This window comes from Nicotiana sylvestris, chromosome 1 (genome assembly GCF_000393655.2).
Source record: "Nicotiana sylvestris chromosome 1, ASM39365v2, whole genome shotgun sequence".
Lineage (NCBI taxonomy): Eukaryota > Viridiplantae > Streptophyta > Magnoliopsida > Solanales > Solanaceae > Nicotiana > Nicotiana sylvestris.
In genome coordinates this window covers 99,735,666-99,807,754 of record NC_091057.1, presented here as the reverse complement: position 1 = coordinate 99,807,754, position 72,089 = coordinate 99,735,666, and the positions used below count along the sequence as shown (strand labels likewise).

Genomic DNA, 72,089 nt, shown 5'->3' with positions numbered 1-72,089 from the left:
TGGTCTTCTGAATATCAGTAATCAAATAAGAAAAAGCAACATTGTCAAAGGGTGTTGTTCTTTCAACTTCCTATATTCAAGGTTCGGAAAGCTGGATGGATTTAAAATTCATAAAAAGGGCCTTATTAACAAACAAAATAAGGACACCTGGCAGATTCAACGTCGCTTCGCTTTCATGGTGGCTTTTTTGGGAATCATGGTATACCCAAACAAAGAGCGGACGATTGATATTCGCATAGCCAGAGTCGTACAAGTCCTCACTACCAAAGAACATCACACTCTTGCCCCGATCATTCTCTCAGACATTTATCGGGCGTTGACTTTGTGTAAATCCGGGGCAAAATTCTTCGAAGGGTGCAATATTTTGTTGCAAATATGGTTGACTGAACATCTCCGACATCACCCCAAGTTCATGCAGTATGGTCCAAGCAAGGACAATTTCATCGAGAGTTATGAAGAAAGAATAAAAGATTATAAATCTCCAAAAGGGGTGGAAGCCTGGATATCCCATTTAAGATCTTTAATGGCAAGTCAAATTGAGTGGACTTTGGGATGGCTCCAGGTAAGAGAGGTGATACACATGTCAACCTTAAAGAGTTATTTGCTGCTGTTGGGTTTAAGAAGCGTCCAGCCGTATGCGCCACAGAGAGTTCTGAGACAGCTAGGGAGATACCAAGTGGTGCCTGATAATGAAGATTTGAGTGTGCAAGTGATTGAGCTACACCCGGAAGCCACTCTCCCTAAGGCTTTAATCCAGCAGATTTTTGAATGGTTGTCGATACTTGAAAGATGATACCCAAGTTCCAGATCCTACGAAAGGCGAGATAAATTCGGGATATGCTAGGTGGTTTGAGAAAAGATTCCGCATGGATGATGCACCAGAACCTGATCCTAGAAGGCCCATAAAAAGACCGCATGTTCAAGCCTTTAATGACAAAATCCAAGAACGGTTGGCTTGGGGTGAAAAGGAAAAGGGGTAAAAAGGAACTATTCATACCTTAGAAGAAAGGCTGAGGAACCTCAATTTGGAGAAAGACTTATAGGCACAAGAAGCAGAAGGTGAAAAGAAGAGTCTGATTAGCGAGAATAAAACTCTTTGCGCTCAGTTTCAACAGATGAAGAAAGCCTCTGAAGCGCCAGTGAGAAGTTGGAAGGATCAGAAAATCATTGCCAATCTGATGGAAAAAATGCAAGATTATGACTCCATCTTGACAAAGACTGAAAAGGCCTTAGACAAAGCTAAGAAAAAAATCATACAGTTAAATGAGGAGGCCAAATCTAGTAAGGAATGCCAAGTAATGAGATGTGAAGAAGAAATGGCTCAATTCAAGAGAGAGAAGGACCATTGGATACATTCAGAAGCTCAACTCCATGCATAGTTAGAAAAAATCAGAAGGTACAATAGAGAACATCAGCACGCAGATAGTGATAGGGAGAGAGCACAGGCAAGACTCGATTAGGCCAGACTTCTGGCTCAATTGGAGTCGGCTTTAGATCGCGAAGGCCATATAATAGATATAGCCACCACTCGCCAACAGCAGTTACAAAACCAAGAACAGAATCTCCAGGACTTCAGAGCACAAATCCATGATTTGGCTGTTTACACCTCTCAAAGTTATGTGAACTGCCAAGGGATGGATTATGAGAAGTTTCTAGAGCATGCACCTACTTTTGCCTGTCATCTTGCAATGGAGTTAGAGAGAATGTATCGTACACTAGGAGGTCAACCGGGTTAAGCCCCACCGTGAGCAGATGTTCCAGTGATTAAAAGCAAAAGATTGTGGAGTGAAGCGTAGTCATAGTTGTTGGAACTTTTCATATAATAGTCATGTTTTAGTTTAAGTCCATGTTGAGTCTTTTAAACCATTTTCTTAAAGTATTGTCCAAATGTAATGTCATTTCTGTCTTTGTACTGTTTCGTTTGTTAAAAATAATAATAATTTTTTCCACCAGAACTACGCTCGGTCTGATTCATGCAGGGTCATGATACGTAGGCAATCTTCATAAGATTCGACCACAATCAAAAGAAAAGAATAAAATGAAAAAGGGGAGGGAAATAAAAATAGGCGTGAGTGACAATAAAAGGTAAAGGTCAGGAAAAGCTGGGATGACACAAGCAACCGAGCAAATACGTGATAGAAAATGGTTAATTGCCTAGGTGCATTGCATCCCAACGTGTAATTGCATATGTGTTAAACTCTAAAAACTAACAAGTTTGTTTTTTTCCAGAGAATTCAAGCAGTTAGTTTATCTAGAGTATACTGGCACATTATCATTACCAAACCAGATCAAAAGGACCAATACCAGAAATCATGTCTATCCCGGATGTCGACACAAGTGTTGAGGTAGAGGAGTTGGACGTCAGTAAAATGAAAGAGGAGATGCTCAAACTTAAGCAACAGATGGCCGAGATGTATCAGGCCTGGTCTAAATGACAACTACCCCCAGCTTACCCTGCCAACCCTACTTCCACTCCACCACCGGCTCAAACTCAGGATCATCCTGCCACCGATCTATCCACGAGCTTTCCCATTTACCAACACTACCGGGGCACCACTTCTCATACACCATAATCTCCACCCCCTAAACCAATTCTATACCCTCCTCCACCAGTAACTCCTGTCTTCGTAGCACCTCCACCAGCTACACTCCATAAATCTCCTACCGAGCCTATGTTCCAGGCCCGGGACAACCAATACTACCCCTTGGAGCCCACTTTCAAAGCTCCAGAAACCCATTCATGTACTCATCGCTTTGACATCCCGATAGAAGCTGATAAACCAGTCAAAAATACCGAACAGGAGGAGATGTTCAGGAAAGTTAAAATCTTAGAACAATCCTTCGGAGACATGCGGGGGTTGGGAGGGCAAGTCAGCATGGCCTACAAGGACCTATGTCTACTCCCGAATGTGCAATTACCGACAGGTTTCAAGATGCCCAAGTTTGATCTATACAACGGGCACGGAGATCCAGTAGCCCACTTGAGGGGTTTTTGCAGCAAGATGAGGGGAGCTGGAGGAAAAGATGAATTGTTAATGACTTACTTCAGTCAGAGTTTGAGTGGATCAGCATTGGAATGGTATACCCGCCAAGACCATGGGAGATGGTACACATGGGATGATCTAGCGCAAGCATTTGCTTGTCACTTCCAATACAATCTTGAGATCATTCCAGATCGACTGTCCTTGACTAAACTTGAGAAGAAGCACAGTGAAAGCTTCAGAGAATATCGTTTCCGATGGAAGGAGCAAGCGGCAAGAGTAGATCCCCCAATGAAGGAAAGTGAGATGGTAGATTACTTCCTACAGGTTTTGGAACCTACTTACTATGGCCATTTGGTCTCAGCTATGGGAAAGTCATTCAACGAAGTAGTAAAGATGGGGGGCATGGTAGAAGAAGGCCTCAAGTCGAATAAAATCATGAGCTATTCGGCTATCAAAGCAACTACTCAGGCTATTTAGGGTGGCATAGGAGGGATTGGGAAGAAGAAGAGAGAGGAAGCAGCGATGGTTGATTCAGGAACTTGGTCCGGATCCAGAGGTTCACCTTACCACTACAATCAACCTTGACCCCACCAAAAAACTTATCACCACAATCCACCCCAACACTACTATCCCCCACCAGAACCTCATTTTCCGTCCACCATGCACAAGCATACAACCAACCTCCTGCCCACATTTAATGGCGTGCTCTTGTCTTACCAAATACTTATCCACATCCACGAGCCTACCAAAACACTCCCGGACCAAGTTTCAGGCCGAGTCAAGCACTCAAGGGTGAAATGTTGCAGAAAAAGAAAACCTTTACTCCGTTGGGAGAATCATACACTAGTCTGTTTCATAGGCTAAAACAGCTAGATATGCTAAGGCCGATACAATCCAAACTGCCAAATCCTCCTCCAAAGAATCTTGACTATACTGTCAGCTGTGAGTATTGTTCTGGTACTCCGGGTCATGATACAGAAAGGTGCTGACACTTGAAAAATGCGATACAAGAGCTTATTGATACTAATAGAATTGAAGTTCAAGCTCCCGAGGCGCCCAATATTAACAAGAATCTAATGCCAACCCACCATGAGGAAAATATGATCGAAACAGTGCATGCGAAGGGAGAACCCAAGAAGCCATCACAGACCATCATGATGATTCGGTCTAGTGGAGTCAAGACAGATGAACAATCAGCATATGAGAAGTTGGTGCTCAAGCAGAGCAAAAAGAGTGTTGAGCCATCTGTGGTAGTAGAGAATGGGTCTTTAAGCAAAGTTGCAACGAAACAGGAAGGGGTAAAGGTGATTGTACCGGGAGCGGCCAGCAAACCCATCATAATTGTGGAAGGAGCCCGCACATATCGGGTTATTATCAAGCCAGTAACCCAGTTACCAATAATCAACAACAAGGCTATTCCATGGAATTACGAACGGGTAACGGTGATGTACAAAGGGAAGGAAGTCAAAGAAGAAATCTATGAAGTACAGGGTTTGACTCGCTCGGAAAGGTGTTTTACTCCTGAGGAGTTAAGAAGAGCTAAAAATAATCCAGCACTAATAAAGAAAGCCATAACTGAAGAAGAAGCAGAAGAATTCTTGAGGAAGATGAAGCTGCATGACTACTCTATCGTGGAACAATTAAGAAAGACGCCCGCTCAAATTTCCCTATTGTCATTATTGATCCATTCGGACGAGCATCGTCAAGCTTCAATGAAGATCTTGAATGAGGCGCACGTTCCCGATAAGATCTCCGTGAACCACTTGGAAAAAATAGCCAACAAAATCTTCGAAGTAAACAGAGTCACATTCTCCGATGATGAATTGCCCGTAGAAGGTACTGAGCACAACAGAGCTCTTTACTTCACATTAAAATGTGAGAACTCTGTGGTAATCCAGGTATTAGTTGACAACGGGTCAAGCGCAAACATCTGTCCTCTATCCACTCTAAGCAAGTTGAAAATAGAAGATGAGAGGATCCATAATAATAGTATTTGTATGCGGGGATTTGATGGCGGAGGTAAAGATTCGGTTGGGGACATAGTGCTGGAGCTGATGATAGGGCCAGTCGAGTTCACAATGGAGTTTCAGGTGCTGGATATAGCTATTTCCTATAATCTACTGTTAGGTCGACCATGGATCCATGTCGCTAAAGCAGTCCCATCAACACTACACCAGGTAGTCAAATTTGAATGGGATAGACAAGAAATAGTTGTGCATAGGGAAGACAGTTTATGTGCTCGCACAAATGCCATTGTACCAGTCATTGAGGTGGAAGATGACCAAGGACCAGGGGTCTACCAGGTTTCTGACTCGATGTCGGTAGAGAAAGTTCCGGAGGGGAGTACATTCCAAATCCAAAGATAACTGCCGCATCAGTCATGGTAGCCTATGAGATGTTGAAGAATGGTTTTGTACTGGGTAAAGGTTTGGGCTCATCTTTGCAAGGTATCATACAGCCGGTGTCTCTTCCCGAAAACTTGGGAACATTTGGTTTGGGATTAAAACCCACTGCCACAGACATAAGAAAGGCCAGAAAGCTAAAACAGAAGGCATGGGTCCTTCCAAAGCCAGCCCCATGTCTTTCCAAATCATTTGTCAAGTCTGGTACCAGAAGTTCCCCAGTAACAACAAATCCTAATTCTATGATTACTCCTGACGAGGAGTTAATTGAAAGATTTGAATAGTTGTTTGATGGTGTGTACATGGTGGAAAGTGGTGAAGGTCCTAGCAACGCAGAAATTCAATTCGTTGGGCCAGAAACAAAGCTTAATAATTGGAAAGTCACTCCTCTCCCCAATCGAAAGGAGTCTTGGTAGTTTATTTTGATTTTCTTTCAGTTTGTCTGGCTCATTCCAAGGTTGTAATCTAGATTTTTATCTTTCAGTCTGTTTGAAGTGTGCAAACCTTGTTTCCTTCAATGAAATGCAGTTTCCCTTTCTTTCCTGATAATTTTTCTTTTGTTTTTCTTTTTTGTACAGTTCTTTTTACGCTGGCTCTAGTGATATGGCATGCATAAGGAATCCTCAGCCCAGTCTTAAAAATCAATCTGATTCCGAAATAATAGTTCAAGAAGTAGATTGTGATTACGAATCAGAATACGATGAGGATGAGGCCTTCGAAGAGATTAGTAAGGAGTTAATTCACTTCGAAGAAAAACCCAAACCCAACCTGAATGATACAAAAGCCGTCAATTTAGGAGATACAGATAATATCCGAGAGACTAAAATAAGTGTCCACCTCGAGCCAAAGATCCGGGAAGAGTTAATCAAAGCACTCATCGAATTCAAAGATGTTTTTGCATGGTCATATGATGACATGCCAGGTTTGAGCACTGATTTAGTGGTCCACAAATTGCCCACCGATCCAGTGTTTCCTCCCGTCAAGCAAAAGTTGAGGAAATTCAAAACTGATATAAGTGTGAAGATTAAAGAAGAAATCACCAAACAATTAGATGCAAAGGTTATTCGGGTCACTCGATATCCTGTTTGGTTGGCTAATGTCGTACCTGTGCCAAAGAAGGACGACAAGATCAAGGTATACGTCGATTACCGCAATCTCAACAAAGCAAGTCCGAAGGACAACTTCCCACTACCCAATATCCACATTTTGATCGATAATTGTGCCAAGCGTGATATAGGATCTTTTGTTGATTGATATGCCAGGTATCATCAGATTCTAATGGATGAAAAAGATGCAGAAAAGACGGCATTCATCACGCTGTGGGGAACTTATTGCTACCGGGTAATGCCATTTGGTTTGAAGAACGTCGGGGCAACTTACATGACAACAATGACTACGGTGTTTCATGATATGATACATAAGGAGATTGAGGTATACATGGATGATGTGATCCTAAAATCAAAGCAACAGGCCGACCACGTTGGGGATTTGATGAAATTCTTCCTAAGACTTCGCAAGTACAACCTCAAGCTTAACCCTGCCAAGTGCGCATTTGGTGTTCCATCCGGAAAGCTGTTAGGATTCATAGTCAGTCGACGAGGCATCGAGTTGGACCCATCAAAGATCAAAGCCATCCAAAAATTGCCACCTCCGAGGAATAAGACTGAAGTGATGAGTCTGTTAGGGAGGGTGAACTACATCAGCAGGTTTATTGCTCAGCTCACGACAACTTGTGAGCCTATTTTCAAATTGGTGAAGAAGGATGTTGCAGTTAAGTGGACTGATGAGTGTCAAGAAGCATTTGATAAGATAAAAGGATACTTGTCAAACCCACCCGTGTTGGTTCCGCCAGAGCCAGGAAGACCTTTGATTCTTTACTTGACAGCCTTGGAAAGTTCATTTGGCTGTGTACTGGGGCAGCATGACATCACCGGCAGAAAGGAGCAGACCATCTACTATCTTAGCAAGAAGTTCACGGCTTATGAGGTTAAGTACACTCATCTGGAAAGGACATGATGCGCCCTAACTTGGGTGGCTCAAAAATTGAAATATTATTTGTCATCCTACACTACTTACCTCATTTCGCGCTTGGATCCGTTGAAGTATATCTTTCAAAAGCCTATGCCGACAGGGAGACTTGCGAAGTGGCAGATATTGCTCATAGAGTTCGACATCATCTATGTGACTCGGACTACGATGAAAGCCCAAGCATTGGCCGATCATTTAGCTGAAAACCCGGTCGATGAAGATTACGAGCCATTAAGAACTTATTTTCCCGATGAAGAAGTGATGTTTATCGATGAACTTGAGCAAATTGAAAAACCAGGCTGGAAACTCTTCTTTGATGGGGCTACCAACATTAAAGGAGTCGGAATAGGAGCTGTGCTTATTTCTGAAACAGGGCATCACTATCCTATTACGGCTCAGCTTCGGTTTTATTGCACCAACAATATGGCTGAGTTTGAAGCCTGTATTTTGGGTTTAAGGCTAGCTGCAGACATGGATATCCAATAAGTCTTGGTCTTGGGAGACTCGGATCTTCTGGTACATCAAATTCAAGGAGAATGGGAAACGCGAGACTTGAAGCTCATACCGTACCGATAATGTTTACATGATCTTTGTCAATGGTTTCGATCAGTGGAGTTCAGGCATATTCCAAGGGTCCATAATGAGGTCGCCGATGCTTTGGCTACCCTGGCATCAATGTTGCACCATCTAGACAAAGCTTATGTCGATCCTCTGCCTATTCAAGTCCGAGATTAGCATGCTTATTGTAACATGATTGAAGAAGAACTTGATGGCGAACCATGGTTCCACGATATCAAGGAGTACATCAGAATGGGGATATATCTAGTGCAAGCCACGGGGGATCAAAAGAGAACAATTCGACGGTTGGAAAATGGATTCTTCTTAAGTGGAGGAGTTTTGTATAAGAGAACACCAGACCTTGGATTATTAAGATGCATAGATGCTAGACAATCTATGGCTGTCATGTTCGAAGTACATTCGGGAGTCTGCGGACCACATATGAGTGGATATGTGTTGGCAAAGAAAATTCTCCGAGTAGGCTATTATTGGCTTACCATGGAGCGAGATTGTATCAATTTTGTGCGCAAATGTCATCAGTGCCAGATACACGGAGATTTGATTCATTCTCCACCATCGGAATTGCACACAATGTCGACACCATGGCCCTTCGTTGCTTGGGGCATGGATGTTATTGGACCAATTGAGCCAGCAGCATCCAACGGGCACAGGTTCATTCTGGTAGCCATTGATTATTTCACCAAGTGTGTTGAGGCCAAAACTTTCAAATCAGTGACCAAGAAAGCAGTGGTCGATTTTGTTCACTTAAATATCATCTGTCGATTCGGAATCCCAAAGGTGATCATCACAGATAACGGTGCTAATCTTAACAGTAACTTGATGGAAGAGGTATGTCAACAGTTTAAGATTACACATCGCAATTCTACCCCATATCGTCCCAAGGCGAATGGAGCAGTCGAGGCAGCCAACAAAAACATAAAGAAGATACTTCGGGAAATGGTAGAAGGTTCGAGGCAATGGCACGAAAAATTACCATTTGTGTTGTTGGGATATCACACTACTATTCGTACTTCGATAGGTGCAACTCCTTATTTGTTGGTATATGGCACTGAAGCAGTAATACCTGCAGAAGTTGAAATCCCTTCCCTTCGGATTGTCGCTGAGGCTAAGATTGATGATGATGAGTGGGTCAAAACCCGTTTGGAGCAGTTGAACTTGATTGACGAAAAAAGATTGGTAGTAGTATGTCATTGCCAGTTATATCAAAAGAGAATGGAAAGAGCATACAACAAAAGGGTGCGTCCCCGAAAGTTTGAAGTGGGTCAGCAAGTGCTGAAACGTATCCTTCCACATCAGGTTGAAGCAAAAGGCAAGTTCGCCCCGAATTAGCAAGGGCCATTTATTGTAACCAGAGTATTGTCCAATGGTGCTCTATGTTTAACAGATATCGAAGGAAAATTAATAGACATGGCCATCAATTTTGATGCAGTCAAGAGATATTATATATGATTTCTTTGTTATAATTGTTGATTGTTTGTACCGGGCATTGTTTCGAAGATTGAAATGATGAAGGCAATTCGTTCTGCTATCTAAACATTTTACCCTTTGTTTCCCCTTTTGAGCCGCATTTGTTTCTTTCATACCCCTCTTTTGGAATCAATAACAAAAAGAAAAGGAAAAGAAAGAAAAAGAGAAAAGAGAAAAGAAGTGAAAAGAGAAAGTATAACAACAAGGAAATTTAGGTGTGAACTACGTTTGACCTGATTCCTGTTAAGAATACGTAGGCAGCCTCACGACTCGGTCATAGTAAAATAAAATATCAAAAGATCCCCATGCAAGAAACTGGGGCAGAAGTTGTACTAAGAAATGTGATTCCAAGAGTTGTAATTTTAAACCCTGTCAAATTGTTTTGAGCCTTTGATACCCTTTCTTTCTAACCCCATCCAAAAGCCCACATTACGGTCCAAAGAAAGACCTTCCGATCAGTCTTCGAGAGATGCCAAATTGAGCAAAAAAGAGGTGATTCATATTAGTATAACACTCTGGTCCAAGCAGGAAAAGTAATGAAAATGAGAGAGTCTTATTGGTGAAAACCCTCATGGGCACCATGAGGCGATGAAAGCTGAGAGAAAATAAAAATGAGAGAGTATTATCGGTGAAAACCTTCACGCGCACCATGAGGCGACGAAAGCTGAGAGAAATTAAAAACAAGAGAGTCTTATCGGTGAAAACCTTCGCGGGCACCATAAGGTGACAAGGAATTGAGGAACAAACGAATGAGAGAGGTTTGTCGGTGAAAACCCTTCGGGCACTGCAAGTCGAACATGGTTCGTAAGTTGGCGGAAAGTAAAATTGGGTTATGGAAATCTTGGAGAACAAAGTAAAACAATTGGAAAGGAGATTGGTTAAATAGACTGGGCTGATTAATCCAAAATGCATACCATGATCATTGGTGCCAGTGACTCCACTCAGATAAGTTCCTTTTTCTTATCTCCAACAGTCATCCAAATTTGGATTTTCTTCTTTATTCTTAATTCTCAAAATCGTCGCGTTTCATTGCTGTTAATTTTTACTCCTCTAAAGCTCTTCCAAGGTTAGCCTTATTCCAAAAAATAAGAAGGAATGTCAAAGTATACTACCAGATTCAAAATTGCACAAAGCAAAATACGGCTAGGACATGCTAGAGATAGTATGATGAAAAGTGGGATCTAGGGTGTAAGCAAAGGTTAAATCGGTGGAATGGTTCAGTAATGTCATGAAAGATGTATCCTGCAGTTAGGGATCAGTCATGAGGTCAAAATGGTCCTTTCGACCAGTTCAAGGCAGTATGTTGAAGCAAAGCAGGGCAAAGAGAAAACCCTCCCCAGCAAGAATGCCACAACTAACCACCACATTTTAAACTAACAAGATTTTCTTTGATTTGAAACAGGGGCAAAGATGACATTTGTTTCAGGAAACACCCTGTAACGAAGACAAGTACCATGCAGGTTTGATCGCAGAATTCTCAGGACCCTCCTGGAAAATGGGACTTAGTTTAAAATTTAAAACAGTCATGAGTAGTAAAATCTAGCATAAATGTATCCCAAGGAATAAGATGTTTTTAAAGTTCGCATGTTTAAGATATGATTCAATTAGGAGTTTTCAGGACCCTCCTGGATAATGGGACCTAGCTTTGAGATCTCCATTAGAACAAGGTTTAGCATAAGTTCTTGTTGTAGGGTAATATAATTTAGCCGTAGAATTGTCACTCTTAAGATAAGACTTGATTTAAGAGTTGTCAGGGCTCGCCTGGATAATGGGACGTAGTTTCAAACTGGTTTGGATAACAAGATTTAGCATCAGACATACCCTTCAGTAGATATAATTTAGCTCTAAAATTGTTGTTTAATTAAGAATTGTCAGGACCCTCTTGGATAATGGGGAGTAGTTTAAGACCTCTTTAGATAACAAGATATAGCTTAGATTTAAAATCGTCGTTTAGTTAAGAGTTGTCAGGACCCCCTGGATAATGGGACATAGCTTTCAAATTCTTAGTAATATTTGGTAATATGATTTAGTTTAACACTCACAGATGCACCCAGCTACCAAACTGGGGCAGAAAATTTTCTTTTGTTTTGTCTATTTTTGTTGAAGTATCAGCAATCAGGAGTCTACCTGGAGAACAAGGAACAACAGTTAAAGTATCAATAATCAGGCGTCCACCTGGAGAACAAGGAACAACAGTTGAAGTATCAGCAATCAGGCGTCCACCTGGAGAACAAGGAACAACCGTTAAAGTATTAGCAATCAGGCGTCCACCTGGAGAACAAGGAAAAACAGTTGAAGATTCAGTAATCAGGCATCCACCTGGAGAACAAGGAACAACAATTCAAGTTTCAACAATCAGGCGCCCACCTGGAGAACAAGGGAGTACAATTCAAGTTTCCGCTTTCAAGTTCTTACTGATATTTGGTAACATGATTTAGTTTACACTCATATATATGCCCAGCTACCAAATCGGGGCAGAAATTTTTCTTTGTTTTGTCTATTAAGAGTTGTCAGGATCCCACCTGGAGAACAAGGGAATACATTTCAAGTTTCAGCAATCAGGAGCCCACCTGGAGAACAAGGGAATACATTTCGAGTCTCAGCAATCAGGAGCCTACCTGGAGAACAAGGAAATACAATTCAAATTTCAAATAATCAGGAGCCCGCCTGGAGAACAGAGGAAAGGAAACAATAGTCAAAGGAAGACATTTAAAAGGTTCAGCAATCAGGTGCCCGCCTGGAGAAGAAGGGAAAGCATTTCAAAAAAATATCATTCAAGTCAGCCACAAAGGAACTTCTGAGGAAAATACAAGTCAACGAGGCAACATCAGTCACAAGATCAAGTTTGAAAATAAATCTTTATAAAGCATAAATTATAGCTTAGTCTAGCTTCTTCATTTTTGTCATGGTGTAATAAGGAGGTCAGTAGGCAGTATCAGCAGCAGCAACAGCAGTAACAGTAAAACCGCAGCTTCATTGTAGTCCCATCTACCAAAACTTTCCAAACTACATTGACCTGATTCCTTTATAGCCAAGGATATGTAGGAGACCTTTGAAGCAGAGGTTCGGTTAAATCTTTCAAAAAATGCTTTCCACGGAATGTTCAAACAGGCAAAAATCGCTCGTATCCGCTCACTTTATCTTTGCACGAAAACTCTTCGTATTTCCGGACAAAGAGGGGCAGCTGTGAGCACGTGATTTTTGCCTCATCCGAACTACTCCAAAATAATTCCCAAAATTAGGTCTTGTCTTTAATTATGTGTTATTTTTTAGGAATTATTGTGCGATTTTCCTGATTGTTTGCATATAGTTGTGTGCATGTTTAATTTTATTAATGCATTAAAAATACATAAAATATAGCATTTGTATTTAAGATTTGATTTTTTTACATTTTTGGAATTAATTAATAATTAGGTATTTTACAAAAATGAAAATTCGCAAAAAATAACATATTTTTGTATTTTGGTCAAATTATGTGATTTTCTTTTAATTTAGTGTTTAATTATTTGTGATAGGTATTATTTAAAGTTAATTAATATTTTTAAGCTAATTTAGGTCTTTTATAATTTTTAAGTTTTAATTTTTTGAAAGAAAAAGGAAGAAAAGAAAGGAAAAAGAATTAATGAAAGAGAAGGAAGTAAAATTTGGGCCAAATTCAATTTAATTCAAGAGGCCCAAATCAAATACACCTGAAACCCTCCCCCCCCAGTCCGGTCCAAACCCGCCCCAATACCCAGCCCATCACCATACTAAACCAAATGACATCGTTTGGATATGATTCAATCTAGGCCGTTAAAAATTGTTCATCCAACGGTTTAGAATGCACCTCATCACCCGTATTTGACCCATTTCATCTGAGACCGATCCGGTCTCTAATTCACTCAAACGACGTCGCTCTATTTAGACAGATGATCCAAGCCATTGATCTCGTTTGATCGAACAGCCTGGATCCAATTTCACCTCCAGTATATATTTGTCCAAACAGACCCCACCCCCTCATAACCCCCCAGCTCATTGCTCATCTTCCTCACCCAAACCCTAGAGACCAGCCGCCACCATTCCCCACTGCCTTCCGGTGGCGGCGCCGGCTCCGTTCACCTCCAAAATCACACCCAGAACCACCCCAACCCCCTCTTTCCAAATCCCCGATCGGTTTCCCCCGAATCACCCTAGTACTTCTCGAATCTTCAATCGAGGTTGTCCGGTCCCAAAATCCCCGAACCCTAGCCTACCCAATCGACCCCAAATTAACACCACACAACCCCCACAACTCCCTCATACCAAATCCATCATTGGTTTCCTTCGAATCTTACCGGAACTTGTCGAATTTGAAATCTAAGTTCAAACCTTAAAAGTTCAAAATCAGTTTCTGTTGAGACTGATGACATGCATAGATCCAAACCTCTAGTTTTTGTGATTAGAAGATCGATTCACTACAAAACCGATGTTGTTCATTTGTTCTTTATAAAGAACAAATGATTAGCATCATTTTGGGGTGAGTCAGAGTATCAAAGCCAAATCCAAGTTCGAGTCTGTCCGGTGAGTTCTTTCTTAGTCTTTGTTTATTTACATTAGTGTTATTCTTATATTCGTCTTCCTCATCTCTTTTTCTTTTCCTGGTCAATTTCAATTGAAATTCGATCAGTACTCTGGTATAGATTATTCTGTTCACTGTTTGTTTCTTTAAGATTAGTTTCGTAGATTTGTTTCGTATAATTGGGATATCAGAAAACTTTAAAATCGTATCTCGTTTAATCACTTAGTCAGAATAATTAGGATTAGTTCAGTAGTTTGGTATAATTTCTTGTTTAACATTGTATTAATAAGAATTGACTATTATAAGTTTTATGCAAGTGGTCACTAATTGAGAAGCTTCTAATAGTGGTAGGGTAGTATTTGCATTATTGAATTAACTAAAAGCACTAATTTGAGTGGATAATTTAAAATGGAGAAGATAAGTTGTAGTGGAAAATGCACTAATTGAATGCCCATTTAAGGGAGCTGAAAGTCAGAAGAAGAAGATAGAGCTTAAGATACAGAAGAGAGAGGCTGGTAGTTAAGAATACAAAGAAAATAACTCTGAAAAAACTGGGGGAAATAACTGGAAATTACTGTTTCATTGATTTCTATTTTTTGGTTTTCAATTTCGAATTGGCTGAAACCATCTTCCATATACTGTTTCATTGAACTATCTGGGGTTAATAGCTATTTTTCTTTGATTAAAACTGGGACTGTTTTGTCGCTGCTGTCGATTTCTGCTGTTTATGTTCTGATCTCAACTCAGTTTTTCTCCTTTTGTGTTGCTGTTTGTTACCAGGTATTCATCTCACCTTCCAAAGTATGAGAATGAATAAATATAAAGATTGGTTCCTTTAAATAGAGATTTGTACTAATGCAGTTGGTTATTCAATGTTTCTGCACTTTCGGAACTGTTTAGCTTAGCTTGATCTTCTTATATTTCTTTCTGTTTGATCTGAGTATGGACTGTTGTAGTAGTATTAGCTGAGTAGTTCATTGTGGGGCATCAAAGGTGCATAAAAGATCATGTTAAATGTTTGGCAATGTTTGAAAGTCGTAGGTATCTATGAGATTGGATAATTAGTATATTTGGTGATCAGCATGTAAGCTTGCTTCTATATTTATATTGTTGAAAGGAGTGTGTTCAAAGTTAACTTGTAAATGTGATTAAGTACAGAATCCGTGCTAGAAAGGAGAGATGTGATTATATAGTTAGTTGTTTCAGTGGTGTTTCAATTCTTAATATGTGAATAACATCTTGTGAATGTGTTTCATGGCTGTGGATTGCATGATATTCATTCCAATCCATATCTGCAGTAATTTAGTGAGTTTGATCTAAATGTACCTTCCATTAAACATGTATTAAGTAAGAGCTTCTTAGTTTGCCGTAATATATTTGGATCTGCTATGCATAATGGGTGTGTAATTACTAAAAATGGAATTTGGTTTATTAATTTCAGGGGTGTTTCTAGTTTAGTGGTATCTATGTTTATACAATGTTGCAAAAATTTTTACTTTTATATGTTCAAAGGGTCGTTGGTGTAATTTGGAAAACCTATGAGTAAATCATGTTGCTGCAGGGATTCGACCTTGAATCCCTGCGTGGCCATTACACTGTGTCATTGAATTGGGCTGGCATTGGTAACATGATACTGGGCTCCCTTTGGGCCCAGGATTTAGATAGTATCTGGACTCATTAGTAATTAAAATAAGGTAGTTTGATGGGCTCAGGTTTGAGCCTAAACTGGGCAGCCTTGTGTTAATTAAACCATCAGTCCGTTAATTGAAGAAGTATAAAAGAATAGTCATTAGTTGGGTTGTTGGGATTACTGCTGAATGAGACAGGAATCCGGGTAATCGGAAGAATGAACGGTTTGAGTTTGGTCATGTTATGCATTGGGCTTAATATCAACTTCATTTTCTTTCTTCATTTATACTAGTAGTATATTTATTTAAGGAAAATTGCTTGCATTCGAATGTTGAATATTGTTTGGTTTATTAATTATGTGAATTTGCTTTAAGTGGTTTAGGCTAGTCCATATAATAAAATCTGGGTGTTGTAGTGTCATGATAAAAGTCATTTAATTGTTGGAATTTCACATTTCAAGCCTAAGGCTCAAGAATGCAAAAGGTGGTTATTCTCGTAAATGTCTCTACTTTAGTGTAAGGCTAGTTATTCTTGCAAATGGTTGTTTAATTAATGAGTAATTAAGGCTGCAAATTAAAATAGTAAGCGCAGTTTCATAGGTGGGAGCGAATTAACTAATTAATGTAAGAATTTAATTGAGTCATGCCGAACAAAAATGACAATTGCGTGACCCTCGCTTTAATTAATTTTTAACTCAACTTTAGAATTTGAGGCGTGTCATTCAGCAAAACTCTATGGCACTCGCAAAGTTAAAACGCGTAGTTGCTTTAGGCGCGTATTTTAATCCTAAACTCGGGTGCACATTTATGTGACCCAAATCCAAATCTTAACAACGTTAAATAAAATATGTCGCGAATCGCGGGTGTATTTCATGTGGCATGATTACGGGTTCCAGAATTAAGACCAACGTATGCGTTCGTGCAACATCGGGCGAAACAATCTTAATCTTAATAAAATACTATCATGGTTATGTACATGTTCGCGTGACATAACTACGATTCTAAAAGCAAAATCAGAGTGTGCGCAATTTTGGCCCAATTTTCTTAACATTAATAAAGCGTTATTAATCATGGACACGTACGCGTGACATGATTTTTGATGCGCCAAACAAATGGGTATACGTGCGCGTAACCCGTTTCACGATAATTTTCTTAATTAGAAAGTGGTTAAAGTTAAAATTGCACGTAGGTTCAAATTGTTCTAAATCATATAATTAAGTCGGATATAACAGTTAAGCGACCGTTCTAGAACCACGGAACTCAGGAATGTCTAACACCTTCTCCTAGGTTAACAGAATTTCTTATCCGGATTTCTGGTTCGCGGACTGTATTACAGAGTCAATCGTTCCTCGATTCGGGATTTTAAACCGGTGACTTGGGACACCATAAATCTACCAAGTGGCGACTCTGAATTTAATATAAATAATCCCGTTTCGATTGTTCTTTAATTGGAAAAACTCCCTTATTTTACACCCCTTTCTCGGGGGGTGTGGTAAAAAGGAGGTGTGATAAAAAATCATTTAATATCTTTTACTTATTGAGTTAAAATAATTGTTAATAATGGAGTATCAATTATTCAAGACTCAATTTGTCGAACTATACTGAGTATATAGTTGTTGATCAAATATATGTTTAAATACTAGTATCATATATTTAGACTTTCGACCTAATAGTTATTCTGATGATATTTTGTTTGATGTTACAAGTAATTCACAATGTTTAAGAAGTCAGGAGCATTATTATCTTACAAGCTTGAAAGATTACTAATTTACTAATATATGTCTGCTCAACCAAAAAAGAAATAAAAGAATGGTCTTGTCCAAAAAGAGAAGCAAACAAAGGAATGAGATATAATAAATTCATACATCTGTTTCATAATTATATTTAAATAAAATTGATTTGTTTATAGAACAACAATACTCTTAAAGTTATAACGTTTCTATAATTAAAATTTTATTTCTAATAGCTTGTTTGGATAGTTGTTACATATCGTTTCATAATGTACCGTATCGTACTGTATTGTATTGTATTGTATCGTTTGATAAATACACTGTTTGGATGGATTGTGTCGTTTTACCGTCATTTCATGGTATCACGTACCAGTAATATGATGAATAAACTTGTAATATTATAAAGAAAGATTATGATACAGTATATAAAAAGGTAGGGTAAATGATAAAATAAAATTATTTAATAATAATGAAGGGTGAGATTGAGAGATAAAGACAAGGTAACGACGCGACCACACCAAATGGATCGTTACATAAAGTGGAACATTTAATCATTACGTAACGATGAATTTAACAATACGATACAATAAAATTTAAATAATAATCAAAATAAATATTCTGCAGTTGCTTTTTAGTTGTACATTGGACTTATACTTCTATCAGGGGAACACCAAAGGATTAGGTCCCTAATCTGGTTCTTGTGAGTCTAAAGGCACACTGCCCAGATTATCTTGAGTCGATTAACTTGAATGATTGTACCATGCATGCTTCAAGTCCTTTATCTGGTTCTCTTATGAAGTAAATTATTTTACCTTCCTTGATTGTATTTATACTTGTGTGACATCACTTATAATGATGTAAGTAAGGTAGGTAAAAAGCTTTACACAGAAAGTTGACTGCTGCATTGTTCCTGTACAATAGCGTGTGCAGGCAGCAACTTTCCTGCTGGAGAGTTGACTTCATACAGTCTCCTCGGGAACTGGTAGGGACCTATTCCCTCAGTTGTTCCCTCCACTCTGAAGAGTTGAGTTATATCCCACGTTGGATCCCAACCTGGAACTTTGTGATCTCAAGGTCTTGTAGATGTGTAACAGGTTCCTTATCTAGTTCTGGATGGTAAGTTTGTTAGATCATCAAAACATAAAGTAAAGTACTTATGCCCAAGGTACTTGTAACCTATCAATTTCCCCCTTTTGATGACGACAAACTTAGAATTGATATTCCCTCTGAGAACCAGATCTCCACATTATTCCCCCTACGAATCAGCCATATTCCCCATGAGAACCAGACCTAAGGAGCTGATCACAACTGGTTCCTCAAGACTATTTGGCAAATCATCAAAACTCAAAGTACCATAACTTATCAAAGTACAATAGCAACAATGACAATATATACAAGAACATGATAAGTAATCAACTCAAGAACTTTCGATCAAAAGGAGACAGTAAAACTAGCTCACAAGGAATAATCACAATAGAGAATACTAAGCATAATAAGAACAACTCAAAAAGGGATGAAATAATATGTATCAACGACCCCACAATATGTAGTTCAACAACAAGGAAGCTAACACTAGTCAAATAATTCCAAATAAGGAAAGTCGACTAAATATAGGATATCTAAACTTCTTTTAAGGTTGGGAAAATCACGAAGAATATATAACCATTTCAGTTAAGGATGAGCAGTATGAAGATGATCATAACCACAATTTAGACTAAACAATTACAGGAGAGATAATAATGATTTCCAATAAAGACATGCAGTTACGAAAGATAGCATGACAATAGAAGAGGTAAAAATCTTCAATTAAGCAAAATAAGAGTTGGCAATAAGAATGAATCATAAGTAATAAATTCCAATTAAAGCATGAAAAGGTGAAACTAGTAAATAGGAACCCAATCATATCAAGAATAACTCCATACATAGTGAGTATAAGAACCTAAGAACCCTAGAATGCCAACTATTCACAATTAAGTCCAAGTACGCACTCGTCACCTCGCGTACACGGATGTCAATCAACATAGAAGACTCAAATCCTAAGGGGAAGTCCCCCACATAAGGTTAGGCAAAATACTTATCTCAAAGACGACAAACCGATACTCTAAAATGCACTTCTCGGGTGAAAAGACCTCCGGACTGCTCAAATCTAACCAAATTAATTTCAAAGCACAAAAAAAATACATAAGAGACTATTCTGGATTATAAAGTCTTAATCTTTATCAAATTCTAAAAATCGGTCCAAAAGTCGACCCCAGGGCCCGCAACTCGAAACCCGACAAATTTTACAAAAATCAAATACCCATTCCGATACGAGTTCAACCATATAAAATTTATCAAGTTCCGATACCATTTGGTCCCTCAAATCACAATTTTTCATTTTAGAAATTTTCTTCAAAAACCAACTCCTTCCCCAGCCCAATACACAATTTAAATGATAAAAATGAAAATAAAATCATGGAATATGTTAGATTCTAGGTGAAGAACACTTACCCAATCAAATTGCTTGAAAACCCCACAAGGAAGCTCCCAAAACCGAGGTCTAAAACTCAAAATATAGTGAAAATGGCCTAACCCTCGATTTGAAGATTTATATTCTGCCCAGACATTTAATAAATCGCGATCACGGAAAAGGGGATGCGATCGCGAAGAGTAAAGCCACTTCCCTGAATCAATGCTACGCGATCGCGAACAGACTTGTGCGATCGCGAATAAGGAAAATCTGGTGGTCCAAGAACTGAGCTACGCGAACGCGAACAAGGAGACGCGAACAAGGAGAAGGTAGAAACATAACTACAAGATCGCGGACTAGTATATGCGAACGAAGAAGGAAAAATGTTAGCCACTAAATAGGCCTTCGCGATCACAGCTGTGACTATGCAATCGCATAGAAGGGAAACCAGAAGACAGAACAACAGTCCAAAATAAGGGGAAAAATACTCGTAGCCCATCTGGAACACACCCGAGGCCCTCGGGACCCCGTCTAAACATACAAACAAGTCATATAATCTAACACAAATTTTCTTGAGGTCACAAATCATAACAAACAATGCCAAAGTGACGAATCACACCATGATTCAAACTTAGGAATTTTCAAATCTTCCAACTTCCAAAACTCGTGCCGAAACCTATCAAATCAACCCGGAATGATGCCAAATTTTGAAAACAAGTCCAAAATGACATAACGGAGTTGGAGTTGTTCCAACTCTCAGAATCGCATTCCGACCCCCATATCAAAATTTCACTATTGATCCGAAAACTTCAGAAATTCAACTTTCGGCATTTCAAGCCTAAATAATCTACGGACCTCCAAAACACAATCCGAACACACTTCTACGTCCAAAATCACCATACGATGTTGTTGAGATCACCCAAAACCCATTCTGGAGCCATTATCTTAAAAGTCCAATTCCGGTCAAATTCTCACCGTTTAAACTTCCCAAAACTAGTTTCCTTCTTCCAATTGACTCTGAATCATCTGTTAATTGAATTCAACCATGCACGCAAGTCGATACACATATTATGAAGATGTTCAAGACCTTACGCCGCCAAACGGAGCCTATATTCTCAAAATGACTGGTCGGGTCATTACATCCTCCCCCTCTTAAAACCAATGTTCGTCCTCGAACGTGCCAAGATTCGCCTTGAAGTCCTCAAGTCACTGAATGCACACTTCCAACATACACCCGCGGGTGATCCCATGTCACCCCAATCCATATAAACCTGACGACATCATCTCAACTTGTCACGACCTAATTTTCCCCTCCGTTGGGTCTCGTGACGATACCTAGTCTTAAGGACAAGGTAAGCCTAATATTTATGGAAGAACAACAGTAATAAATAACATCTTAAAATTCTTCTGGAATAAATCCTTTATACAGTGAACATATTCCCAAAACCTGGCAGTACAAGTCATAAGCTCTACAGAGTTAGCTACCACTTCTAAATACAACTATTTGGAAAAGAGTGAAATCAATTGAATACAAGTAAGAAGGTGACTCTGTAGCCTGCGAACGCAGCAGCGTGTTTACCTTGAGTCTTCTCAGCACTGATCCGCACAGCTAGTAACGATCAATACCTGGGATCTGCAGAATAACAATGAGCAGAACAGTAGCATGAGCACACCACAACGGTGCCTAATAAGTATCAAGACTAACTTCGGTGGAGTAGTGACGAGGAATAGTCAAGACACCTACTGGTCTAATAAACTGTACAAATGTATGTATAAGAATAACGGAACATGATGTATTATATATTTAAAGACTACACAATATGGCTAATAATACAACAACCACAATAAGGGAAGAAAAACATCAGGTAACAACGGAAATACCATAATAATGGCATAGAAGAGCGAGTGAAATCACCAACCCAAAACCTAAATCACAATTTTGCTAAAGGTAAGCAATAACTCAGAAACTACAACAATGTTCACATCAGGTATTAGCCAACAAACTCCATGAAGTACCAAACCTCGGACAAACTTACAGCTCACGGGTCTCAATACCTAAACCCTAACACTTGGCATCCTGTGCCTCTATCACAACTCATGGTCTCGCTGACAACTCACTTGCTAACTAGAGTTACTCTCACATATATGACAAGTAAACGAGAGTGTACATCTATACTCAACAATATCAGGAGAACTTCATATTCAATTGGAGTGTTCAACTACGTGTATGCTTGTGCAAGTGCTTTAACATAGTTCCTACCAGCTGATAAGCATAAGGAAAAAGAATGGACAACACATAAGATGTTTTATCACAACTTCCATGAGATAAAAACTCATACAGGTAAGCGTACCACAACACAATATCAAACAGCAACAAATGCCCCCAGGCCATCATAAATCATCACAATCAATCCCTGACATAGCCCACCTTGTCTCGCCACGTGTGCAATAATAATATATTGAATGCCTGCCTTGTTTTGTCACACATGTATTATAATGTTCCCACCTTGTCTTGCCACATGTGCAACCCACATATAAGCATTTATGCATATCCTGCCTTGTCACACCGCATGTGCAATATATCAATAGTAGCAATAGCATGACAGAAACCTCGTGCAACCCCACAATAACAACCGCACGGTAGAAACCTCGTGCATCACAATATCAACAACCGCACGGCAGTAACCTCGTGCACTACCACAACAAGTACAATAACAACAATGACAATATATACAAGAACACGACAAGTAATCAACTCAAGAACTTTCGATCACAAGGAGACAGTAAAACTACCTCCCAAGGAATAACCACAATAGAGAATACTAAGCGTAATAAGAACAACTCAACAAGGGAGGAAATAATATGTATCAACGACCCTACAATATGTAGTTCAACACCAAGAAAGCTAACACTAGTCAAATAATTCCAAATAAGGAAAAGTCGACTTAATATAGGATATCTAAACTTTTTTTAAGGTTGGGCAAATCACGAAGAATATATAACCACTTCAGTTAAGGGTGAGCAGTGGGAAGATGATCATAACCACAATTTAGACTAAACAATTACAGGAGAAATAAAAATGATTTCCAATAAACACAAGTAGTTACGAAAGATAGCATAACAATAGAAGAGGTAAAATCTTCAATTAAGCAAAATAAGAGTCATATAGGCAATAAGAATGAATAATAAGTAATAAATTCCAATTAAAGCATGAAAAGGTGAAACTAGTAAATAGGAACTCAATCATATCAAGAATAACTCCATACATAGTGGGTATAAGAACGTAAGAACCCTAGAAGGCCAACTATCCACAATTAAGTCCGAGTACGCACTCGTCACCTTCAATCAACATAGAAGACTCGAATCCTAAGGGAAAGTCCCCATACAAGGTTAGAAATTACCTCAAAGACGACAAACTGATACTCTAAAATGTACTTCTCAGGTGAAAAGACCTCTGGACGGCTCAAATCTAACCAAATTAACTTTAAAACAAAAATAAAACACATAAAAGACTATTCCGGATCATAAAGCCTCAATCTTTATCAAATTCTAAAAATCGGTCCAAAAGTTGACCCCGGGTTTGCACCTCGGAACCTGACAAATTTCACAAAAACCGAATACCCATTTCGATACGAGTTCAACCATATAAAATTTATCAAGTTCCGATACCATTTGGTCTCTCAAATCACGATTTTTCATTTTAGAAATTTTCTTCAAAAACCAACTCCTTTCCCAACCCAAAACATAATTTAAATGATAAAAATGAAGATAAAATCATGGAATATGTTAGATTCTAGGTGAAGAACACTTACCCAATCAAATTGCTTGAAAAACCCACAAGGAAGCTCCTAAAACCGAGGTCTAAAACTCAAAATATAGTGAAAATGGCCTAACCCTCGATTTGAAGATTTATATTCTGCCCAAACATTTAATGAATCGCGGTCGCAGAAAAGGGGATGCGATCGCGAAGAGTAAAGCCACTGCCTTGAATCAGTGCTACGCGATCGCAAACAGACTTGTGCGATCACGAATAAGGAAAATCTGGTGGTCCAGGAATTGAGCTACGCGAACGCGAACAAGGAGGCGCGAGCGCGAACGCGGAGAAGGCAGAAACATAACTACGCGATCGCGGACTAGTATATGCGAACGTGAAGAAGGAAAAATGTTAACCGCTAAATGGGACTTAGCGATCGCGGTTGTGACTATGCGATCGCATAGAAGGGAAACCAGAAGACAGAACAACAATCCAAAATAAGGGGAAAATACTTGTAGCCCACCCTGAACACACCCGAGGCCCTCGAGACCGCATCTAAACATAAAACAAGTCATATAACGTAATACAGACTCACTCGAGGTCTCAAATCATAAAAAACAATGCTGAAACGATGAATCACACCATGATTCGAACTTAGGAACTTTCAAATCTTCGAATTTCCAAAACTCGTGCCGAAACCTATCAAATCAACCCGAAATGACGCCAAATTTTGCAGACAAGTCCAAAATGACATAACGGAGCTGTTCCAGCTCTCAGAATTGCATTTCGACCCTGATATCAAAATTTCACTATTGATCAAGAAACTTTAAAAATTCAACTTTCGGCATTTCAAGCCTAAATAAGCTACGGACCTCCAAAGCACAATCTGAACACACGCCTACATTCAAAATCACCATACGAAGCTGTTGAGATCACCCAAAACCCATTTCGGAGTTGTTCACTCAAAAGTCCAATTCCGATCAAATTCTCACCGTTTAAACTTCCCAAAACTAGTTTCCTTCTTCCAATTGACTCTGAATCATCCGTTAACTGAATTCAACCATGCACGCAAGTCGATACATATATTATGAAGCTGATCAAGACCTTACGCTGCCAAACCCATTTCGGAGTTGTTCACTCAAAAGTCCAATTCCGATCAAATTCTCACCGTTTAAACTTCCCAAAACTAGTTTCCTTCTTCCAATTGACTCTGAATCATCCGTTAACTGAATTCAACCATGCACGCAAGTCGATACATATATTATGAAGCTGATCAAGACCTTACGCTGCCAAACGGAGCTTAAATTCTTAAAACGACTGGCGGGGTCGTTACAAGATATTATTTGAACTCAATCTTAATTTTTTGTCATTGTGCTTTTAACAGCTTTGCGCTTCTGACATTAAAAATTATATTATTAGTGCATCGTCTCATTTTGCTAGCGTAGTATTTTTATTTTAACCATTCTACCCCTTCCCCCTTCATTTCTACAGAGTTACAACTTGAGTTTATTATTAATCTACCATGTTGTACTTAAAATATCAGGAGATTCCATATCCATATCATGGAATCGCGGATGATAAAAATTATCCTATGCCAAAATTATTCAACTGAAAGTCATTTCTCCAGTGATTGGTGGTTTTCCTATTATGAGGTAATCCCTTGAGTCTTTGCTTCACCTTTAAGAAGGATAAACAAATGACGCATTCAATATTCTCGAAATGTTGTTCAATGAGGCCACTAACATGAAGGTTATTGCGTTCAAATCATCTACTCATGATGAGATAGTTAGGTCTGCTAGCCCAAAGTAAAGATCAATCCCATGAATCAAGTAATTTGTGGAGACCAATATTTTTTATTTTCAGATGTTTAACGAATGAAATAAATCATTGAGACAAGTCGTGATGAGGTTCATATCTATTGACTAATTTTTATTAACTTCAAATTAACTATTTTGGTATTGTTGGTGTTGTACTAAGATTGTAACGCATTTTCAGACCTTATGAAATAAGTTTTTGTTGCTGATATTGATATAAAAAAATTAATGCAACAATGTGAAAATCCAATTTTTTAATAAAATTATTTTTACTAACTTTTGAAATATTATTGCAATACTTAATGGTTGGTGCTGACCTTTGTAGTTTTACTTGCTTGATTGATTGAATTGTTAGTTGATGGGGAAATAAGAATGTTGCTATAAGTTCATAGACTGCTAACTAATTGAAGGAATATATTAGTGAAATTAAGATTAACTATCAATGTACAATTCAAAGACTTAATAGCCCGCGATATATATGTTTTGTTATAGATAACTAATAAATTAAAATACTATTACTTTGTAGCTACAATTTGATTGCGTCTGAGAATTTCTTTCTGTTTGTTTGGGTCGGTCCACGAAAACAGTGAGTAATATCTCCATGCTATTTTGACCATTACATATGGTGGCAGAAGGCCGACTTGATCTCCTCCATCATTCGGCAAAACTTGCTTCTATTTTTGTGGTACATTCTCCTCCTATTCCTTAATAGTTATAGTTGTATGTCACCTTGTACGAGCATGAATTACATTGATATTACTTCTTATTTCTTAGGCAGTTGAATTGTTCCCGGAGAATCTTTGCTATTTATCACACCTTTATATTATTGCTTCTCTTTTCTCAGGCACTTGAAATATGGTGTTGAAACAAAGCTGTACTCTCAATTGAAAACTTGATTGGTGGAACCATCCACTTTAACTACAATTTACTTCCCCGGCTTAAGCTTCATAATATTGGAGATGTTAAATTAGTTGTTAACAACTGAATTTTTGGGATTGCGACGATTCAAGAAAAAGGAGCTAAACTGTGTCGTTCACCACACTCAGGTAATTGTTTAATTTAATTATCCATAAGATTCTTTTGTCCTTATTAATTGTGAGAAGATACAAAAATATTGCATAAAGTATAGGAGTTGAGTTAGAACTGTATTTGATGTTTGATGTTCAGCTCTTGATGAGTAACTTCTACTAATTTGGCGCTAAACATCCAACTAAGAAAAAAAAGAAAGAAAAAAAATAGCCTGAGAATTAGGATAAAATGTCTTCATGCCGTGAAAAGGTTTAAATTCTATAATTTGGTGCTAGAGCATTTGCCAAATTACTACAACACTGCATAATTTATTCTAACTTTCTGCAGAAAATGGTATGAACTGTTAGCTAAAGCTCTCGTAGGAAATAATATAATTATATGTTTTAAAAATGGTTAAAAAAAACCTTTGCAAGCGGTGTATGTGTTGTATTTGTCTAAATAATTTTAAGAACATATAAACATTATAATTTTTCTATTATTTTCCAGATTTTTCCTTATGAGCGCGGGGCAATCCTTAGAGGAGCATTTTCTTGGTTCTACTTTTGTTTCACTTTATAGTATTTCGGGTTTTGGTAGAGATATTGATACCCCGATTGCATCAGTTAGTACGGAGGAGATAAGTTGATTTTAGAAAACTTTTACAGTGTTAAAAGAACAACGCTTAGCTTTTTCTAAAAATTCAAATTTTATTAGGACTACTTATGAGCATGTGAATATGAATATAGGATAATCATTTTTTTCCTGATAATTTGTACTTATACAATAGAATTATAACACAAAGTTTCTTCCCTGCAACTGTGTTAAAAAACTCCATAAAAAGTTTAACAACTACCGTTAATACTCTCACTTTCCTTTACAGATGATTCAGAGAGCAATTGAGCAATGGAATAAAGAATACGATTCTTATGAGAAAACAATATCAAAGTACATTATGACGGTGGGTGACTTCCCATGGGGTCATATTGTATACTTAAACATCATTTGAGAGACCTTTGTAAAAACAGTAAATTGTAGAGACTCCTTAGGGTTGCTATAAGGCTTTGTGATGCAATTTATTATTCCATACGTATACTTACAATGCATTTACTTGTTTATACAATAATAGTATTTGCATGTTCCTTTTTGTCTATCGTATTTTTAAAGTAATATTTTTGTATGAAAAATTATATTTAATATTTTACGCGTAACACGCGGGTACGGTACTAGTTTGTAGAGAATTGGACTAGCACAATCGAAATGAAAAAGGGAGAAGACACATTCTATAAGAAAATAATCATTTATTCTCTTTTACTTATTGAGTTACAATAATTGTTAATAATGGAGTATCAATTAGTCAAGACTCAACTTGTCGAACTATACTGAATATATAGCTGTTGATCAAATATATGTTTAAATACTAGTATTATATATTTAGACTTTCAACCTAATAGTTATTCTGATGTTATTTTGTTTGATGTTACAAGTAATTCACAATGTTTAAGAAGTCAGAAGCATTATTATTTTACAAGTTTGAAAGATTATTAATTTACTAATATATGTCCGCTCAACCAAAAAAGAAATAAAAGAATGGTCTTGTCCAAAAAGAGAAGCAAACAAAGGAATGAGGTATAATAAATTTATATATTTGTTTCATAATTATATTTAAATAAAATTGATTTGTTTATAGAACAATAATACTCTTAAAGTTATAACGTTTTTATAATTAAAATTTTATTTCTAACAGCTTGTTTGGATGGTTGTTACATATCGTTTCATAATGTATCGTATCGTAATATATTGTATTGTACTGTATTGTTTGATGAATACATTGTTTGGATGGATTGTGTCGTTTAACGTCGTTTTATGGTATCACGCACCAGTAATATGATGAATAAACTTGCAATATTATAAAGAAAGATTATGATACGGTATATAAAAAGGTAGGGTAAATGATAAAATAAAATTATTTAATAATAATGAAGGGTGAGATTGAGAGAAAAAGAAAAGGTAACGACGCGACTACACCAAATGGATCGTTACATAAAATGGCTCATTTTATCGTTACATAACGACGAATTTAATAATATGATACAATAAAATTTAAATAATAATCAAAATAAATATTATATTAACTGCAGCAAAGAAACTGAAATGTTAAAAATGTTTGACCTTATTAGTGATTGTTCCTTAAAACAGTCATATTCTGCGAAGGGCTTCGCCTTATACAGCATTTCTCTCGATCGACACAGTGAGCAAGAATGTGGAGAAGAGCTTTCTGTATTCTCTCACAAAGACCCTTTTCTTCACAACCTGAAATCCCCACTTTGTATTCTTTTCTCCAACCTTCAATTTTCTCCTTAAAAAGAACACAACCACCTTCTTCTACAACCCCAACAAAACCCCAAGACCAAACCCCACTAACCTTAACACAAGAACATAAATCCAATCTTGAATCCACTCTTCAAAATTCCATAAACACCGACAACACAGATGAAGCGTGGAAATCATTCAAGACTCTTTCAAATTATTCAGCTTTCCCAAGTAAGTCACTTACCAATTCACTCGTCACTCATTTGTCATCAATAAACGATACCCATAACATAAAAAGAGCATTTGCATCTGTAGTTTTCTTGTTAGAGAAGAAACAAGAATTGTTACAGCCTGAAACTGTACATGTTCTGTTGAAATCAATGAGAGATGCTAACACTGCTGCCCCTGCTTTTGCATTGGTTAAGTCTATGTTCAAGAACAGATTTTTCATCCCTTTTAGTCTCTGGGGTGATGTTCTTGTCGAGATTTGTAGGAAAAATGGTAACTTTAGTGGGTTTTTACAAGTTTTCAATGAGAATTGTAGGATTGCTAGTGATGAGAAGTTGAATTTCTTGAGACCTAGTTTGGCAGCTTGTAATGCTGCACTAGAATGTTGTTGTCGTGAGCTCGAATCGATAACCGATGCGGAGAAGGTGGTGGAGACCATGTCGGTTTTGGGTGTTAGGCCTGATGAATGTAGTTTTGGGTTGCTAGCTTATTTGTATGCATTAAAGGGTCTTAATGAAAAAATAGTTGAGTTAGAAGGTCTAATACGAGGATTTGGTTTCACGGATAAAGGGGTTTTTCGTAGTAGTTTGGTTAGCGGGTTTGTAAAGTGTGGTAATTTGGGGTTTGTTTCAGCAACTATTCTTCAAGGTTTAAGAGAAACGGGTGGACAAGGTTTATGTTTTGGAGAAGGAACTTATAGTGAATTAGTAAGTGGATTTCTTCAAAACGGGAGCATAATCGATTTAGCTACTTTGATTGGTGAAACTCAGACTTTGGAATCTCCATCAGTGATTGTTGAGAGATCTGTTGGATATGGCATTATCAATGCTTGCGTTAGTCTCGGGTTATTGGACAAGGCACATATGATATTTGATGAAATGAATGCTCAGGGGGCTTCTTTAGGTCTTGGAGTCTATGTGCCAATATTGAAGGCTTATTGCAAAGAGCAAAAAACAGCTGAAGCTGCTCAATTGGTGACAGACATTAGCAGTTTAGGCCTCCAATTAGATGTTGCTACCTATGATGCTCTAATTGAAGCGTCAATGTCATGCCAAGATTTTCAGTCTGCATTTTCTATTTTTAGGGACATGAGAGAAGCAAGAATACCTGACTTGCAAGGGAGTTATTTGACAATCATGACTGGTTTAACAGAAAGCCATCGACCTGAGCTCATGGCCGCTTTCTTAGATGATATTGTTGAGGATCCTAGAATTGAAATTGGAACACATGATTGGAATTCCATCATTCATGCCTTCTGCAAGGCTGGACGGCTAGAAGATGCAAGGAGGACTTTCAGGAGAATGACCTTCCTTCAGTTTGAACCAAATGAGCAGACATATCTTTCTCTAATAAATGGATATGTGACAGCGGAGAAGTATTTCAATGTTTTGATGCTGTGGAACGAAGTGAAAAGGAAGGTTTCGACGGAAGGGGAGAAGAAGTTTAAACTAGATAATAGCTTGGTCGACTCATTTCTGTATGCGTTAGTCAAAGGGGGCTTCTTTGATGCTGTAATGCAAGTGGTGGAGAAATCTCAAGAGATGAAGATATTTGTTGATAAATGGAGATATAAACAAGCATTCATGGAGAAACATAAGAAGCTCAGAGTTTCAAAGTTAAGAAGGAGAAATCGCAGTAAAATGGATGCACTTATTGCTTTCAAGAATTGGGCTGGTTTGAGTGCTTGATGGGACACATATCTGTTGCTTGCCAATACTCAACTTAACGTCAAAGGCTAATGTCAAAGACACAGCAAGCGGCAAATAGCTTTTCAGGAAACTCGCTTGCTAATATTATGGGTTGCAGAGCCTTTAGCAGAAGACAGAGATCAAAGATGTATTATTCTTGCCAAACCATATGGAAAGTTCGATCTAACTTCCAAGAAGCAGAATTATGCTTTGGGTAAAACACCATTCTAGTCGAGCTAAAAGCTGCAAAAGCACTCTAGAAGTTGCTATATCATGAAACCTTTCTTATTAGTTGTAACACAATTGTATAAAAATTTGCCTTTTCTCTCAGCCGGAGAAATTGGCATAGCGAGACCAGAAGTTGGGAAAGAAATACCCCTGTGCTTGTAGAAAAACTCAACAAATTGTCTAATTTACTTACAAATGCATAACATCCTTGGTTGGTTCATCAATCTCCACCAGCTCCTTTTGATGCTGTTACTGGCCAAAATGTGTATTGTCAGAATATTTGTTATTCAACTCTTGAATAGGTGTCACAGATATCTGACGAGGAGCTTCTTTTGCTAGTACAAATTGTAAGAGTTGTTTCCTTTCTCTCTAGTGCGATAAATGTCATAAAGTGTGTGTTTTTCTTATAAAAAGATGTCATAAAGTTTGTTTTTTCCCTTTCAGGACTCTTGTCTGCTATTAAAATTGTTTGATGATATAGATGCCCTTGTGTTAAGCTGTTTTGTTGGGATTCCAAGATAGCAAGTGGGGGATCAATCATGTGCTATGTATGGACATTGGACATGATTCTTCTTTAGTTGCATTGGCTGTTGCTGTATTTGTGTCCAAAAGGGAAAAGCTAACGAAAATTCAACTTTTGGTTCTTTGTTAGCATGACTGTTGAGAGCTGTTACTGATTTATTTGTGTTTGTTTTGCGTAGGAATGTAGGTAGAAGTAATTGATGTTCATCTTCAATCTAGTTATGCTGATTGCTATGATTTAATTGTTGTGCTTGAACAGCCTTCTTCCTGTAGAAATGATTTTTAGCTACCATAATTGAGTAGTGGTATTTGAATTTTGTTTTCTTTTTTGCTGCCTCTTCATAAGAATCTGAGTGTTTGATGACTTTTTAGAAGAGGAACTTGTCAGAAATAACTCTTTTAACGGAGGAGCTTCAGAAATGCACTTAACCTAAGAAATTTAGGTAGCAACATGTCGTGTTATAACTTTTAATGCTCTCTAGTAATCAGCCATGGGAGTAGATATTGTTCCTGTTGTCTGGAAATGTAGTCTCAATAACTGCAATCATCCAATAAATTAATATTCTTTTGGGAGGAAAAATTACAAATTCTTACAAGTTCCAACTTATAAGTATCTGGGCATACAACGTGATTAAAACAAATTAATCATTATGATTAGTGATTGTTGGACAATCCTATTAGATAGCAGTCTCTTTACCCTATCATCGTAAAAAGAAAAAATCATATTAGCTAGCTGTCTTTATTGAGTTGATACTGTGAATCCAAGAAACTTTCTGCTGTTTTCTGTAGTTTAGGCGAGTTCTTTTGCTTGCATTTTACAGATTGTTAAATTGTTAAGCAGCCGTTATTGGTTAATATCCAAATTGTTGCTGGTGTTTCTCTTTCTGACAGAAGTATTTCTATTGATGACAAGAAAAGAAGTACTTAGTAGAAAGAAAAGTTGGCAAAGGGAGACAATTCATTAGTGCCTGTTTTGCCTGAACTTCAGTAGCATACTCAGCATTTTACAGAAACGGCGTCTGCCTACTATATTTATTTACCTGTAAGTGGGTTCTGGTCTAGGAGTGATTGTCTTAAGTGTTTACTTCTTGTCTCAAATTAATGTTTATTTATATTATTTACAAATGGTGTCTGTCTATTGAATATATGCATGTGTATGGGGTGGTACATTACGTCGAAAATGAGAAAGTTGATAGTGTTGAACAGAATCGGCAAGTTTATTGAAAGAATGATGAGTGTTTTAACTCTACAGGGACAACTTGTTATTGCTCTTCTTATATCTATTTCCTTTTTGGAGGAGTTGTGTACTTCAATCTTTAGAGATGTCTAAGAGAAGTTTGTTCTGTTAGCATAGTCATGCTTTAAAAAAATCTTGAAAACCAGAAATTTTATATGCAGCGTTAATATTGTTGTAATCCAATAGTATAGTTCTACTTTATTATTCAAATCTGTCACAAAATCCACTTTCATATGTGTTGACACAAATCTTGATTTCATTGTTTCACCTTAATGTAACTTCCCAAGATACTCTACTGCGCTGCAGATTCTCTCAGGTGACCCTAAGTTCAACTGTTGTCAATCCTTACTCTCCAACTTCAAAAAGAAAAGAAAGTTGCTAATGACAAGGTAGGGACTATTTGGATGATATGGTAGCCAATTTAACCAAAAAAGATGAGTTGGTAGCCTACAAGTCATGGGTTCGAGCCGTAGAAACAATCACTACTTGCATTAGGCTGTCTACGTCACATCCTTTTGGTGCGGGCCTTTCCCCAACCCTGCGTGAATACGGAGGGATGCCGTTTGATGAGTTGGTAGCCTATTTCTTCTAAAAGGCTTTAAGATTTTTTGGTTATTACTTTATCTGCTCAGTGCAAGATTGAATACATGTGATGCTGCCCCAAACACTAATAATGACACCCAAATACTCAACTTCCTTTGTCACTACTCAGTTGGGTTGTCAGATTCTCCCACTTTGTGTTTCCTTTACTACATTCACACTTTACTATCAATACTAGATTTTTGTGGAACTGTTGATTAATTTGCTTTATTATTTCTCCACATATATAAGTAATTATAGAGTTTTAAGTTTTATGTACTAACGGTCAAAAAGTATTCACGCGGTTAGATCTTTGTAACGATCTACCATAACAGTTATATTGAAAAAATTTCAACTTAAATTCAATTTAATTTCGTTCCTGAAATGACAAAATATTCAAGAGAAGCAATACACAAAACAAAAAAAAAATTACTTTTTTTCGTAAACGCTACATTTAAGGATACTAGTATTAGTACCCGCGCGATGCACGAACATAAATTATGTCAAATTGTAATCTATGTTGTTTGAATTATGTGCAAATAACCTTAAAATATAAACCGTTCATATAAAAATTATATAACATTAGATATTAATTTTGAAGCAAGATATGAAATTATTATTCAAATCTCGTAGTAGACAACTTTTATTTTATTTGTAGCAACCTAATCCCTTGATTTTAGTACTTGTATTTCGTTTCGGTGTCAATATTAAAAAATACTAAATATGTCATGTTGTGATCTGTGTTGTTTGAGCACATTATATTATATTATTTTAAGAAAATTCTTATTATCACTTTGTTTTTGACTAAAAGTCAAATATGTCTTATTCATCATATCTTTCATATCTATTACACATTTATCATGAAAATTCCTAGGCCCTGATACCATTTTACACCAAGATCTACGTTGGCGGGCAGTAGTCCGCACGGCCATCCAGATCTAGCTACTTTAGTACACTTTAAAGGTTGGCGGTAGTCCGCACGACCAATAAGGATTCGAAATATACGGAAATTCTATTATAGTTTAATGACTGTATGGAAGGATTTATATCCTTTTACCCAAGCAAGGGGCCTGTCTAAGCCCGATACATACTCTTACTGAGCTCATGTGTCTAGCAGTTCTAACTGTGAAAGAGGTAGCTCTTTTGACAACTTCAGCGGGCTTTAATGTCACAGCTGGCTAGACGTAGCCACTAAGGCAAAGCCAATAAGAGTAGTACCAGAACCGACTGTACCACCATCTTGGAACCAAATCAAGAAACTATATTAAAATTTCTTTATATTTTGAAAGAGTCTGGATTCTTCATGGTTAATATGCAAGAGAAATTAGTGCTTCAACATAGATATGAATCCGTTTAGCCGGACATAGTCACGGCTAGGGAGAGATACTAAAAATACTTAAAAGAAGAATAAATATGTACCTTGTAGGCCGAGAAGCAAGGCCCTGAAGATGAACTGAACTTCAAAACTTTTATTCAACTTCAACTGATTTACAAACTATAAACTAAATCTTTACAAAGGGGGTTGGTAGAGAGAGAGAGAAGAGAGAGTAGAGAGAGGGGGGGGGGGTTCTGGCTCATCTTCTTTTTAAATGAAGAAGCCTCCTTATATAACAAAAAAAAGAATCTTGAATAGTAAAATGGGTCCCACATCTGGGTCCCTACACAGTGTTTTTACTGTAGATAAACAGTGTTTCTACTGTGGATGAACAGTGTATCTACTGTTTAAGTGGGTCCTGGCGGCTGATAAGCTGTCAAGTCTTCTTTTTGTCCAAATTGTGCATTTGTTGGAGGAATTCTTCCACCTTGTCGATATCTCTGTCAGATAATATCATTTCTGGCTGTATAGGTTGTGTATCTTCTACGAGGTCATCACCACTCGTTTCACTTCTCATCGAAGTGTCTGATTTTTCGCACTGATCTAGTGATTGGAGCAGATTTCTTTTCAATCCTTCTAAGTATTGATTTATCAAATCAATTTTATCTCCGTCTTGAATAGAGATTCTTCGAGCAATATGTTTAACAGTGCTTTCTTCTATTATCCTCTTTTGAGGGGCCGTTACATATAATTGGATTTGTGTTTTGATAGAATCCAATAATTCTTGACCATATAACGTTTTTGTTTTGGGATCAGTCTTCATCAATTTGTCCCAAAAATTGTTGTAGAATACCCTATATAAACAAGGGATTTGTTCTTCCGTATAACCTAATTCCGGAGTCCATTTATGGATCCAGGGGATAGAAAATTCAATAAAGAAGTAGATTTGATCAATTTTTTCTAAGTAGCAGATATGATCTGCGTGATATAACTCTGTTAAGAACGGCGAAACTTTTGTCCATTCTTTGTATAACTTTAGGAATGGTTCAGGCAAAATCTTGGTAGTAGGACCGTGGTATGACCACCAGTTTAAAAACCAGTTAGGGATAGGTCCTGTAAATACCTTTGCGCATACTTTGATAAACCAAGTATGTTTATGTCTCTCATTGTTATAATAAAGCACCCTATCAAATGCTTGAATATAATCCCAATAAGTGAAATTCATAGGTGATTTATTAAGGCTTATCTGCCTTTCTTTCATTGTTGAAATACCCCATTCTTCAACAGATATAATCTGTTTGATAATGACTTTTGAAAAGTTATAAACATTTTCATTCGTGTTATAACCCGAAAAGTGCTGGAATTCTGCACTACCTGTACTGATCAGGATAGTCTCATAATAGGTACGGGTTTTATATGATTCACCCGGATAGTATAATCCATTAATCAGATATCTCTGGAATATTTTCCACGATTCTTCTTTTCTCTGAATCTCAGAGTTTTCAAGGAGAAATATCATTTCTCTCTTTGGTAACTTTTCATATGACTTGATATCATCATTGTCTTCTCTTTAGCAATTGAAGCAAAAGTATCACTTTGCTTTTTGGATGCTAAATAAGCCTGCAGATGTCCATATAACGGACTATCTTCTGGAATATCTTCCAAATGTATAGAATGGCCTGAGGATTCACCTGTATGTGGTACCTTTGAGTTTAATAAACTCTTTTTTCCTCTTTGTATCACTGGTGAGTTTGACGAGAATCCGTATGACGATCCCTGAGAATAAGTCCTACTAGGGGACGATCTTCCCCTACCTCTGCCCCTGGTGACCCATGAAGGGTCCATTCTGCAGAAATTGCAAATCATTATTAATTAAAAAGGATAGCATAATTCTAGTGCTGATATTATCTTGACCGAAGGGACACTCATTTTCAATTAACTGAAGAATATCAATAACTTCTTGAAAATTAGAGTGTTCTTCTTCCCTTGTTTTAATTATGTCAGCCATAATTATATCAAGTATAACTTCTTGTAAGTCTCTATTTAATTTAATCACTTTAAGAATAGTGATCAATACCTTATCATCAAAAAACATGGTATAATAATTCATAATCTATTCTAAATATTCCCGGGATAGAAAATCCGGAAGGGAATTATCAATTCCTTTTTTGTATTGTATTTCAAAATCGAAAGGCGCCAGCTGAGCCTGCCATCTAGCAAATATTAATTTAGAAGCATCGTGCTTAAAATCTTTGTCAAACATATATTTAACAGATTGAGCATCAGTTTTTATCAAAAACTTTTGGTTGTATAAGTCGTCTTGAAATTTTAATACACACTTAACAATTGTTAACATTTCATGCGCCACAATAGCGTATTTCTTCTGGGCTTCGGTCCATTTACCAGAGTGAAATCTTATTAGATATTCACTCTTATTGTTGGGATTTACTTGTTTTAAAATCCCTCCATATCCAACATTAGACGCATCTGTCTCGATAATCTTTTGCCAAGTAGGATTGGCAAGGGTTAAACAAGGTAGAGATTTAACCCGCCCTTTAATACTTTTGACTAACTCAGTATGTTGGTTAGTCCAAGGGTGTTTATGATCTTTCTTCAGCCGATCGTATAGAGGGGCTAGATCTCGTGACAAACTTTTATAAAAAGGGGATATATAATTCAGACTTCCCAAAAATCTTTGTAATTGAGTCCTGTCAGTGATAACATCAGGAAATTTTGAGGCAAAATCAATAGATCTTTGTATTGGGGTAATTTTTCCCTGGCAAATATTATGACCTAGAAAACGAACATTTGTTTGGAATAGACTCATCTTAGATTTAGAAATTACTAAACCGTTTTGTATAACAATTTTCTTGAAAAATATCAAGATGCTTAATATGCATCTCCAGAGTTTTAGAAAATACCAATATGTCGTCAATATAAACGATGATAAAATCCAAATATGGGTTAAAAATATCATTCATAATTTTTTGAAATTCAGAAGGGGCATTTTTCAAACCAAATGGCATAACATTCCATTCATATTGCCCAAATGGAACATTGAAAGCAGTTCTATAAGTATGCTCTTTAAATATTTGAATTTGCCAATAACCAGATTTTAAATCAAATTTTGAAAATATATTGGCGTCATATAACCTAGATAGCAAGTCCCTTTTATTAGGGATAGGATACCTAATCCATTTTAGATGTTTATTTAATGGTTTATAATTTATAACTAAGCGAGGAATACCTCGTTCCTTTTCTGCCGCATTATTAACATAAAAGGCAGAACATGACCAAGGAGATTTTGAGGGTTTTATCAAACCCTTTTGTAACAAACTATCAATCTCGTTTTTGCAGAATTCAACTAACTCAGCATTCATCTGGCAAGGTCGAGATTTAGTAGGAATATCATCCTCACAGAAATTTTCTTCGTATGGAAGAGTTACAATATGCCTTTTCCTGTTCCAAAAGGCACTATGGTGATCGGCGCAAACATCAACGGCCATTTTTTCAGCAATCAATTTAATCTTCTACTGAACTTTAGCAGATTGTATAGTATCGAATATATTCATACTAAGAATTTCTAATTGTAATGAATCAACATGCCTTTGTTTCATATTAATCAAGGCATTAATATCTCTGGTTACGGGATCTGTAACGAAGGAATAACTTATCTTTTTATCTTGATAAGTAGCAGAAAAACCATGTTCATCTATATTAGTAAACGAATAAATAGCATTAATAAAAGGTGTTCCAAGTATGATTGGAGGGTATAACTGGTTTTTACCAAAAAGAAGAAATGTGGAATACAGACTTTATTTTGGCAAATATGAGTATTAGGCAATTTGTATTCTATATCTAAAGCATGACCAGAAGCGGATTTTACCAAATGAGTGGTCTTTTGAAAATACTTAGTAGGAATTAATCCTTCCTGAATGCAGCTTACATCTGCACCACTATCAATCATAGCTATATCAATTATAGAAAAATTATTATCGATTAAAATAGTACATTTAATATACCATTTGTGTGCAGTAATAATTTGCATCATACCTAAAAATAAATCAGATTTTTCATCAGAAATTTCTTTTCCTTTATCATTAGAAAAATCAGAAATTTCTTAAGTCGAAGATTCAGGTAGAGAATTATTTTTCTCAATTTGAGTAATACGGTGATCGCAAATCATTTGATTTTGCTTAAGAGACTTAATATCCCTTTTCAAATTCTCAATTTCTTCTTTTAAATCATCAAAAGAAGTATCTCGACTAGGTGTATTGGACTTTTGAAGTCTTCTATTAATTTCAGATAAAGAATATGGTGCAAAATTTTCAAATTCGTTCTTGTATTTTTCAACAGATTTTGAACTACTAGAACTGGAATTTGCAGCTAAATTAATAATTTTTTCACGAAGTTTTTCATCAGTAACTTCTTTTAAAAGTTCTATTACATTGTCAGATGTAATAGTTTTTATATTAAGATTATCAAATTGTGATTGCAATTTATAAAATTCGTCACTATCACAAGTACAAATATCACCTTTACAAGCATTGCAAGAAGTATCAACATTTTTATTATTATCAGAAAAATCAATTAACTCAACTTCAGTTTCAGATTCAGTCTCTGAGTAATAGTCAGATTCTGACCCCGAAGTGTATAACAGGCCATAAACCTTATCGTGTAACTCATCATCGAGTTCTAAGGCTTTTAGCTTTTGAAGCTTGCAATTTGAAGAAATATGATCAAACTTTCCACACTTATAACACTTAATATCAGCGAGATGACGTTTGGATCTATTCTTCGCAAATCGAGTAGATTTCCGATGTGCTTTTCTAGTATCACGTTCTTCCTTAGGCCTATATCTAGACCTCTTTTTCTTATACGGGCTGTACGGGTAAGGATACCTATGATATTTGGTTTTCTTCTTCCTACTTTGAGTGGAAGTTCCGGGTAAACCGAACTGGGTACAGAAGTCTCCTAATTGAGACTTTTCTTTAAGCTTATCAATCTTAAGCTGTCTAGAAAGCCTTAACTCATTACACAATTTTAATCCTTCTTATGTACAAACACATATAAGCTTACCATAGGTATAATTATTATACAGAATCTCGCCGCAACTTCCTTTCAACACATTCCTCACTCTTTCAGCAAATAAGGAAGGGAGACCATCTATAAACTTGGCTTTCCAATGCTCAAATTTATTGTCGGGTAGTTCCATAACTCTACTCATAAAAGTGTCTTTATACCATCTAAATTCACTAAGGGTCTTACATCTAAGCCCATTAAGTAAAGTTCGAATGGTCTGATGATTCGAGGTAAATCTACCATTGAAATGTTCTAAGATAGTAAGGATAAGGGTATAAACTGCATCTTCCCTACCCATTACTAGAGCCATACCTATGTTATCAACACCTTCGTCGGTTGTCGTAGCATTAATAATGAAAGCCTTTTCTTCTACAGATAAATGATTGTCCCACCAGCCACGAAGTTGGCCAGTAAATCCTGCAATGATCATTTTGCAAATATTTCTATCTGTATTTTTAACACTTTTACAGATAGTCGAATACATAAGCATTCTGTGTACGAGAATGGTTAATTGTCTATCAGTTAAACCATCCAGATTCCATTCATAAATTTCGGAACCGTTATAAGACGTATTTGTCTGATTCCAATCTCGTTCCTCAATTAACACATCTTGAGGAGTAGGACGAGGATAATAATAGGTCTGCATCCTTGGTTTGTCAGCATACCTATGATTTTGTTTAACAATCCCTTTGAGTTTATTAAACTCTGACCAAGTCTCAGTTTTATAATCAGAAACAGTCTCAATTTTATCAGCAAATTTTTTTGATAAATCAATAGGTCTAATATTTAAACCAGAAAGCTTTTTATCTAAAAGCTGAGCTAAGTCATCAAGAGATTTAAATTTAAAATCCTGAATCTCAGGAGGTCTTTGAATATGAGTAGGAATAGCTTGATCAACTGTTTTACTTCCTGAAGTGGAGGCAATATCAGTTGGTCCTTTCTTAGTACTCATTTCCTTTATTAAAATAGTCAAATTATCAAGTTTTTTTATCAAGAGAACCAATATGTTCTCCTAAAATTTTTACATATAAACCCAAATAATTATTTTGAGAAATTAATTTATTAATTTCTGCAATACTAATAGCTGCCACATTATCATCAATAAATTTTTGAAAGGCAGTGAAGGTAATACCAGTATTATTAGGTAGAATAAAGGGAGCCTGAGGAGGATAAATCGTTTTAGTAATATTACCACTCCCGTCTTTATAAGATCTTTCCAATACCTTTATATAAAGAGGCAAATAAGTTGTTATAACCAAGGAACAAAATACATAATTTGATTATGCAAGGCACAAGCTTCATAAAATTCTTGAGATATATTATTCAAATCATCTTTACTATAAGCATAAAAAACCATGTTTTAAACTGGTTCCATTTTTCACTAAAAAATTCTTTTTGAATATAAATACGGGCCCGAGAACCGGGGCTAAAATCTATTTGGTGTAAAATGGTATCAGAGCCTAGGAATTTTCATGGTAAATGTGTAATAGATATGAAAGATTCAACATAGATATGAAGCTTTTGGAATGGATCTGGGAGAAACAAGTACTAAAAGTACTAGACTTGAAGAGGTAGATATACCTCAAAACCTTGATTTATTAAATAAATGGACAATTCCTAAAGTTTCTATAAAAACCATTTATGATTATGGTTGGTTTGATAAACTTTCTTCTAAACAATTGATAAAAACGACTGAACAGTCTTTAGCATTAAATTCGTCTGAACAGACTATTCGTTTGTTAAACAAACATGATATAGATTTATATAAACATCATTACCATTATGTGCATATTGGTATGGTTCAAATTGCATTTAAACCTTTAACCCTTAAAGGATTACCAGAGACCTTTTTAGCAGCTCTTAGAGATGCTAGAAATCTGAATTTCAGACAGTCTCTAATGGGTTCAATATTTTAGTTTCTGATTTTATTTATTGTTCTTGAGTTATGTGGACTTATCCATATTATGATTTTTCTTATCATAATATAAAAAACTTGCTTATCTCAAATTTAAATAAGTTTTACCCTTTTCTCTATAATAAAAAATCTGAATTTTTATTTTTTCTCTATTTATTAATATATATATAGTTTGTAATCATAAAATAAATATTTATTTTGTTTTAAAAATATTTCTCCAAAATTTTAAATTTTTTTAAGTTTTAATAATATTTTTAAATATTGTATATTTACATTTATTTTATTTTCTAAACTTATGATTTACAAATTTCCTCACATTATCTCTAATTTATTTTTATTATTCAATATTGTAGTTTTTGAATTTATCTATTAGACTTGAGTTATGTGGACTTATCCATCTTATGACTTTTCTTATCATAATATAAAAAACTTTCTCATCTCAAATTTAAATAAATTTTATCCTTTTCTCTATGATAAAAAATCTGAATTTTTATTTTTTCTCTATTTATTAATATATATAAATTTTTGTAATCATAAAATAAATATTTATTTTGTTTTTAAAATATTTCTTAAAAAATTTATATTTTTTTAGTATTGTATATTTACATTTATTTTATTTTCTAAACTTATGATTTACAAATTTCCTCTCATTATCTCTAATTTATTTTTATTATTTAATATTTTAGTTTTTGATTTATCTATTAGACTTGAGTTATGTGGACTTATCCATATTATGACTTTCTTATCATAATATAAAAAAAATTCTCATCTCAAATTTAAATAAGTTTTACCTTTTTCTCTATGATAAAAAATCTGAAAATCTTTATTTTAATATTATATTATTCAATAACTTTTTTTAGGGAGAATTCTTTTCTATTTCATTCCAAAGAAATTTACAGATCATGTAGACGCAGACCATCTACTCCTTATTACATGTCTTCTATCTATAGATTCAGTAAATTCACCACCGAAGTCTAAGTAACTAACTAGACTAACAGCTAATTGAAATACATCAAGGCTAGCTATACATCAAGAACTTATCTATCCTTTATGGGTATCTGTTGAGTGTTGAAAGTGCTCCCTGCTAGTGTTGTATTTCCTGCCCTCTCGTGTGTATATGAATTGTTATTTCCCTGCATATGCTGTTCACATTTACTGCACCTCCCTGGAATTGAACTTTGTTCATATCCCTCCATATAGTGTAAACCATCATGCCAAAGACACAGGTAACAATTTCCCATTGTCCACTTTTTCTTGTGGCATAATGACTTATCCATTCCACCTTTCGTTGTCAATCTTGAATAGGTCTGCAATGTCCTAACCATATCAAGAGTCTCGACCACACTTCCTTTGTCACATAGCATTCAAAGAATAAATGGTCGAATGTTTCACCAACTAGCTTACAGAATGCACATTGTTGATCTATTTGAACACCAAACTTCAGTAGCCTGTCAACTGTAGCTAATCTTCTCTATAATGCTAACCACAGAATGAATTTGAATCTGGGATGCAATCTTGGCTGCAATACTATGCCTTTCCATGGAACCTTTGGCAGTTGGGGGAATTGTAGCCTGTAAAGTTTCCTAATACTAAAAGAGTTGCCATTCTGTAATTGATCCAACCTATTCAACAGGTTTCCTTGAATACCTTGAACATCCCCAATGAGCTTCTTTGACTCCAAAATTTTCCTGACTACCCAAGCTGCATTCTTGGGTATTGGCATATGTTCGAGTGTGTGATGCTTTATGTAGAAGGTATGGATCCATTTGATCCATAAGCAGTCCTTCTTTTTAGCCACTGCCCAGAGGTGTTTTGTCACTGCAGCTCTGTTCCAAAATACCAAGTTCATTACATTTAAACCCCCTGCTACTTGTGGTAAACAGACTTTCTCCTAAGAGACCAAGGCCTTTTTTGAAACTGTTGATGAACCAGTCCATAAAAATGATCTGCAAATAGCTTCTACCATCTTCATCACCTTTTTTGGTAGTAGGAAGGTCTGTGCCCAGTAGGACTGTATTCCAAACAAAACTGACTTTATCAGTTGAACTCGTCCTGCATAAGATAAGAGTCGTGCTGTCCAACAGTTGATCCTCTGAGTAATCCTCTCCACTAGTGGCCAACATTGAATAACTGTAAGCTTCCCGGTTGCCAAAAGTACCCCCAAATATTTGAATGGAAGTGTACCTTCAGGGAACCCCAGTTCTTGTAGTATATCCTGTTTCTGGTTCACTGAGACACCTGCTAGGTAAGCTGCACTTTTCTCTGCATTTGCTTGAAGACCGCAAGCTTCAGAAAACTTTTGAAAAGTTTGTCTTAACAATCTGATGGATTGTAAGTCAGCCCTACAAAACATGAGAAGGTCGTCAGCAAAACAAACATGCACCACTCCAAGTTTTTGGCATCTGGGATGAAACTTGAACACTTTATTCTTCATCATCTGAGCAAATTCCCTTTGTAGGTATTTCATTGCCAAGACAAAAAGATAAGGTGACATGGGGTCACCTTGTCTTATCCCCCTTCTTCCTTTAAATGGCTTAGTCAGACCCCCATTTATGTTTAGAGAATATGTTACTGAAGAGATATAGTCCATAATCCACCTTGTAAATTTATAAGGGAATCCCAAGTCCAATAGCACTCTCTCCATGAATGTCCATTCTAAAGTGTCATAAGTTTTCCTCAGATCAACTTTCAGGACACATCTTGGAGAGATACCTTTCCTATTGTAGCCTTTGAACAATTCATGTGTAAAGAGAATATTATCTGTGATACATCTGCCTCAATAAAAGTTGATTGTGATTCCCCTACCAGACCTCCAATTACTCTCTTTATTCTTGCTGTGATGACCTTTGTAATGGTCTTGTATAAGGTTGTGCAGCATGCTATTGGTCTATATTCCTTGACATAACTAGGATTCTGCACTTTAGGAATTAGTGTCACTGCAGTACTACTAATCCCTTTGTGCATCTTCCCAGTTGCAAAAAATTGCTTTACAGCATCACAATCATTATCACCCACTTCCTGCCAATGTTTAGTATAAAACTCAACTGGAAATCCATCCACCCCGGGGTCTTTTCATGAGGCATATCCTTTATTGCACTTTGGATCTCCACTAATGTAATCTCCTGAATGAGCTTCTCTTTCTAACTTAAAGTGAGGCATGGACCTTGTTGAATAACTTCTGTGTTTGGACACCTGTGAATACTGCCTCTTTCCCCCATGAGTTTAGTAAAAAAGGAGATAAACTCATTCTCCAGTTGTATAGGATCTGTCACTTTTGTTCTATCCTCTCTATAGATAGCTGTGATTGCATTCCTACTAGTCCTCATCTTCCATTGAGCATGAAAGTACTTTGAGTTTGAATCACCACATGTGATCCAATCAGCTCTGGACTTCTGTTTAAGTACTTGTTCCTCTATATTGCTCCATTTTTAAACCTCTGCCAAGGCCCTTCTTTCCTGCTCTATCAGATCTTGATCCAAGTGTTGAACCATAAGTTTTGTCTGTATAACTTCAAACTTATGCCTCGCATGGTTTAGGTGTTGTTTGTAGGAAACCATATAAGCATTCAATTCCTTCAAGTCTCCCTTTAATATCTTCAATCTTTGCCAAACTTTGTGCATTGGTTCTGCCTGTATATTTTGCTCCCAAACTCTATTGACAATCTTTTTAAACTCAGCATTCTCCATAACTGAACTATACAATTTGAATGGTTTAGGGTGTAGACTCCTCATCTGATGTCCTTGACTGCACTTGATCAACAAAGGAGAGTGATCAGACACCTCTGGATTTAAGAACTCAGCTTCAATATGACCATATTGTTGCATCCAATCAAAATTTCCAAATGCCCAGTCAATCCTGCTGTAAACTCTTTTATCGAGTTCTTGCTTGTTACACCAAGTATAATACCACCCCAAACTTTTCAATTGGGTAAGTTGCAATGTGTTTAGTAAATCTTGCAATCCTTGTGTCTCACCTTGTGTAACTGGGGTTCCAATTCTGTCATCCGTGTATAAAACATTGTTAAAATCACCACATAATAACCAACAATCTTGAATTGTACTCCCTAACTGAATAAGTGTCCTCCACAATTGACTTCTCTGGTTGTTGTCATTACTCGCATATATCATGGTTACTGTAGTTCTAAAGTTAGAATTTGGCTCATGTACTTCATAGTGAATAAACTGATCCTCAATCTATATAATATGGACATTTACATTCCCTTTCCATAATAGCCAAATCCTACCATTTGGATGTGCATTGTAATTGCAACATACATTCAATTCCCTTGCTACTTGACTGATAATTCTAGCAGATTTTCTCTCCTTTACTCTTGTCTCCAAACATTCCATTACATCCACCTTATACTTCCTCAGAAAAAGCCTAAGCTCCTTCTGTTTGTGGGGCTTATTTAGCCCCTTTATATTCCAAGTACAAAGGTTCATTTCTGGGTGAAGCTGTATGGGTCAGCGTCCCTTTGGAGTGTTTGTGGATCATTCATCTGTAGGACCTCAAATCTATTGGCAGAAGTAAAAACTATAGATGTCTCTATAGCTTTTCCTTTGTTAACATACTTTGTCCCTTCATCATTCCCCATCTCTCCTTGAGTGCCCTCAGCAGCTACATTTTGTTTGGGTGCTTCAGTTCCCATTCCATTTGGTACAGGATTGGTATGAGTATTCTTCTCTACTTTCATCCCAGCATTCTCATCATTTTCTCCTCTATTCACCTTTGGTACCCATTTTAAGTTCTCCTTGTTCTTGTTCTTCTGTTTCTGTGGTTGCTTCCTAATTTCTTCTCCCCCTTCATGCTTGTTCTTCAACCAACAGTCTTCAGAGTTATGACCAAACCTTACACAATCACAGCAAAACTTCCAATCGTACTCAATTTGTTGATTGATTATCCCTCTAGAAGTTTGGAGATTCACACTGTCTGGCAGGGGTCGGGATATATCAGCTTCAACAAGTACTCGTGCAAATGATATCTTCTCTAACTCAGCAGTAAATTTATCAGTGTACAGAGGTTTGCCCACTGCACTGCCTAATTTGCTCAATACATCTGTGGCCCAGAATCTCAATGGTAGACCTGGGAATTTGACCCATAGTGGAATTTTACTCATACAGCTTGGGTCAAATTTGAAATCCACACTCCAACACTGCAGAATAAGAGGTTTATTGTGGTATGTATATGGACCATTATGAAGAACTAGGTCCCTATCTACCATATTTTGGAATCTAAACACAAAATTTCCTTCATCATGATAAAGGATTTGAGGTTGGTTAGCAAAATCCCAGACATTTGCAATGTAATTTTCCATCGCTTTCTCATATGGATTATCCCCCAAAACATAGCCAATTAGGGATGTACTCCAGTAATTCTCCTGTTCTTTTGTTTCTTCATCATCAATTTGCACTACAACAGTACCATCGCGAATAATAGGGGGTATGTAATTCAATGCCTTACCCTTTTTAGAACTCCTATTGTGATACCTAGCTGGTACTGCTTCCCCCTCTTTGTTCCCAATTTCTCTGGTAGGTTGCACATTCCCTGTTGTTGAGAAATTCAGTCTGCGATGAACTACTTCAGTGTTTTCCTTCATAGCAGGTTTCACTGTAGATTCCCCCTTTTCATTCTCACTTTCCTCCACGATTGGTTGAAATTTTTGTGGTAGAAAGCTTCCAAACGTCATAGGCCTCAATTCCTGTTGAAACCTAGTATCTGGCGTTACTATCTTCTCACCTTGAGTTGGGTTTTGAAACACTGTAGGGGCACTGCCCATACCAGTTAACCACCGTCCTGTTTGTACCTGAGCTGGTGTTACTAAACTTGCATCATTATCCTTCTCTCCCAATGGCGATGGGAGCTTCTTCCGTTGTCTAGCCATGGCCGATTGCGTATGTTAACTAACCTTGCTAATCATGCCCCGAGAGTTTTATTTGCTAGCAACCCTAGGTTGACACTTGACTTAACCACTTATTCAATTACATTGTTGTGTGAATTTTTATTAGCTTGTTTGAATTTAATATCTATTTCTACCACACTCATTCTAATATAATATTGATAAAAATTTAAAAACTTTCTCATCTCAAATTCAAATAATTTTCATCATTCTATTTTCTAATTTGGACCACATTTTAAAAAAGTATGTTATGCTTTCAAATTTAAATTAACTGCACTCAATTCAAATGTTAATCATAGAAAAATATTTCTTAATTATTTGAACACATTATATCTAAATGTTGCAGTAATATTTACGTATAAAATATTCGTTTGCATGATTTATCAATATTAATACGACTTTGTTATTCTTATTATTAAAATATTTTTCTTGATTATTTAATTTTTTTTACCTTATAAATAATTTGTATACTTTATGTAAGATCTTAATTTGCTGCTTGAATTTATTTAATTTTTAAACTCAATAAATTTTTAATATCGTAAGTAAATTTTAGTTTTATTTTATAGCTCCAAAGTACAAAGTCATAGCTTATCTCAATTTATGTCTTTCTATATTTTTTATTTTTTTTATTCTAGTTTTTTAATTAATTTTTTACCTCCATATTTCTAGCTAATATAGAAGAAAATCTATGAGTGAATCAATATATAGACATATATATATAGATACAAATATACATATAAATATAAATATAGATATAAAGATTGGATTTGTCTAAGATCTATTTGGATTATATATAAGATTTATTAAACTACTTTCATTAATTATGTTTTCATTTATAATTTTTAATTATTAATGTTGTCCTAAAATTGTCAAGTGGCTTTATTTTAGCTTGTCACTTGGTTTAACCACAATGCATACTAGCTACTCTCCTTTTAATAGTATAATAATATAAATGTATACTACTTTTCTTTTAATATAATATAGATAGATACGCCGGGTAAGCTTGCCATATGAATTGTCTATATTATAAATGGTTAGGGGACTAATTTATAGTAAACCCGATAACAATAGCTGTTTCATTGCTTTGTTTATTGCCTGTTTCTGTAGTGATCACATTTCATTTACCATGTTGGGATATTTTATCATCTCTTGTACATCTAAATATTTCTGGTCCCAATTCTCAAACCTAACTACTCCCACTACTACTACCTGATTTTTCACTGTTATGGATATCTTTGGATTTTAACTTTTTCCATATGAAAATGTGTAATACATAAAAACAACTAATGGAAGTGATAATCACCAATTTGTCTGAGTGTGTCACGTATTAAACAGCCCTTATTAGTATCGTTCTAACAAACTTTGATTTAATGTCCATTTAAGATTGACACATTATTGAAAACTAGGGATTGAAAGCAACACATGGCACATCTTCCACATGAGCCTCTAATTAATTGCTCATCTTAATACAATCAAAGCGTTTCCTTTTCTTGTACTTTAACATAAGGGCCACTTCTAATATTTATCATGTAGAACTAAGTTGTACTGCTTTGATGCTCTAATAAAAAACAAATTAATCAAATTATAGATCCTATAGAAATTCCTAATTCCATTTGCAAATTTAAAAAGTGAAAAATTGAAAACATTAAAATGGTAATTGAAGAGATATGTATATAATCGTAGCTTTTATGTTTTAAGATCCGGCTAGAAAAACCATAAAAAAAGAGTTGTTATTAATAAATTAAAAATCTCTACAACTTTACACTTGTACCCAAATCATATTATAATATATTTTAAACAATGGGGAATATTAATTAATTTGAGCCGATTAGTACGAGAAAACTTTGGTAGCAAGCATGCTAATTTTCTACTAATATATCAGTGGAAAGTATTTATTTTCAAAAGTACGGAAAAGAATATTAACAACATTCAACAAAAATTACAATTAATTAGAAACATATAGTACCACTAATTAATTAAAAAAAGAAAAATAAGAGGAAGAGAAAAAGATCAACAATAAAGAAAGCCGAAAAATTTAGAAGCAGAGAGAGAAAAAAGCGAATTACAGAGGAGTTCTTCTGTCATCTCTCTCTCAAATGTCGACGAAACCCTAGTTATCTCCGTCTCTCCAACTCACTTTCTGCGAACACACACAACACATACACACACTGTCTCTCTCCAGTTACATTTATTTCCTATTTTAGGGTTTTTTCAGCTTCATATACATGTACAACTGATAGATTCATAGAGAGAGAAATGTACAGGGATCGAGGGGGCGGTTCATCGAAGTCGGAGATCGTTGGTGGACCGTTGGATCGGAAACGAATTAACGATGCGTTGGATAAGCACTTGGAGAAATCGACACCTTCCACATCTAGAGCCTTCAAGGATAAGGCTATTCCCTCTACATCCGCCGGTTCCGGTGCCGGAAAATCGCATCAGCAGCATCTCGATCATCGCGCCACAAAAAACAAGTGTTCAGATGGTAAGGCTTTAATTCCTTTTTCGTTGGGAAAAATGTTTTTTTTGCTCATTTTCTATGTTCGCGCCACAAAAAACAAGAATTATTTTATAGTTGAATGCGTTAAATTTGCTGATAATCGAGGTAGTATTATAGCTGACAATGGTAAATTATTCATTTTCTTCCTGATAATGGAATGTAGATCCGCTAGATGCTGCTTTAGCTTTAAGTCTTTAACATATATTCTTTAATTTGTCGAATGTTGTGAAGTGACTGTCTTTGTGATTTTTCTACTGCTAGGCTAGAATATATTATGCTTTAAGTTTGATGTTGTAGTGAGGGCGAGAGGTGGCGCTACGAAGTTGCTCCTGTTTATGAAACGTGTAAAAAAGCCTCTTTACAGATATGCAAGGAGAAGAGTGCGCACTGTATATGTCACTCTAGCTCTGGTGGTCTAGCTGCATAGTTTGGTAGGATTTGGGAAGCATTTCATGCCGGGATAATAACCCTTTTAAGTTTGATGTGGTATTCTGGTCTTTTGTCTTGTAATTGCGGGCATCTTGAGGAGATGTGAAAATATGATATTTTTTTATTTTGAGTTTGAATCCACTTGTGGGGAGGTGAGGAGAACAGTGGTAAGCATAAAACTCAGTTTTGTTAATTGTTAAAGTAAATTCAAAAGCTGTTTTAACTTTTACGGCTCTTCAGAATCCTTTTCTTCTTAGATGGATATATTTAGGGTCTTCTTTGGCACATTTTCAAGAATTTTAGAGTTGGCGCTGCTTTCTGTTTCGGCTAAGATGTGATTTACATGTTTGAATGCGATAGAATATGCTTGTTCTGTAAAGAGCATCATGGAATGTGTTCAGGAAAAAATTATCAAGTGTCAAAGAGGGTGAATGGATGGACTAGTTGTGACCATCTTCTTTTGATGAAGAGTTGTGATCATCTTCTTATTCTGCGAGGTTCTTTGTGCGTTATCTCAAATTGCAATCTAGCTAATTTGGATCTCACTTGGGTGAAGGAAAAACTTCACAGGGAATATCCTTTCTGTGCTTCATTATTATTAGTGGCTTATGATGCTTTTGTGGTATCCAATCAGAAGCTCGGACTTGCTTGCTAGGTTCCATCTTCCATGAGTACATGTAGCGTTGTTACACATAGTTGCATCCTAATGTTTAATTGCATTTACACCAGAGAGAATGTAGTAGAGTTACAACTGGTAGTAGAGGTCGTTAATATATTCGGTTGCAAAACCTTTGGACTCAGTTTATTTCTGAAATTCTACTACTCCTTTGAGATCAGCATTCAAGTACAATTTCCGTTGGTTCATCATATTTTTTTCTTTTGTTTTTGATAAATGGTTCATGATATTGGCTCGTGACAAGCCATAAACTAGTTTTTCTGTATGAAATTCTTAACATTATTGTAGTGATGGCATACTAGGTAGACCTAAGATATTTCATTTTTGTCTCTTTTGCATTTCAAGCTAAGTATGGGTGTACCCAATATTGTGTCGTTTGCAGATGAATCTGAAACAGACAGTGAAGAGTCTGATGTTAGTGGTTCTGATGGGGAAGATACATCATGGATTTCTTGGTTTTGTAACCTGCGTGGAAATGAGTTCTTTTGTGAAGTTGATGATGAATACATTCAGGATGATTTTAATCTCTGTGGATTGAGCAGTCAAGTGCCGTATTATGACTATGCACTTGACCTTATCCTTGATGTTGAATCCTCTCATGGTAAGTATATTTGCTTGTTTAGAGTACTTCCTATACCACGAATTATGAGGAAGCTTCTTTATGATCATATCTTTTCACCCGAATGATGTGGTAGCTGATCTTCTGTGGATAAAAGGAAGATGAAACTACATGATTGCTAATTTTTTTTTTTTTTTGGCATGTGGAACTCATGTTTCTTTCAACAATCTACATCATGTTGATTTTCATGTTAAGTGTATATGTACATAGTCGTCGGCTCAGGTATGTTTTGGTATTGGGGTGTGCATTTATTAATTCTGGGGGAAGATACTGAATGGTTTCTTACATCCAAGAGTGTGGCATAATGGTCAATGAAGTGAGATGGAAACCGTGGGAGACCAAAGTTCAAATCTTAGTAGAGGCTAAGACGTTAGGTGAATTCTTTCCATCTAAGTTTTGATAGGCAGAGTTACTCGGTACTTGTGTTGGTGGGAGATAGCAAGTACCATCACCTCTTGTTTTCGAACATCTTCTCCATGCCAGCTTAGTAGAAATCCCTATTTGGCTTAGGCATTTTGGGGGTCCAGTTGACCCCCAAAATGTTGAATAAGAAGCTCCCGATCTTGGCGGTAAAGCTGCAGTGAAGGTAAAGCTGCAGTGAAGGAAAAGGGTACATCTGCTACATATACGAAGACCTCTTATTTGAAGGCTCTCATGTGTTAAGTTTGCTTCTTTGGCCACCTGCCAAATGAAACACTCTATCTTAGGGGAGGGGCTTTATTTTTCCAGATGCACTGCAATTGCCAATTAGTATTGAGAGTACTTGAGCTGCTGGGTATGTTAGCCCAATTTTACCTAGAATGTCCGTTTAAAGTGACCTCTTCTGATCAGTGAATCAGGTTTAGGTTGAGGAGGTGGAAAGATGCTCAGCTGAAGAAGCAGTGAACAAAAGCTGTCCATTTCCCAATTTTTGATTTTTTCTTGAGAATGATCCGACCTTGCTCTGTTATGTAGTTCGAGTCTCCAAGATAGAAGCTTCAGGATTTTCTGCAAGTCTAAAGAGGGTTGGAAGCTGGTCTCTTAAAGGGGAGTGACCCAGCCGTGCATCTTGCCAAAATCTTACTTTCCTGCCATCCCGGATCTGAAATGAAATGTTGGCTATAAATGGTGGCTCACAAAGTGATGTATTAATTGCTATAGAAATGTTAAGGAAGAATGATATGTTAGTGATTAGGACTAGGAAAGTAGAAACTTAGTATTGGAAAAACTAGACAATAAAGGTTCAAAGTCCAAACTGGTGGTTTAGTTTGTATGGACATAATTAATATATATTTGTCAATCAATCAACAATCAACTATGCATAAACCCCCAAATCACATATACTTGACCAAAAAAGGAAAAAAATACCTAGAGAACAGCGAAATTTGAGCATGCCTCCATTTATTTATTCTGCGTTTTCTTTAGGAACTTGTTAGGGACAGTAAAGAAATGCATAGAGAAAGCAAGATCTGAAAATTCCAGATTGCGAATTAGTCATGCATTACCTCTGTTGATTTCCATTTGGGAAATCTGAGAATTTTATGTCTCAGATTCTACTCCTTTTTAATTTTTTTTATATCATATTCAATTTTTTTTGTCTATATAGATTACTCAGCTGGTTTAAGTCCCCTCATTGGATGTCCTCTTTCTTTTTCTTTTTTCCCTTTTTGGGGGATTTGTGGGTTTTGGGGGGGGGGGTATGGGGTGGAATTGGCATGTAGTTGTTTTGTGTAATTGTGATTTTCAACAAATTTAGCGCTTTGGAAAAATTGATCATGTGATACCCCTGGATTATCTCTTTTATGTGATTTCACAAGCTTTCTAGACAAGACTTGACATCTGCTTTAGGCAATAAACTCAAATTCACAGCTTCTTCCCCCCTGCTTTCACAATATTCTTGTTTTTTCCGCTTTGGAAATAAGTACCACTTTGCTTTCCCTAAGTACATATCGTCTATCTTATGAGTTCTGACACTGAATATATAGTATGCTCTCAAAATGGAGCTTCTTGTCTTTTTCATGTTTGGAGAATCACAACTTTGTAACCGTTTCCTGCTTTGACTAGGTGATATGTTCACTGAGGAGCAGAATGAATTGGTTGAGTCGGCGGCAGAGATGTTGTATGGTTTGATCCATGTGCGGTACATTTTGACTAGCAAGGGAATGGCTGCAATGGTAATCTCTTATGCTTGGCTGTTTCTGTGCTTCTGTGTTGTCTGCTTTCATTTTTATTCACTTTTCCATGATGTAAATTTTGTGAAAACCCTTTTTCAGTTAGAGAAGTACAAGAACTACGACTTTGGGAGATGTCCACGAGTTTATTGCTGTGGACAGCCTTGCCTTCCAGTTGGTCAGTCAGATATTCCAAGATCAAGTACAGTAAAAATATACTGTCCCAAATGTGAGGATATCTATTACCCCCGATCGAAGTACCAAGGCAGTATCCTTTCGTTGCTATCACTTTTTGAAGTTCATCTTTGTTGATACTTTTCCTCGTCATTTATGCATTTATTTTGACTTCTCTGATGCTATTCACAATTATGCCAAGTGTTGAGCTGGGTGTATTTTTGTTGCTAAGTTTCTTTTCTTGTGGTTATGCTTCTTAAATTTTAAATTGCATGGGAACTTGATTGCACACTTTTCTATGGTAGCTTGCTCATTAATCTTGAATAGTAACCGTTACTTTGCCATGTATAGAGCATTTCTATCCTCTATTATGATTTCTTTAACGGCCAAAGATATCGATGGAGCTTACTTTGGAACAACGTTTCCACACCTTTTTTTGATGACGTATGGACACCTCAAGCCACAAAAACCAACACAGAATTATGTTCCGAGGGTATTTGGTTTCAAACTCCACAAGACTTGACAGACAGTGAAGTCCGTTGTGATATTGTGAAGATATTACATTTTTCTGCCACTATCAGTTCTTCCCTGGCTGTGAAGTACAATTCATCATGGTAGAACCCAGGTGAAACAGGAGTTCTAGATATGACAAACTTGATTCATTGATCAAGAAGCAACTATGGCCAATCTGTCAAGTGAAATTCTGTCTTCAAAATTTCATCATGAAATACAAGAGCATCTGTAAGCTTGTTTCTTTTCTAGGTAGAGAATTGCATTTGTTCCTCATGTAGTTCTTTGTTATCTTTATATCCTTTTTCTCTTGGTGCTTCAGTGCTGAATGCTACCATTTACACCAGAGGCACTCATCTGGAGGGCTAGGTTAGGGTACATGAAGGTTTTCCTCCTTTCTGTAGGACCATTTCCAGATGTAATGTTGCATGATGGTAGTAAAGGTTATTCCAATTTGATATAATGACGATAAAAAACAAAATATAATGATAGATAAATGTGAGGCACGAAGGTACAATCCTTGAATTTTGGTACCTGCACACTGTAATTGCATTTACATTTGTAATACTTGGTGGCTTATTTGATTTTGATGGTTACCGTTGTTTAAAGTGATATTTGACCTTAATGCTTCAAGATATAGATATAAAGAAGGAATTTTAATAAAGTGGGATTAAAACACTATTAAATGATCATGTTTTAGTTTCAAAGAACTAAGCACATATATAGATAAAGAGTAATTCGTTGAAAGATAAATTTGGTTAATTTGTGAACTGACGTATTGGATGATGGTCAAATTGATAAGACAAAAACCCTATTGTATGACCCAAAAAATAGATTTTGGTTTTATACAATTAAATTACTAGAAAATTGGGGTTAATTACAGTAAATATCAATATTCAAGGACAGATCTAGTTTTGTAGGGTAAATACGTTAAAGTGCAACACTGAAGAAGATAACTTTAGATTATAAAGAAGCAATAAAGACCTAGAAGTACAAAGGATAGCAATAAATGATAATAAATGACTTCTAAATAGTAAATGAGGTAAAGACAATCCGACAAAGATGTGATTTTTGGATGTCTTTCTAACAATGATGGATGATGATGAGTAACCTTGTATTCCAATCCTTCTTGGATCGGGTGGGAGGGGTAAAAGAAAAGGAAGTATAAAGTCAAGCTTTGTTTGTATTCAATAAAGTGAGTATCTTGTATAGAGAGTATTGATGAAATTCTTTACAAAAGGTCCCATCCCCCTTTCCGATATACATCTCTTCCAACTTACAAGAGCACATGTGCCACAAAATCCTAGATAGTACAACAGAAAGGAATATTCATTATAATATTCTCTAGAGAATCTAAATTCTAAAACTGGTCGTCACTTCATACCGAAGGCGGACACTCGTCCTCATCTTATGTTAAGCCATTTCGACCTTCGACAACGATTTATCCTCCACATTTGACCTCGACCTTTTGGAGTTAGGTTGACACGTCACAACCTTCAGAGGCTCTATTGGCGTTGACCGGGTCAAACGCCTACAATGAAGTTTTCGCCCTTACACCTATAATCAATATGAATGAGGGAATAGGCTTGTCATTATTACTTGTTAGTATTAAGCGCCTACGTTCTTTTGGTGTCGGGACAAATCCTCGTATCGACCCACGAAGAAAATCGGGAAAGTATTCATATCCGTTTCATTATATTTACGTTATTTTAAAATAATACCATCGACGGAAGAGCTTTCATCCTGGATACCAGTGAAGAGCCAAGAAAGTTCGGTTGCTTTTGGTTTATGAGTTGATAGAGGAGAATTCCTGGGGAAATGACATGGATAATCTTTCAATTAGACATTTAACCTAGTGAGAAACAGTGTACTGGAAGCGATTTCATCTTAGCTTTTCCAACATATTTGTCCGTTTTGTTTAGCCTCTTTACCTACACAAAGTAAGAGTAATGTCTGTTGCATACACACTACGGCATTACCCTTTCTTGATCTCACTTATGTTATTACATTAAGTAAAATTTTTGTTGTTCATCTTATCTTCCTCCGAGAATTTCATACAAAAAAAGAAGGAAAGAACACACGAATAGTCAACCCACTAACATTGTCAACTCTGCCTAGCCCTAAAAAGTTTTCTACGACTAGCCCTATAATATTGTAGCCAAATAAATCAGATCCCCCGATGAAAACAAAACATAAAATCCCTGAATAATCGAAAATAGGGAGAAATATTTGCTCCTACAGTTACGACGACATAGATAGTGAACGGTTTCAGTGGGCGACTCCAACAGAAGATATACCAACAACGTGAATAAGAGGACATTATCTACACAATTCATATCTAAAATTGATACAAATTAAGGAGGAGAAGCGGCAAAACTACTCGCAAACCAGTCATAGAAAACGTTAAAGTTTTGATTCAGTATAATGGGGAGTGGGATAGTGAAAACAAGTTTTGCAATTTTAACGTTTATGGAGTTCTGGTCCGAGCAGATTATAGGTTTTCAGAGTTGGTTGATGAAATCAACAATCAACTAAATATCGACTCAAAATTTTCAGTTGAACTGAAATACTCCTTAAAAGATAGATATCCACCGATAGGCATATGAGCCTTGGATTTTACCTTGATTTGATAAAACTGAACTCCGACGTCACTCAATACCCATCGTGTATTGCGTTGAAGGAGAATCCAAATTCTGGTAGTTGCTCCGAACCATTGTATGATGTATGTGATGAGATTATACATGATGTAGATGTACCGTGTCGCACCCCGTTTTCTCGTGAAAGCGAGTTTCGATATGTGACTAACTCTTTTAAAATGGGTATTTAAAGAGAAGAGTTGTCACCTAACGATTTTAAGGTGCATTAGGACACCTATTTGTAAATAACTCTGTTTTAACTAGTCCGTGTCACCAAAGATCCGGTGAGGGCTCAAATTACCTCGAAAAAAAGGTGTTAGGCACTCTTCGAGGTCCACAACTGTGGGTCCCAACCAAAATTCACGCTATGTGGGATTATTGGATTGTCTTATGTGATCATGTAAGTAAAGGAAGACAGAGAATTCAAAAGTTCAACTACAAGTGTAAAGAAAATTGCACATCTGAAGGAATTAAACACAACTTAATTATTCTAAGTTCAAAGAGACAAGGTGTGAACAATAAACATATAAGGCGGGGGGGGGGGGGTTAATTGTTTTAGCCTAAAGGATCATCCCGTACAACATAAATAATACTTCGTAACTCCCTTAGGGTAGGGGTTGCTCATATTATTTAGCGGGCACATACTATCATCTCCTGCTACCCAATTACTATGTTAGTGTTATTTACCTAAAGCGCTCTAGTTTAATTCTAAACCGTGTCCTATGTGTGCACTACCCGTCTCATGCCTGTGGTCTAGGAGGCTTTGGATCCTAGACCTTACTTAGGGTGCTCAAAAGATAAAATTAGGCGCACATTCAAAACATGTAGGATTACACGTAAAATTAATACGGCTCAAGTTAGCCTCCACACATAAGCAACAAAAGCACGCAGATAGATTTGTATTAGGCAGTAGATAGTTTCAGAATTAAGGCATATTAAAGTCGTTAAATCCTATAGACATGGCTTCTATGTGATCCCATTTCAAGACGTCCTACAAGCAATGTTGCTGTCTCAGACTATCGAATTTGCAGATTATAGGTACTATCAAACCTATAGACATGATCTCTAAGTTATTTGTGCCATGGGGCAGTGAAAACTATTAGAAAACTTCGGAATTATTTGTGTTTGATCCTATCGACATACTTTCTAGGCGAGTAACAATATCCTATAGGAAAGTTCTTTAATAGCTAATATTTAAACAGATTCATCATGCATATTCCTATAGACATATTATCTAGGCAGGCAGTGTAATAAGAACAACAGAAGCAACCAATTTAATAAATCAGTTAAACCCCTATAGGGATGGTATCTATATGCATGTTATCTAATAATCATACTGTAGTTACACAATTAATAAAATATTTATTGGCGTTGGATTCCTAAAGACATTCTGTCCAATAACACATAGAAGTAAATATGGGAGCAAGTAAAGCATTTACTCAAACTTTACATGCTTTTGGATTATGTACGAGCATTAGACAAGTTAAGTAAGTGACGTGTGTGATTTACTATAGGCATGATTTCTATTAGTGTGCAGAATTAAAGCACGCCAAACAGAAAGAGAAGCAAATAAGCCCTATGGACATGTTTTCTATTCATTTAGGTAAAAATTACAGTATACCCGCTTTCCCCATTTCACTAACTTCGTAACTATTTGTTTACAAACTATTACAGGACCAGATAATAAATATAAGTATAAATATTGTACAAGGAACAATCACAAGCCCAAATAAAAATAACTCAGTACTGCCCGGGTCTTCAATAAACTTACTTTCACACGAAGAGCAGGCCCAGATCAAAACGTATTTCAAATATGAGAATGTGTCCATTTGCACAGCCAAGGCCACACATGAATTCATACCAAGCCCAATAATTATAGATTGACCATTTAACCAAATAAGTTAATGAGCCACACACAAAAATCAATTAAACAACCCTGAAGCATTACCTCATAGAGATATGATCATATGACATTTAGTAGGATTCACATAAAACATATTAGCATTTCAAAAGCAACAATGACAGGATTGATTAAACAAAGAACATGAGAACTAGGAGAATCAGTAGGGTTTAGTTTCAACATGGTAAGTTTGACATGGCAAACTAACAATCATAGGTTCAACAATTCAGCAATTGATAAATACAATATTAGGAGAGCTGAGGAGACATGCCATTTAGGAAACATAGTAAATATACTAGACACATACATGATGAACATGCTAAGCTTTTCAGAGTGAGTTTAGAGTAGAGCATGATCCAGAGATAGTCTAAAAGGGATTTTAAACTTAGGAGTCCGAGTCATGAAAGTTTGATAGAGTCGTAGTCAGGGAATGATAATTACACATAACAAACAGGCAAGTATGCATGATTTACAACAATCAATAAGAATCCTAACATGCTGAGTATAACACAAAAATTCCCAAGTCTAAAGATATCATGGCAGGAAGACATATCAACTTAAGGTTAAACAAAACAGGAAGACTCTAGAACTTAAGCTAGCCAACTATGCATAATAACAAAAAATAAGTGTATTGGGATTTAACTAGAAGCCTAAGCAATAGTAAAGAGTGCAGGATTTACCAAACACCATATTAGAGTTCTCAACAATAAAACAACATATTTGGTTAAGACATTGAGACAACAATAGGATTCATGTAAGCAGGGAAAACAACAGAGCCCACATAAAAGATTTATCAAAAGAAGCAAGTTCTGGGTAAGAGATGATTCCGTAAGAATTTCTGTACGAAAATCCAAGACAAGGCATGAGAAAAGTCTCACAACAAACAATAGGTGATCAGAACAACAAAGTAGGCTAAAGATAGTCAAAATCATTCAAGTTGAAGATAATGAGCATATATTGAAGTTTCGAATCTATGCAGGTTTTGATACTAGGAACTTTAGAACTACAGAATAGCTTCAAAGCAAGTAAGATTGCAAACAAAAATAACACAATATTGAAGTCATATTAGTTCACAATGTTCAAACAACATGGATATATAGAGCACTGAACCCAAGCAAATGAATATAGAATTGAAAGAGTCAAGGTACTCACCAGTTTGTAGATTCAATAAACAAATAGAAGAGAAAATCAAGTGCCAGCAACAACCTGAATATCAGTAGCAGAGGGAACAACAAAAACCCCAAATCCTAGTGCATTAGAGTTCACAGGAGCCTCAATGAGCCCCGAGTAGTGCTCGCACTAGAGAGGTTGATAGAGAAGATTCCGGTAGCCTTGGCTTTCAGCCGGCCACAATCAAGAGTGCAGAATAGTCTAAAAAGTGTGAAAGTGAGAGAATAACATGAGTCAAGGTCTATCCTATGGGAAACAGGGAAGGGTTTTTTTTATAATAGAAAAATTTAACGAACAAACAAGGAAACCCAGGCAATCAAACACAAATAAAGAAAGAAAATCATGAAAAATTAATTTAGAATCAAATTAGGAGAAAAATCAAGCGAACCCTAGTCCAGGTTGGAGAACAAAAAATAGTTAAAGATCTTACTGAATCAGACCCATATACCTTGGTAATGAATGTATAGAACATGGAGATAATACATAATCGGAGTCGAATGAACACCTATTTATTTAACTTCATAATTACTCAGTACCAAACACATTGTAACATTGAGGAGATGTTAAAAATCGCCATGTGTGAAAAAAGGAAAGGAAACATGGAAAATTTTCATGTAATATCGGATAGGGATTGGGGTTTGATGGAGGAGGCTAGGATTTCTTTCAAAGAAGAGAGAACGAAAGGATTTTAAGGCAGTAGTATCAGGGAAATGTGTAGGGTTTTAGGGTGTGGTTAATTTAAAAGGGCTGGGTGAGAGAGGGCTGTTGATCTTGAGAGATCAACGGCCAAGACAAAAATATAAGTGGGACGAGTCGTTTAGAGGGGCGCGACCTGTTGCGACCGGGTTGAGTCAATGGGGTCATTTGGTTTGGGCTAAGGGGACTAGGCCAGAGGTTTAGGGCGTTTGGGCTGTTAAAATAGTCCGAAAATTGACTTATTTTAGGCTTGCTTTTGAAACCCCCTAAATTAATTGAAAATAAAATTATTGAAATGTCTAATAAATAGTAAAAATATTATTTATAGGGTAAACATGCTTGAAAATAATAATTCAACATTATAAAATATAAAATACTATTTGGCATAAATAATATAATAGATGCAATTATTTATAGAATATAGGCCATTATTGTAACTAGTGTAGATAAAATAGAAACAATACAAATGTAATTATATAAAAATGAGATTAAATATTATGAAATGCATGTGGGTATAAAATGATAAATTTGGATGGTTAAATCACCCTAAAAATAATTTGAAAAATTAAATGCAAGAAAAATCAATTTAAAAATATAAAAATACTTATATAGACCCTATAAATTAGGTAATAGGATTAGTAAGGTAAGGTTAGCCCGGTGTGTGTTGCCTTGGTCCTATGCCTTTGGAAAATATCCACACGGTTATGAGGTTATATGCCATCGTGAGACGTTGCCGACAGCTACAACATGAATCCTCTACATGAGGCTGTCATCATAATGCAGTGTGAGGCGCAGAGGAGTGATTATATAGCCAAGGCATATGGGTAACAATACCGGTGCTATTGTCCCCCTTATTTGTACTTTTCCTATTTGTTGTATTTTTCTGTTCTTTAATTAATTAAAAACTTAGCCCTAGGCGCTTGCCTAGCGGATTGCCAAAAAAAAAATAAAACAATTTAGGTAATAGTGCGAAATGATATGTTGAAAGTATATAGAATAGTTTAGGAAATATGAGGGCAAATTAGGTATCAACATCTACCCCTCTTTACCCGGGAATGATGAAAGAGTTTTCAGGTAAAGAAAATGATGACCAATTTTGTTCGAATGAGCAAGGATGAGGTGTCTTTTTTTTGAAAAAAATGGGGGTCTAACCTTGGTTCCTCAGTTGCTTACATATCCCTGGTGTTACGGGAATCAGGCCATATTTTGCAACGACCCGACCTATCGTTTTGAGCTTTCGCACTTCGCTCGCCAGTTCTCGGGCATGACTAGCCTCGTGTGATATATTGTGACTTATGTAAATCGTCGATTTTGGTTTTTAGGATAATCAGAATGAATTTGGAAGAACTGTTCTCAGTTTGAAGCTTAAAATTTAAAAGATTTGACCAAGTTTTGACTTGTTGGTATATGATATCGAATTGAAATTTTTTTTGTATGATTTGGATAGGTCATTTAGGTGATTTGGGACTTTGGAGAGTGATCGGAATGTGTTTTGGAGGTCCGGAGTAGATTTAGGCTTGAATTGACGAAATTTGGAATTTTGGTGTTTCCCGGTTGATAGCGGAATTTTGATATATGGATCAGAATGGAATTCCGTAAATTGGAGTAGGTACGTTGTGTTATTTGGGACGTGTGTGCAAAATATTAGGTCATTCGGACGAGGTTTGATAGACGTTTTGATCAAGAGCGGAATTTGAAAGTTTTTGAAAATCTTAGGCTTGAATCCGATGTTATTTTGTTGATTCGATGTTATTTTAGGTGTTTCGAAGGTTGGTATAGGTTTGGATAATGATATATCACTTGTTCGTACTTTTGGTTGAGGTCCCGGGGGCCTCGGGGTAATTTCGGATGGTTGATGGGAGATTTGGAGTTTGAGATTTGCAGCTGAAGCTGCTGAGCCACTGTCATAACCGCACCTGCGGCTTGGGGGTCACAGGTGCGGGACCGCAAAAGTGGAAGGTTAGCCGCATATGCGGAAGTTAGTGTGAAGGGATGAAGTGCATGTGCGGATGGTTTGGTCGCACCTACGAGACCGCAGGTGCGAAAGGTGAGGCGCAGGTGCGGACTTCTGGTTTTAAGTGAAAATCGTAGATGCGGTTCTTTGGATGCAGATGCAGTACCACAGGTGCGGTGTAGGGACCGTAGGTGCGAAAAGCATGGGTCAGAAAGTATAAAACGTTCCATTCGCGAATTTTTGGTTATTTCACCATTTCTAAGACGACTTTGGAGCTTTTTGGGGGATTTTGAAGACACAATTCAAGGGAACTTCATTGAGGTAAGATTTTTGAACATTAAACTCATTCTTATGGTGCTATTTCATTGATTAGTCTTGAAATTTATGGAAATTTGTGGGTAAATATTGAAGAAACTAAGGCTTGAGATTGAAGACCTTTGATTAGGGATTTGAGGGGTCATTTTTGGTCGGATTTTGGCAATCTTGGTATGTATGGACTCGTGGGAGGATAAGGAGTCTATTGATATAATTTTTATCGGATTTCGAGATGTGGGCCCGGGAGTCGAGTTTAGTCAATTTCGGAATTTGTGTTGTAATTTGATTATTTTTGCACGGGCTTCGTTCCCTTAGCATATTTTGACGTCATGATTCTGATTTTGGATAGATTCGATGCGAGTTGAGGTTGAGGCAATAGGCAAGGGCATCACGGTCTAGAGTTTAGATCGGATAGAGGTAAGTAATGATTGTAAATATTTGTACTGAGGGTATGAAACCCCGGATTTCACATCATTGTGCTACTTTGAGGTGATGAACACGCTAGATGACGAGCGTGGGGTTGTGCACCGCTGGGGATTGTGACTTAGTCCTTCCTGTATGACTATTTAACCGCGTATTTGATTGAAAATTGTTTGCTATCATCATGTTTTGGGCTGAATGCCATATTTGGGCCTCATGCAAACTGTTTTGGACCCTTAGGGGATTTTCACTACTATTCCTTCCTCACTATTTTGACTTTATATTTGTACTCAGTCATGCTATATTCTACTATTTTCATAGCTCAGTCATCTTTACTCGTTTTTGATATTTTAAATGATATTTTGGGCTGAGAATCATGTTTTACTTTTACCCGAGTGGCTTGTGAGATTCTAAATAAGTAAGGCCGATGGCGTGTGTTGTGAGGACACTATGGGATCGGGCTGCGTGCCGCAGCAGTATTATACTGATTTATGATTATGAGGCCGAGGGCCTGATTTGTCATGCCACGAGGTGGCTTGATATGAGGCCGAGAGCCTATTTGATTACACCACAAGATGGCTTATTATTGCGCTTGGGCCATAATGGGCCGCTCCCGGAGTCTGTACACCCCCAGTGAGCACGATTACCCTGTGTGAGATGTGATATAGCCCAAGGGGCTGACGTTGTTTCATGTTATTTCTCGAGGGGCAGTTCTTGATTTATGTTATGCCCGAGGGGCTGATTACGAGTGATTGTGAGGTAGCCTGAGGGGCTGGTTCTGTTGATATTATGCCCGAGGGGCGGTTTATGGTACATGTTTTGCCCGAGGGGCTGTTCACTTTTCTACCATTTTTACTCACTGTTTTATCACTCGTATGAAACTATTGAAAGTTGTTTTAAAAGGTTTTTACCGAAACTGAGCATGATTTTACAAAGTAAATGATTTCTGTAATGTGTTGGAAATGTCCTGCATTTGTTGTAGCGTTTTGACATAGTTTACGTGTTTTCTTTATGCTCAGCTTTCATTTACTTTTATTACTTACTGAGTTGGCGTGCTCACATTTCCCTGCACTTTGTGTGCATATTCAGGCAATTCTAAACTTGGTAGCGGGTGTTGATTGCTCAGTGATAGAGTCATCGGAGTTAGCAAGGTAGCTGCCTGACGTTCGCAACACTGCTTTTCTCCCTCTTGTCTTCCTTATATTGTATTTAGGATATTTTTAGACTCTTCGTTGTATTCCGACCTTGTGACACCCCGATGTTGGGCTTGTGTATTTATTTTGCACTATTCATTTAGACTTTAATTATGAAATATTTGATTAATTAAAGACTTGAAAATGAATTTTATTGATTAATGGTTAATTCGGGATTTGTTTCGACTGTCCTAGTTTTACGATATGAGCCATCATGACCAGGTCGGTTTTAGGGTCGTGACAAGTTAATATTAGAGCCTAGGTTATATAGGTCTCACAAGTCATGAGCAGGTTTAGTGGAATCTCGCGGATTGGTACGGAGATGTCTGTATTTATCCTCGGGATGCTGCAGAACCTTTAGGAAAAATTTCACATTCTTGAATTCTTATCGTGCGTCCTTGATTCAGCTTGAAATGTAACTCTTTGAATCCCTTCCACGTGTTCGTATACGCGCATGAGCGCTCGGTATTGGCTGTGCGTCCACGACTTGTGATTCCCTGATCGAGGGGCGAAATGTGACCTATGTGTGTTGATGTTGAGCCAGTCTGGAGGACTTGAGGTCGGATTTTCCTATAGCTTGATCTCTGATGCGTTGATTGTGTGTGCATGTGCCTTTTGAATTTATATGTTCGATAGTGTCCCTATTAGTGAAAGTGATGGCTAGATGACTATGTGATGAGTATGATATGACTGCAAGATGCATTCATATGATTTGGATGTGACGAGAAGGGTCTGCTTGAGGATAGAAAGAACTATTTAGTGCTTGATTTCCATCTTGATTTGAAGTATATCCCCGAGTTATGGATGTGTGGAGAATCTTTTCATGTTTTCTAGTTGTGGAGTGAAGTAGATTTCATGTTACGATATGAGTTCGGACTTAGGAAGATTAAGTGATTACGTAATGTTTATAACGGTGGAAGGTTATGAAGAGCTATTAGGTTGAGGCAAAGTAGGTAGGTTAACTCCTGCGGAGTGTTCTGAAGTTGTGTGATCCTTATGTTGTTTGTTGGAAGATCTCTTTTACCAGTGAAATATATGTATGCAATTTGAATTTGGGGTCGCTTAAGAGAGTGGGCTTGACTGTTACGAGGATGAATGCGCAATTTGTAGAAGATTTGAAGTACTAGATGGTCGGTGTTGCACGAGCTTATGAAAGATTGAGTTTAATATCACTATGGTATTACGTCAGTAATAGAGTATATGCATTATGAGTTATTGGGTGTCTTGATCTATGGCTTTGAGCCTAGTGGGGGAGTCTGCTATGGATTAGTTGATTGCACGATTAGGTTCTATGTTGGTTCCAGTTTGAGGCATACTGGCGAATTAGTTATGGCTTACAGAGGTTGAGACCGAGGATGGCTCAAGTAAAGGAAACTTCAATAAAGGTTATGTTGCGCTTTATGGGCATATGAGAATCACAGAACGACTTGAGTTGTTATTGGAAAAGGATGTACTGTGCATAGAACAGGAAGTTGCTTGGTTGCATTAACGTGAGGTTACATTCTGCGATATCGGAGTGCTAATAGGCACAAGTTGTTCGGTTTATTTGATCAGTCTAATGGAGGTTTGAGTAGAGTGGATGACTCTCGAGAATGGTCCTAACGGGTTCAAGATTTTACATGTAATAATTAGAGATTTTCAGGTTGTATATTTGTCTAGAAACTGAGGTTTGCATTGAAGGGTGTCAAGACTCATGACATTTCTATATCATTATGGATTCTACACATCAGTATCAGAAAGGTGAAGGTAACAAATTTAGATTCATAGGAAGTCTCTTTAGAGTAAGTATTTCGAGTGTGGTGCTTTTGGGGATATTTGAGAGAGTAGTCAGTGGCTTATGAGCTTTAGGACGGTGTGATGTTATGCTTGAGTCTCGTGTGGTGAGTCTAGGTCGAGGATTGTGATGTGATAGCGAGAAGAAGTATCAAGTTGAAGGTAAATTCAAAGGAACTTGTATAGATGGGATAGCTTGGTAGTAGGTCGGATCGGCATGGTAAATGATATGATTAGTTTCTTGGGTGCTTTTGGGGTAATGACTTTCGATAGGTGTTTCTCGACAATGCTCTTGGGTTTTGGTGACCTGCGTAGTTTGGTTGAGCTAGAAGGATTCATTCCCGACGGTTTGGTTTTGGTGCAAATGGGATTTGGAGAATTCTTTATGGTTTCTACCACAGTTAGAGATGTATATTTTCTACGGGCGTGAAGAGCATGTGAAGTATAGTGATTTTCTTCTAGGTGGAATCAAATGGAATGTTCTTGGCTAGTTGAGTACGTAGCTGCTTGTGGCTCGGAAGGGGTTATGAAGTTCTCATATTTATCATAGGATGGCATGGCATATGCGGTATGTTGTGTAGGGTTGAAATTTGCATGTGTAAGGTCACGGTTCAGTTCTGAAAGGAAGGGTCATAAATTCTTAGACTGCATGGGTAGTTTCAGATGATTAGGCAAATGATATTACTAATTGGTGTGGCCTGATGAGGGCATACGTTTCAGAAAGGGCAATGTGATTGAGTTAATATTACATCGTTGGTATCACGGCTCTCTCTTGTTAGATCGACTGCTGATATTCAGATGATTAGGCAAATGATATTACTAATTGGTGTGGCCTGATGAGGGATACGTTTCAGAAAGGGCAATGCGATTGAGTTAATATTACACCGTTGGTATCACGGCTCTCTCTTGTTAGATCGACTACTGATATTCGGGTTTGCTTGGTGGCATAGAAGAATTTTTGAAGTATCTCGTGAAATGATTGGGTATTAGAGGTGTGGTATGTATTCGGACAGCAGAATTGGGATCGGATATGGCGATTCGTGTGCTTTATGGATTTAGAGACCGGGAGTTCTCATAGACAGGTTATGTTGTGGTTGTGGGTCGCACGTATCGTCCTGGTGTGGTGACTATTGGGGTTTTGGAGACCCGAGTGGATCCTTTATTGCTTGATATGTTAGATTTTTGATGTGATATTGGGTATAGACTGATTGTTTCAGTGTTGTGTTATTCTCGGCTGTTGCGCTAAGATGACGACGTTGGCTATGCCGGGGATACCACGGATTGAGTGGTGAGATTCTTCGGATTGTGTCCCAATAGGGTGATTTCATTTTTGAAGACCCAGCGGATGGTTGGGAAGGGCTGTCTTTATTATTTGGCCTTCGTGAGGGATGTTGATGTAGAGACTCCAACCATTGATCCGATTCCGGTGGTGAGGGGCTTTTCTGGATGTGTTTTCTGCTGCCGGGCATGCCGCTGGACAGGGTTATTGACTTCGGTATTGATTTGATACCGGGCACCGTATCATGTGGCACCGACGGAGTTAAGGAGTTAAAGGGGCAACTTCAAGAACTCCTTGATAAAGGGGTTCATTGGTAGACCTATATGGATGTGTGTTCTGCATCGAGACAACCTTGTTGACTTCGAGTTGCTATTGTTGAAGGATGTGTTGATTCGGTTATTTTGAGCTATTAATGTTCTGAGGTGATCTAGGAGTTATTTTTCCGTGTTGTGAGGTATATGATTTGTTGGTTATAGGCACATATGGTGCGATTCTATTGGGGTTTCATAGTAGAATTTGAGTGACAAGAGTATTGGGTATTGCTCGGTGGATGGCATATCGATTATGTCCTTTCTGGTTTGTGTAATGTTATGTCAATTGCTTCGCTGTGGTTATGATGATTTACTTGGGTACTCGACATCAAATTGCGCATGGTTGTCGATTTTGAGCATAGTGACTTGAGGTGTTTCATGTGGACCAGTGTTTGGATGAGGTCACGCATTGGAGCGAAACTAGGTGGAGGTATGATCCTGTGGGATAGATTCGTGCGTTCTGGTTCTATGACGTGTGATGGGTTCTCAGCATTGTGTTGTGGTGGTACTGGCGAGCTTGCGGTACAACTCTTTCATTTGAGTCATTTTTTATGAATTGAGTACGTTTGGATTTTTGCTTATTGGTGTGCGGAATGCACGAGTTGTGGCATTAGATGGCATGGATGTGTCATGTCACCAAAGTAGCTGTGTTGGATTAGATGAGATTGTCGGGATCTAAAATGAATACAAACGGATTCAATTTCAGCATGTTGGAAGGATAATATCGATGTTTGACTCAGAAATTTGCTAGGGTCCTTGCCAAAGGAGGAGTGGTTTCATGAATGGTTGATATGAGGAATGGTTATGACTTACTGCGTGATTCGTTTATCATTGGCAGTATGCGAAAGTGTTGGAATGAGGCTTTATTTGATAAGAGACTTATTATCGATATTCGGTTGTTTTGGGCAACTGCTGGGATTCGAAGCTATCACTACGAGTGATTGGGGTTATATGGTATCATGTAATGAAATTTGAGTCTGCGGGTATGGTGTTTTACATCTTGTTCGGGCTTATTCAGAGTATAGATGTAAGATTCTGATCTTGTAGATGATTTCAAAAGTGGAAATGCGGTTCCAAGGTTTATGGGCTAGGAGGGATTATGGAATTTCAGTCACAATGTGTTATTGGACCTATATGAGATAGGGTGACGTGGGATCACCCTCGGAGTATGTGCATGGTAAGGTTACACAGCGATGTGGTGGCTTTCGGAAAAACTTTGGGCACGTTCGAGGATAAACGCATGTTTAAGTGGGGGAGGATGTAACGACCCGACCGGTCGTTTTGAGATTTTGCACTTTGCTCGCCAGTTCTCGGGCATGACTAGCCTTGTGTGATGTATTTTGACTTATGTAAATCGTCGATTTTGGTTTTCAGGATAATCAAAATGAATTTGGAAGAATAGTTCTTAGTTTGAAGCTTAAAATTTGAATGATTTGGCCAAGTTTTGACTTGTTGGTATATGATCTCGAATTGGAATTTTTCTTTTATGATTTTGATAGCTCCGTTAGGTGATTTGGGACTTTGGAGCGTGATCGGAATGTGTTTTGGAGGTCCGAAGTAGATTTAGGCTTGAATTGGTGAAATTTGGAATTTTGGTGTTTTCCGGTTGATAGTGAAATTTTGATATAGGGGTCGGAATGGAATTCCATAAATTGAAGTACGTCCGTTGCATCATTTGGGATGTGTGTGCAAAATTTCAGGTCATTTGGACGAGGTTTGATATACTTTTTGATCAAGAGTAGAATTTGAAAGTTTTTGGAAATCTTAGGCTTGAATCCGTTGTTATTTTGTTGATTCGATGTTGTTTTAGGTGTTTCGAAGGTTGGTATAGGTTTGGATAGTGGTATATGACTTGTTCGTACTTTTGGTTGAGGTTCCGGGGGCCTCGGGGTGATTTCGGATGGTTGACGAGAGATTTGGAGTTTGAGATTTGCAGCTGAAGCTGCTGAGCCACTGTCATAATCGTACCTGCGGCTTGGGGATCGCAGGTGCGGGACCGCAGAAGTGGAAGGTTAGCCGCAAATACGGAAGTTGGTGTGAAGGGCTGAAGCGCAGGTGCGGATGGTTTGGTCGCACCTGCGAAACCGCACAAGGTAAGGCGCAGGTGCAGACTTCTAGTTTTAAGTGAAAACTGCAGATGCGGTTCTTTGGACGCAGATGCGGTACCGCATGTGCAAAATGCCTGGGTCAGAAAGTATAAAAGGTTCCCTTCGCGAATTTTTGGTTATTTCACCATTTCTAAGACGACTTTGGAGCTTTTTGGGGGATTTTGAAGAGATAATTCAAGGGAACTTCATTGAGGTAAGATTCTTGAACATTAAACTCGTTCCTAAGGTGCTATTTCACTGATTAGGCTTGAAATTTATGCAAATTTGTGGGTAAATATTGAAGAAACTAGGGCTTGAGATTGGAGACTTTTGATTAGGGATTTGAGGGGTTATTTGTTGTCGGATTTTGGCAATCTTGGTATGTATGGACTCATGGGAGGATAAGGAGTCTATTGATGTAATTTTTATCGGATTTCAAGATGTGGACCCGAGGGTCGGGTTTAGTCAATTTCGGGATTTGTGTTGTAATTTGATTATTTTCGCATGGGCTTCGTTCCCTTAACATATTTTGACGTCATGATTCTGATTTTGGATAGATTCGATGCGATTTGAGGCCGAGGCGAGAGGCAAGGGCATCGAGGTCTAGAGTTTGGACCGGATAGAGGTAAGTAATGATTGTAAATGTTTGTCCTGAGGGTATGAAACCCCGGATTTCACATCGTTGTGCTACTTTGAGGTGACGCGCACGCTAGATGATGAGCGTTGGGTCGTGGACCGCTAGGCATTGTGACTTAGTCCGTCCCGTATGATTGTTTAACCGCGTATTTGATTGAAAACTATTTGCTATCATCATGTTTTGGGCTAAATGCCATATTTGGGCCTCATGCCAACTATTTTGGACCCTTAGGGGATTTTTACTACTATTCTTCACTGTTTTGACTTTATATTTGTACTCAGTCATGCTATATTCTACTATTTTTACAACTCAGCCATCTTTACTCGTTTTTGATATTTTAAATAATATTTTGGGCTGAGCATCATGTTTTACTATTGTCCGAGTGGCTTGTAAGATTCTGACTGAGTAAAGTCGAGGGCCTATGTTGTGAGGATACTATGGGATTGGGCTGCGCGCCACAACAATATTATATTGATTTATGATTATGAGGCCGAGGGCCTAATTTGTTATGCCACGGGGTGGCTTGATATGAGGTCGAGAGCCTGTTTGATTACGCCATGAGATGGCTTGTTATTGCGCTTGGGCCGTAAGGGGCCCCTCCTGGAGTCTGTACACCCCCAGTGAGCATGGGTACCTAGTGTGAGATGTGATATAGCCCAAGGGGCTGATGTTGTTACATGTTATTGCCCGAGGGGCAGTTCTTGATTTATGTTATGCCCGAGGGGCTGATTACGAGTGATTGTGAGGTAGCCCGAGGGGCTGGTTCTGTTGATATTATGCCCGAGGGGCGGTTTATGGTACATGTTTTGCCCGAGGGGCTGTTCACTTTTCTACCATTTTTACTCACTATTTTATCACTCGTATGAAACTATTGAAAGTTGTTTTAAAAGGGTTTTACCGAAACTGAGCATGATTTTACAAAGTAAATGATTTCTGTACTGTGTTAGAAATGTCCTGCATTTGTTGTAGCGTTTTGACAGGGTTTACATGTTTTCTTACTACTCAACTTTTATTTACTTTTATTATTTACTGAGTTGGTGTTCTCACATTACTCCCTGCACCTTGTCTGCAGATTCAGGAAATTTTGAACCCGGTAGCGGGTGTTGATTGCTTAGTGGTAGAGTCATCGGAGTTAGCAAGATAGCTGCCCGACGTTCGCAACACTGTTTTTCTCCCTCTTGTCTTCCTTATATTGTATTTAGGATATTTTAAACTCTTCGTTGTATTCAGACCTTAGTAGATGCTCGTGACTTGTGACACCCCGATGTCGGGCTTGTGTA

At 37.1% G+C, this 72,089-nt stretch overlaps 3 protein-coding genes across 3 annotated transcripts; 2 read left to right on the top strand and 1 right to left on the bottom strand.

Annotated features, from left to right (window-relative positions):
* Window positions 1-28,598: 28,598 nt before the first annotated feature.
* On the top strand, window positions 28,599-31,683 carry LOC104223699 (pentatricopeptide repeat-containing protein At1g69290). Its single transcript, XM_009775169.2, has 2 exons — window positions 28,599-31,181; window positions 31,279-31,683. The coding sequence occupies exon 1, from the start codon at window positions 28,639-28,641 to the stop codon at window positions 30,604-30,606; it is 1,968 nt and encodes a 655-aa protein (XP_009773471.1). The 5' UTR covers window positions 28,599-28,638; the 3' UTR covers window positions 30,607-31,181; window positions 31,279-31,683.
* A 6,474-nt stretch (window positions 31,684-38,157) lies between these two features.
* Window positions 38,158-45,926, bottom strand: LOC138872575 (uncharacterized). Its single transcript, XM_070150845.1, has 9 exons — window positions 45,759-45,926; window positions 44,919-45,677; window positions 44,295-44,502; window positions 43,518-44,211; window positions 43,132-43,310; window positions 39,810-39,986; window positions 39,024-39,536; window positions 38,374-38,456; window positions 38,158-38,199 (listed from the first exon to the last, which is right to left on the bottom strand). The coding sequence occupies exons 1-9, from the start codon at window positions 45,924-45,926 to the stop codon at window positions 38,158-38,160; spliced, it is 2,823 nt and encodes a 940-aa protein (XP_070006946.1).
* Window positions 45,927-49,378: 3,452 nt separating this feature from the next.
* LOC104240994 (putative casein kinase II subunit beta-4) lies at window positions 49,379-55,046 on the top strand. The gene is made up of 5 exons (XM_009795893.2): window positions 49,379-49,865; window positions 51,368-51,586; window positions 53,648-53,757; window positions 53,857-54,022; window positions 54,321-55,046. Exons 1-5 carry the CDS (start codon window positions 49,637-49,639, stop codon window positions 54,449-54,451), a joined length of 855 nt encoding a protein of 284 aa, XP_009794195.1. The 5' UTR covers window positions 49,379-49,636; the 3' UTR covers window positions 54,452-55,046.
* Window positions 55,047-72,089: the final 17,043 nt, after the last annotated feature.

Coding starts and splice junctions, on each gene's coding strand:
- LOC104240994 (XM_009795893.2), top strand. CDS start 49,637: ATGTACAGGGATCGAGGGGGCGGTTCATCGAAGTCGGAGATCGTTGGT. Junction 51,587..53,647: donor TGATGTTGAATCCTCTCATG/GTAAGTATATTT, acceptor TGCTTTGACTAG/GTGATATGTTCACTGAGGAG. Junction 53,758..53,856: donor GCAAGGGAATGGCTGCAATG/GTAATCTCTTAT, acceptor ACCCTTTTTCAG/TTAGAGAAGTACAAGAACTA.
- LOC104223699 (XM_009775169.2), top strand. CDS start 28,639: ATGTGGAGAAGAGCTTTCTGTATTCTCTCACAAAGACCCTTTTCTTCA.
- LOC138872575 (XM_070150845.1), bottom strand. CDS start 45,926: ATGAACCTTTGTACTTGGAATATAAAGGGGCTAAATAAGCCCCACAAA. Junction 45,678..45,758: donor AAGTAGCAAGGGAATTGAAT/GTATGTTGCAAT, acceptor CATATTATATAG/ATTGAGGATCAGTTTATTCA. Junction 39,537..39,809: donor TATCTTAGAACATTTCAATG/GTAGATTTACCT, acceptor GTACATAAGAAG/GATTAAAATTGTGTAATGAG.